Raw genomic sequence first — 72,089 nt, 5'->3', positions numbered from 1 at the left:
TGTTTGAGCATTGTTTGAGTGTCTCGTTCATTCGCTACATTGTTTCTGTGAAAAAATGGCTCCTAAAAAGCAATTATGTGGTCAAAGCAATTCCTCAAAGGCTAAGAGGGAGCGTAAAGTGCTGTCCCTCACCGAGAAATTAGAAATATTAGATCTTTTGAAAAGTGGCATGTTGCATTCCGAAGTGGGCCGTAAGGTCGATAAGAACGAATCGAGCATTCGGTCAATAAAGCAGAAAGAAGCTGAAATTCGTGGAAGTGTTAGTGCTAGGGATGGCTGGCTAGCTGTGTAAAGCGCTACAGCCTCAAGAACTTAAAGATCGCGGGAGAATTGGCATCGGCTGATGCTGAGGCAGCATCAGCGTTCCCAGAAGAGCTACGATGGTTGTGTCTGTCCTGAACATGCACAGACTTTCTTTCTTGTCATTATTCCCTAAACAATACAGTACAACAACTATTTACATAACATTTGCAATGTATTGAGTATTATAAGTCAACGGAACAGAAACACTGAGGGCGGCGGGTCCTATGCTGCCCCGGGTCCTAAAGTCCATCCGCACTGAGACAGGTTAAATAAGGAACTTGAGCATCCGAGTTTTTTTGTATCAGCAGGGGTTTCGGAACCAAACCCTCGCGGATAAGGAGGGCCGACTGTATTTAGAAACATAGAAACATAGAAAACATACAGCATAATACAGGCCCTTCGGCCCACAAAGCTGTGTCGAACATGTCCCTACCTTAGAACTACCTAGGGTTACCCATAGCCCTCTATTTTTCTAAGCTCCATGTAGCCATCCAGGAGTCTCTTAAAAGACCCTATCGTATCTGCCTCCACCACCGCCGCCAGCAGCCCATTCCACGCACTCATCAGTCTCTGCATAAAAAACTTACCTGTAGATCTGTGAGCGGTGAGTCACTTTTGTAGATCTGTGATCTGTGAGTCACTTTTGTAGATCTGTGATTGGTGAGTACTTTTGTAGAATTGGCATTTGCTAACTATACCTCGGATTTGCCAGAAATTTCAGAACAAGCAGCCCGACAACACTTATGTGCTAAAAACAAATTTTTGTTCAAGTTTAATTGTCATTCAACCATACATGAATACCCGTGGATACAGCCAAACGAAACAGTATTCCTCCCAGGCCAAGATGCAATACTCAGTACCAATCGTCATCGACACTCTTAGCATATATAGGATAGCAGTCACATACAGTCAGACAACAAAAATATGTGTCGCTCAGTTCACTTTGTCCTGCAAGCTGATGGTTCATCGGTGTTGTTGCAAGAACAAGCAGTTCTCAGAAGAAGGCAGACAAAAGTACACGCACACACGCAATCCAGTTTGTCTTCCATCAAGCGAATACATGCAACATGTGGATCATTCCATGCTTCATGTGCACATTTCCTTTCAAATTTAACATAATATCAAAATCATTAACAAAAGCCTTGTTGAAATATGAGTCCATGAATTATATTAAAACTAATTTATTTAATATTTTGAAAAAGAAATTTAATAATAGCAAGGTGTGGGTAAATTAGATTTAACTACACAAGTGTGGTGTGTGTCATAGTTATCAACAATTTTGTCTAACCTGGTCCAGTCTTGAATTTAAGTAAAATTGATTTCATTAACACAAGAGATTCTACAGATGCTGGAAATCCAGAACAACACATGCTGGAGGAACTCATTGGTTCAGGCAGCATCCATAGAAGGAACTAAACAGTCGACGTTTCAAGCCGAGACCCTTCATTAAAGATTGATCATATTTCCTTTTGCTTTATTTTTATTTATTTATTCATTTAGCGACACATCGTGGAACAGGCCCTCCTGCCCTTCGAGCTGCACCTCCCAGCAGCACATTGATTTAACTCCAGTCAACTCACGGGACGATTGACAATGACCAATTAATCTTCTGATCAGTGAGTGTTTGGACTGTGAGAGGAAACCCATACGCACACGGGAAGGAACGTATAAACTTGCTTACAGAGGACACCGGTATTGAACTCTGAACCCTGACCCCTGAGCTGTAACAGTATCGCACTAACTGCTGCGCTACCTTGGTGACCTCTGAGAGGTAATTTTTTTTAGAAGGTTAAGGAGTTGTTTTGGAATCAGAATGCTTGGCTTCTTTTCCCTCAAAGTTTTGACATCTCCACCTCAATTTCTTCAATGTGTCTCGTGCTTTGAGCTCTACTGACTTCCCCTGCGAGTCCTTCCTTACATCTATATTTTATCTTGAATGGTGCATTGTCAGTTTGCTCTATGATTTTAAAAAACCCTCAGGAAATAACTATTCACCATGATTAGTAATTTTTTTTCACTGTTCATTTTATTTAAATCTTATTTATCATTACATCAGTATCTTTCACATTAATTTTAATCTTTCTGACGGCAGGTTCAATTTCAGTTTATTATTGCATTTCCATTCTAATATTTTTGTCAGTACTTACTCTCCTATTAAATATGCAGACTTTCTTCCATGCTCTCTCAGATTTTGTGCGATTTAGACTTGCGCTTATCCCAACTTCATTACAGTTTGGTGCATCAGAGTTGGAAGTTCCATTCTGGCACCACCTGCAAGGGCTTGATATATTCTCCCTATGAGCCGCCTGGATTCACCCCGGGTGCTGCGGTTTCCTCCCACAGTCCAAAGACATAGCAGTTACTAGGTTCATAGGTCATTGTAAATTGTCCTGTGGTTAGGTAGCTTGCTGGGCGGTGTGGCTCGTTGGACTGGAAGAGTCTGCATCATGCTGTATTGCTAAATAATAATAAAAAATAAATACAAGCTTTCCCTCAATTTGCAACAATAAACTTCTTTTTCAATTGAAAAACTTCTAAAGTTTTTGTTTGTTCTGCTGAAATAAGTTTCCAATTTGTTTCTTGTGCTTTTTTAAATTTTCAAAGCCTCTGATTTTCTCTTGCTTCTGAACTGATTGTTGAAGTTTCCCTTCACAATTTATTCCCCCCCCCCAACCTGTCTTGCACCTGTCTATCTTATTTTTGCTCCCTGACCTCTCTCTCATCTCCTGGTCGCTGCTCTTTCTGTCCCTGTGCTCTTCTTCATGTTCAGCACTCTCTGCTGTCTGTGACTTCTGGCCACATCGACATTTCCATTCATAGCATAGGGCATGTGCCGTCACTGCCACAACACCCTAGAGATACCTTTTTTTTATCTATTTTTGCTGTAATATCTGTTGCCATCTGTCCTTCACCTGGAAGAAAGATCCAGTTTTTATTGTAAATTCTTCACCTATTCTCAAATTTTAAAGAGTTGTTCCTTACCTGGGGCATATTGAGTTGGGTTTTGAGTGATAAATTGATTGAATATTCAACCATTAGGCTTCTGGACCAGTAACTTCATTCAACTCAACAGGGAACTGATTTTATTTATCATTTTTCAATTTATCTATCTGTCTCTCTGTCTATCTATCTATTAGTTTTAATTTATTTTTCCACAGTTCGTCTTTTGCACATTGTTAGTCAGTTTTTGTTTCTGTGCAGTTTTTCTTTGATTCTATTGTTTTTCTCTGTTCTACTATGAATGCCTGCAAGAAAATGGATCTCAGTGTTGTATATGGTAACAATGTAATGAGCTCTTCGGGCTTGTGCAGGAAGCAGGAAACCATTGGGCTCCAAGGTTTTTAGAGTACCTGAATTGATTAATTATTGTCTAACGAGTGTCATTAATTGTTTAGCATTACATGTGTTTTTTTCTTGAGCAACCCGCTCTTTGTAGTTTCCTAGTGTTTTCTGTTTTAACTTAGATTCATTTTGATAGGCCCAGGGATTCCATGTCATTTGTATTATTTAAGTGGACGCCTGATTAGCGCTATTCGCAGGGTCCTACTTTTGGGAATGTTACTTCTTGCGGTTTCGCTCAGCCGAGACATCGTTGTTCAGTTGGAATCATTATGAACAAACTCTGGTTGCCATCTCTACACCAGAATCTGTCTTTTCTCTGCACTTGGGTTCCTACATTGCCATTGCAGATCAATACACATGTCTGTACTTTATAATAAATTTACTTTGAACTTTAAGTTGTTTGACTGAGTCTGCAATTTGCATAAAGCACAGGAACCCAGTAGATGTACTTTACATGTAATGTTTTTGAACAGGACTATGATTTCATGAAAACCAGTTCATCCATCGAACTGCAGGATTGGAGGATAGACAAAGTTTTAAAAAGGCTCTAAACAGAAACCAGGAAGTTATAGGCTGGTGAGTCTGACAGCAATTGTGGGAAAGTTATTGGAAGGTATTCTAAGGGACCAGATATATTTGCATAGAGATGGACTGATTAAGGATAGTCAGCACAGCTTGGTGCATGGTAGGTCATTTCGAACCAATCTTATACAGTTTTCAAGGAAGTTACCAGGAAAGTTGATAAAGGCAAGGCAGTTGTCTGCATGGAATTTGACAAGCTCCCACATGGGAGACTGGTCAAGAAGGTTTATTCATTCAGCATTTAAGATGATGTAGGAAATACAAAAAAAAATAAAATAAATACAAATATAAACTGGATTATACATTGGCTCTGTGGGAGAAGCCAGAGAGTGGTAGTAGAGGGTTGCCTCTCTGACTGGAGGCCTGTGACTAGTGGTGTGCTGCAGGGATCGGTGTTGAGTCCATTGTTGTTTGACATTTATATCAATGATCTGGATGATAATATGATTAACTCGATTAGCAGATTTGCAGATGACACTAAGATTGGGGGTGTAGTGGATAGTGAGTAGGGCTATCAAGGCCATCATGGAGGGATCTGCAACAGCTGGAAAAATGGGCTGAAAAATGGTAGATTTAATTTACTACGGACAAGTGAAAGGTTTTGCACTTTGGTAGGACCATCCAGGATAGGTTCTACACAGTGATAGCAGGGCACTGAGGAGTGTGGTAGAACAAAGGGAGCTAGGAATACAGACACATATTTCATTGAAAGTGATGTCATGGGTAGACAGGATCGTAAAGAAAACTTTTGGCACATTGGCCTTCGTAAATCAATATATTGAGTACAGCAAATGAGATGTTATGTTGAAGCTGTTTAAGAAATTGGTGAGGCCTAATCTGAAGTATTGTGTCACGATACGCAGATGCTGGAAATCCAAATAAAATGCATGAATGCAGGAAGAACTCGGCAGGCCAGGTAGTGTTATTGAAAAAAGTAGTCAATCAACATTTTGAGATGAGACCCTTCATCAGGACTGGAAAATGATGAGAAGTCAGAGTAAGGAGGTGACGGGGGGCGGGGGAGGAAGCAGTAAAAGGTGATAGGTAAAACCAGCAGAGGGGGACGGGTGAAGTAAAGAGCTGAGAAGTTGATTGGTGAAAGAGGTAAAGGCCTGGAGAAGGGAGAGTGGGATAGGAGAGGACAGAAGACCATGGAAGAAAGTGAAGGGGGAGGGAGGTGATGGGCAGGAAAGGAGTTAAGATGAGAGAGTGAAATGGGAATGAGGAATGGTGAAGGAGAGAGGGGTGCCATTAATGGAAGTTTGAGAAATTGATATTCATGGCACAGGTTGGAGGTCATCCAGACTGAATAAAAGGTGTTGCTCCTCCAACTTGAGTGTGGCCTCATCACGATAGTAGAGGAGGGAATGGAATAGGAATGGGAAGTGGAATAGAAATGGGTGGCCACCGGGAGATCCCGGATTTTCTGGTGGCAAAGTGGTCTCCCAATTTACATCAGGTCACTCCGATATACAAAAAGCTACATCGGGAGCATTGGATACTGTAGATGACACCAGTAGGCTCACAGGTGAAGTGTCAGCTCTCCAGGAGGGACTGTTTGGGGCCCTGATCGGTAATGAGGGAGCAGGTGTTGGGGCAGGTGTGATGCTTGTTGCAGTTGCAAGGATAAGGATCATGAGGGAGTCAGTGGGGAGGCACGAAAGGAGGAGTCACTGCAGAATGCAGAAATGGGGGTGCGGGAGTCATGGAGGAGGAAAAGATGTGCTCGGTGGTGGCATCCCATTGGAAATGTTGAAAGTTACAGAGACTTATGTGCTGGGCGCAGAGGTTAGTGGGGTGATAGGTGAGGCCAAGAGGAACCCTATCTCTAGTGGGGTGGAGGGAGGACAGGCAGGAGTGAGAGCAGATGTGTGCAAAATGGAAGAGATGGGGTGAGGGCAGCATTGATGGTGGAGGAAGGCAAGCCTCTTTCTTTGAAGAAGGAGGACATCTCTTTAGTTCTGGAATGAAAAGCCTTATCCTGAGAGCAGATGCGGAGGGGACGGAGGAAATGAGAGAAGGGGATAGCATTTTTACAAGTGACAGGGTGGGAAGAGGTATAGTTCAGGTGAGAGTTTGTGAGTTTATGAAAAGAATCAGGAGATAAACTGTCTCCAGAGATAGAGATGGAGAGATCCAGAAAGAGGAAAGAGGTGTTGGAAATAGACCAGGTAACTTGAGGGCAGGGTGGGCTGGAGGCAAAGTTGATGAATTTGATGAGCTCAGCATGGGTGCAGGAAGCAGCCCCAATGCAGTTATCAATGTAGAGTAAAAAAGTTGGGGAGTGATGTCAGTAAACGGCATCCTCTCTGATGATGAAGCCACACTCATGTTGGAGGAGCAATATCTTATTTTCCGTCTGGGTAGCCTCCAACCTGATGGCTTGAACATCAATTTTTGAACTTCCGGTAATGCTCCCACCTCCATCACCGCTCCCCATTCCCGATTCCCTCTCTCACCTTATCTCCTTACCTGCCCGTCACCTCCCTCTGGTGCTCCTCCTCCTTCTATCCTCTGTTATCAGATTCTCCCTTCTCCAGCCCCTTATCTCTTTCACCAATCCACTTCCCATCTCTTTACTTCACCCCTCCCTTCTCCCAGCTTCACCTATCACCTACCTCCTTGTACTTCTTCCTCCACTCACCCCACCTTCTTACGCTGACTTTTTTACCAGTCCTGATGAAGGGTATTGGCCCAAAATCTTGACTGGTTACTCTTTTCCATAGATGTTGGAGTAGTGCATGCAGATTTGGCTACCTACCCACAAGAAGGAAGCAAACAAGGATGAAAGACTACAGAGAAAATTTACAAGGATGTTGCCAGATGTGGAGAGGCTGAGTTATAAGAAAAAATGGAATAGGTTAGGACTGTATTCTACAGAACGTAGGAGATGGGGTGGAGATTTGATAGAGGTTACAATATTATGAAAGGTATAGATAGGGCAACGAAAGCAGGCTTTTTCCACTGAGGTTGGGTGGGACTACAACCAGAGGTCATGGGTTAAGGGAGAAATGTGAGAAATTTAAGGTGAACATGAGGGGAAATGTCTTCACTCTGAGGGTGGTGAGAGTGTGGAATGAGCTGCCAGCACAAGTGCCTGATTTCAACATTTAAGAGAAGTTTTGATAGGTATGTGGATGGGAGGGATACGGAGGGCCATGGTCCCGGTGCAGGCCAATGGGAGTAGGCAGTTTAAATGGTTTCAACATGGACTAGATGGGCCGAATGCACTGTTCTGTGCTGTACTTTTCCCTGACTCTATAACTCTAAATTGCGGAAGGAATTCAATGGTTCCGAAAGCATCTGTGAAGAGCAGAGGAATTGTCAAGTATTTGGGTCAGGGCCTTGAGAATACAGAGGGAGGGTGGCCTGATTGGGACGAGTAAGATAGGAGCTGGTAGATGGACTGAGCAGGGGTTAGGAAGATGGACTGAACTAGTCAGGTCATGGAAGACGAGGGGTGAGGTTGATAGACAAAGACAAGTAAGTGTTAGCTGGAGACAAGCATGGAAACTGGCAGATGGAGACAGGCGGAAGAATTGGAATTGGGTTATCATCATTGACCAAATTACTTACAAACAGTGGCTGAAATCAAACACAGATTGTGCTACCATGCCACCATTCAAAGATATGTAATGAGAGGACTATTCTGCACTCAGAGAAAACAAAATTGTCCATATTGCAAATTATTTTTCCCTAGAATTAATAAATACAGAAGTAAGCTAGACAATAATATTCGTCGTCGTCGTTGTGACTATCCCTCGAGGTCAAGGATGATGGTCTTCGTTCTGTTGATCTACTTATGGGCTCTCAAGTGGCTTATGAGTCCAATCTTGGGTTTGAAAGTTCTTCCGCATTCAGGACAGGTAGTTCCAGATGGCAGATCAGGCTTTGGTTGTTGCTGCCTCTCTTTCCATTTTCTTCTCTTTTCTTCTAATTCTGCACATCTATTGGCTTCGAAAGTTGCTGTTCCTTAAAGAGGATACCAAAAGATTATTTAGATACATCTTCACTGGAGGAAGATGATGCTGGAGAGGTAATACGGGGGGGGGGGGGGGGTACGACAATGAAATAGCAGATGAACTGAATAAGTATTTTGCATCAGTTTTTACTGTGGAAGACACCAACAGAATGGTGGATGTTCCAGGTGTAAGGGGCATGAAGTGTGTGAAGTTATCATAAGTAGAAAGAAGGTTCTTGGAAAACAGAAAGGTCTGAAGGCAGATAAGTCACCTGGACCAGATGGTGTATCTCCCAGAGTTCTGAAAGAGGTGGCTAAAAAGATTGTGGAGGCATTAGTAATGATCTTTCAAGAATTACTAGATTCTGGAATGGTTCCAGAATACTGGAAAATTTCAAATGTCACCCCACTCTTAAAAAAGGGAGAGAGGCAGATGCAAAGAAACTATAGGCCAGTTAGTCTAACCTCAGTGGTTGGGGAGATGTTGGAGTCGATTATTAAGAATGGGGTCTCAGGGTATGGCACGTAGTAAAATAGGCCACAATCAGCATGGTATCCTCAAGGGACAATCTTGGCTGACAAATCTGTTAGAATTATTTGCAGAAATAACAAGCAGGATAGACAAAGGAAACTGTTTGATGTTGTGTACTTGGATTTTCTCAAGGCCTTTAACAAGGTGCCACACATGAGGCTGCTTAACAAACTACGAGCCCATGGTATTATAGGAAAGATTCCAGCATGGATAAAGCAGTGGCTGATTGGCAGTAGGTAAAGAGTGGGAATAAAGAAAACCTTTTCTGGCTGGCTGGTGGTGACCAGTACTGTTCTACAGGGGTCTGTGTTGGGACCAATTCTTTTTACAGTATATGTCAGTGATTTGGATGATGGAGTTGATGGTTTTGTTGCGAAGTTTCCAGATGATGTGAAGAGAGGTGGAGGGGTAGGTAGTTTTGAGGAAGTAAAGAGGCTACAGAAGGACCTAGTTTCAGAGAATGGGCAATGAAAAGGCTGTTAGAATACAGTGCCAGGAACTGTATGGTCATGCTCATGAAAGGGTTCACTATTTTCTAAATGGAGAGAAAATACAAAAATCTGAGGTGCAAAGTTAGCATTCATTTCAAGAGGACTAGAATATAAAAGCAAGGATGTAATGTTGAGACTTTATAAAGCACTGATGAGACCTCACTTGGAGTATTGTGAGCAGTTTCAGACCCCTTATCTGGGAATGGATGTGCTGAAACTGGAGAGGGCTTGAAGCGGGTTCACAAAAATGATTCCAGGATTGAATGGCTTATCATATGAAGAATGTTTGATGGCTCTGGGCCTGTGTTCACTAGAATTCAGAAGAATGAGGGTGACCTCATTGAAACCTATCAAATGGCCTCGATAGGATAGATGTGGAGAGGATGTTTCCTATGGTGGGAGAGTCTAAGACCAGGGGGACACAGCCTCAGAAAAGAGGGACGTCCTTTTACAAAGGAGATGAAGAGGAATTTCTTTAGCCAGAGAGTGGTGAATCTGTGGACTTCTTTGCCACAGACAGCTGTGGAGGCCAAGTCTTTATGTATAATTAAGCAGAGTTTGATAGATTCTTGATTGGTCAGGGCATGGAAGGATACAAAGAGAAGGCAGAAGATATTTGGGCTAAGAGGGAAATTGGATCAGCCATGATGAAATGGTAGAGCAGACTCAATGGGCCAAATGGCCTAATTCTGTTCGAATATCTTATGGTCAAAATAGGGCATGTAGTCTTCTACAGAGAAGAATTACATTATTTTTCAGAACTTCTTGCTTAGAGGTGTAGAAAAAGTTATCAATATACATTATACTCCAATCCATGTTAAGCTAATGAATACTGTTAAATCAAGCAATATCACAGAAGAATGGCCTTGGTTGTCTGTCGAGGGAACTCCATAGATATGTGTGACAACAGAGTTGACCTGTGATTACAGGACAATTCCAACATACTCAGTAATCACCATTTATGCCAAATATTTTCAGCAATTAATTCAAATGTTTTTTTGATTTATGCATGCAAGAGCAATTAGCCTTGTTATAAAGTCACTGTTATTTGTACACTAATTGTCTACAAATCGCTTTTTTTTAAGTCATCCACTTCAACATCAGTTATTAAGCGATGCAAGAAGCATAATAAATACATTCAGAATGGTTCAATGGCCTCTAACGTGAATTTAGAAATGTTGCTTTAAAAGGTGATGTGAAAGAAACACCTCCTCTCCCCGGTACTGCACCAGTTCTGGCGTGAGTGTATAACACGTCAGCAACTGAGACACACAGACAGAAAAACAAACACAAAATCCCTGATTAATTCAGCGGGCCAGGCAGCATCTATGGGGAGGAATATAGAGTCAAAGTTTCAGGCCAAGACCCTTCTCATGACTGGAAAGGAAGGGAGCAGAACCCAGATGTGGGTGGAGAAGAAGGTGTACAACTGTCATAGTGCGCTCTCGAAGGACTGGACATGGGTGTGGTGGAGTGGCAGGATCCCCAGGAAGATAACAAGAGATTAGACATCAGGATCAGAACCATGGAGGAGCAACAGAGAAATTCATCCTCTCTGACACAACGATCCCCCTGAGACACTGAATGGGAGACCTCTGTCAATGATCATAGAATGTGGGAATCATGTGCCAGCCACAATTAACTTGTCAAGATTAAACCAAAACACAAGCTCTAGTAAATGCAGGTGCACAAAACCCCTGGAAGCTCAATGCTCTCTGGCAAGCTGCAGGGTTCCTGACAACAACTCGCAGGTGATAGGTGTGTGCTTGAGTGAGCACATGTCGAAGGGCTGAAGAGCACCAGGGATTAAAGACAGGGAGCGGTGAGAGAGGCTCTCACTGAACTTCCATCAAAGAGCAGCTTTAAACTTCTCAGGATAGGCACATCTTGAAGAGACTTTGCTGCCTTTGCTGACATCATAAACACAAGAGATTCTGCAGATGTTGGAAATCCACTGGATATAGGGTACAGGAGCCAGAAGATACTCAACATTTTAGGAACAGCTTCTTCCCCTCTGCCAACAGATTTCTGAATGGATAATGAACTCGTGTATACTACCTCACAGTAGGGGAGGGGACGGAGGACTGGCTAGAGGAAGATAGGTGAAGCCAGGTTGGTGGGAAAGGTAAAGGGCTGAAGAAGGAATCTGAGAGGAGAGGAGAGTGGACAATGGAAGAAAGGGAAGAAGGAAAGGCACCAGGAAGAGGGTGACAGAAAAGGAAAGTACTAATGATTGGTGTGGCACAAATTTACAGATAGAAACAAATCTCCAGCATGCGTCAACAGGTGCAGGTGAAGGATTCTGTGATAACCTGTATGCCTCACAAGGTAAGGATCAGGCTAATATAGAATTGGACTGACATGCCTCTTCCTCCTGAATCTAATTGAATGACTTCATCATTAATTTTACACACCTGTCACCATGGCTCATTCATATCCTGAAGTATGTTAAGATGTCTCTTTAACAGGTGGAATCTTATGAATTTAATTAACCCATTTACTTTGGGCATCTGTTTCACAATTCCAAACTCCAGATGACAATGTAGACTCTCGATGAAATCACTGCAGACTTGAGATTAGTCTGGACTCTTCTGTGTGCGATTTACGTTGACGCAACTGATGTTTTCCTGGCATTGAGCACACACATCTAATGACAACATTTTGCAATTAATATCTATTTCTGACCTTACCAACAAATGATATTACCAAAAATAACATGTTTTATGAGATTAGAGGGCCCTTATAAGACCATAAGATATAGGAAGACTTAGGCCGCTCAGCTCCACCATTCTATCATGGCTGATCCTGGATCCCACTCAACACAATACATCTGCCTTCTCACCACAACCTTGCATGCCTTGACCAACCAGTAAATGATCAAGTTCCACCTTAAATATACACTTGGACCCTGGCCTCCACCGCAGTCTCTGGTAGAGCATTGCACAGATTCAGTACTTTCTGACTAAAAAAAAAGTCTTCCTTACATCTGTTCAAAAAGATTGCCCATCAATTTTGAGGCTGTTCTGGATACACCCACCATAGAAAACATCCTCTCCACATTAACACTATCTTGTTTTTTCAACATTCAGTAGGTTTCAATGAAATCCCCTGCATTCTTCTAAGTTTCAGTGAGTACAGACACGAAGCTGCCAAATGCTCCTCATATGTTAATCCCTTCATTCCCAGAATCATCCTCATGAACCTCTTAGAAACATAGAAACAGAAAACCTACAGGCCATTTTGCCCACAATGCTGTGCTGAACAAGTACTTACTTCAGAAATTACCTAGGGTTACCCATAGCCCTCTACTTTTCCAAGCTCTATGTACCTATCCAGGAGTCTCTTAAACGACCCTATCGTATCTGCCTCCACCACTGTCGCTGACAGCCCATTCCATACACTCACCATTCTCTATGTGAAAACTTCCCCCTGATATCTCCTCTAACTACATCCAAGCACCTTAAAACTGTGCCCTCTCATGGTAGCCATTTCAGCCCTGGGGAAAAGCCTCTGACTATCCACATGATCAATGCCTCTCATCATCTTATACACCTCTATCAGGTCACCTCTCATCCTCAGCATCTCCAAGTAGAAAAGGCTGAGTTCACTCAACCTATTCTCGTAAGGCATGCTCCCCAATCCAGGCAACATCCTTGTAAATCTCCTCTGCACCCTTTCTATAGTTTCCACATTCTTCCTGTAGTAAGGTGACCAGAAATGAGCACGGTACTCCAAATGGGGTCTGACCAGGGTCCTATATATAGCTGTAACATTACTTCTTGGCTCCTAAACTCAGTCCCACGATTGATAAAAGCCAATGCACTGTATGCCTTCTTAACCACAGTGTCAACCTGCGCAGCAGCTTTGAGTGTCCTATGGACTGGGATCCTAAGATCCCTCTGATCCTCCACACTGCCAAGAGTCTTACCATTAATACTATATTCTGCCATCGCATTTGACCTACCAAAATGAACCACCTCACGTTTGTCTGGGTTGAACTCCATCTGGCACTTCTCAGCCTAGTTTTGCATCCTATCGATGTAACCTCTGACAGTCCTCCACACTATCCACAACACCCTCAACCTTTGTGTCATCTGCAAATTTACTAACCAATCCCTCCACTTCCTCATCCAGGTCATTTATAAAAATCACGAAGAGAAGGATTCTCAGAACAGATCCCTGAGGCACACCACTGGTCACCGACCTCCATGCAGAATATGACCCGTCTACAACCACTCTTTGCCTTCTGTGGGCAAGCCAATTCTGGATCCACAAAACAATGTCCCCTTGGATCCCATGCCTCCTTAAAGGGCCTTGAATGGGGTACCTTATCAAATGCCTTGCTGAAATCCATATACACTACAACTACTGCTCTTCCTTCATCAATGTGGTTAGTCACATCCTCAAAAAATTCAATCAGGCTCGTAAGGCACAAACTGCCTTTCACAAAGCCATGCTGACTATTCCTAATCATATTATGCATCTCCAAATGTTCATAAATCCTGCCTCTCAAGATCTTTTCCATCAACTTAACAACCACTGAAGTAAGACTCAATGGTCTATAATTTCCTGGCCTATCTCTTCTCCCATTCTTGAACAAAGGAAAACATCTGCAACCTTCCAATCTTCAGAACCTCTCCTGTCTCCATTGATGATGCAAAGATCATTGCCAGAGGCTCAGAAATCTGCTCCCTTTCCTCCCACAGTAGCCTGGTACATCTTGTCCAGTCCTGGAGACTTATTCAACTTGATGCTTTCCAAAAGCTCCAGCACATTCTCTTTCTTAATGTCCATATGCTCCAGCTTTTCAATCCACTGTAAGTCATCCCTACAGTTGCCAAGACCATTTTTCCATTGTGAATACTGAAGCAAAGTATTCATTAAGTACCTCTGCTATCTCCTTCAGTTCCATACACACTTTTCCACTGTCACACTTGATTGGTCCTGTTCTCTCATGTCTTGTCCTCTTGCTCCTCATATACTTGTAGAATGCATTGGGGTTTTCTTTAATCCTGCTCATGCCCCTTCTGGCTCTCCTAATTTCATTCTTAAACTTCTTCCTGCTGGCCTTATAAACTTTTAGATTTCTATCGTTACCTAGTTTTTTGAACCTTTGGTAAGCTTTCTTCTTGACTGGATTTTCAACAGCCTTTGTACATCACAGTTCCTGTACCCTACCATCCTTTCCCTGACTCATTGGAACATACCTATGCAGAACGCCATGTAAATATCCCCTGAACATTTGCCACATTTCTGCTGTACATTTCCCTGAGAACATCTGTTCCCAATTTATGCTTCCAAGTTCCTGCCTGATAGCTTCTTATTTCCCCTGACTCCAATTAAACGCTTTCCTAACTTGTCTGTTGCTCTCTCTCCAATGCTATGATAAAGGAAATAGAATTGTGATCACTATCCTCAAAATGCTCTCCCACTGACAGACCTGACACCTGAACAGGTTCATTTTCCAATACCAAATTAAGTACAGCCTCTCCTCTTGTAGGCTTATCTACATAGTGTGTCAGGAAACCTTCCTGAACACATCTAACAAACTCCACCCCATCTAAACACCTTGCCCTAGGGAGATGCCAATCGATGTTTGGGAAATTAAAATCTCCCACCACGACAACACTTATTATTACATCTTTCTTGACTCTCTCTGAAATATGGGGCCCAAAACTGTTAACAATACTCAGAGTGCGGCCTGACTAATGTCTTACGAATGCTCTGCATTATCTCCTTGCTTTTATATTCTATTCCCCGGGATATAAATGCCAACATTGCATTTGCCTTCTACCAGAGACTCAACCTGTAAATTAACTTCAGGAGAGTCTTGCACGAGGACTCCTAAGTTCCTCTGCACCTTTGTTGTTTGAGCTTTCTCCCCATTTAGATAATAGTCCACACTGTTGTTTCTTTTACCAAAATACGTTATCATACATTTCCCAACACTGTATTCCATGTGCCGCTATTTTACCCATTCTTCCAATTTGTTTAAGTCCTGCTGCAACTGCATTGCTTCCTCAGCCCTACCTTCAGACGTTCTGGTTACCTCCCATGGAACAAAGATGGTAATGGGTTAATTCGTCATTGTAACATGTTGTGTGATTTAAGGCATCCATTAGTCTTGTGAGACCATGGATCTGTACCTGGAGAGTCTTCACTCTCCAGGGCGCAGGCCTGGGCAAGGTTGTATGGAAGACCGGCAGTTGCCCATGCTGCAAGTCGCCCCTCTCCGTGACACTGATGTTGTCCACGGGAAGGGCAAGGGCAAGATACAGCTTGACACCAGTGTCATCGCAGAGCACTGTGTGGTTAAGTGCCTTGCTCAAGGACACAACACGCTGCCTCGGCTGGGGCTCGAACTCACAACCTTCAGATCGCTAGTCGAATGCCTTGACCACTTGGCCATGTGCCAAGTGTGATTAGGCTAATGATAAACAGGTGGGTCACGGGACCAGAAGGGTCTGTTCTGTGCTATATCTCTAAGTAAAATAAAATAAAAATATTTAAACGTTCTTAGACAGGCACATGGAGGAAAGAATAATGGAGAGCTTTGTAGGAGGGAAAAGTTAGATTGATCTTGGATTATGTTAAAGGATCAGCAACATTGTGCGCTGAAAGGCCTTATACTATGCCGTACTCCTCTATGTTCTCTTAAAGTGACTTGATTTCATCCAGAACTGTAGACAGACCTTATAACGGAACACAGAGAGAACTTTCCTGAAAAGGGAGACGAAATTTAGCCAGTGGCATGTTCCCGATCATTGCCGTTACTCTAGTAAAAGAATGAAGGTGAAAATTTTGATGTATTTGACAAAATGGGTTAAGAATTGGAATGCACTTGGTCGACCTTGGATGTGCCCCCCATGCAAGCATTGAATCAGGCAAAATTGATTCACCAGAGGTTTAACCTGAAACAGATGGCTGTATGATTTCGTTATGCAAATTGAAGTCCTTAACATTGACAACATGTCTTACAGGCTTAATGTTCCATTCAATAATTTCAGATAATCAGCATTTCCAGCATTTTCCATTCAGATTGAAACGTCTTCATAACAATTTCCTTTGGAAATTTCTGGTATTGATTCTAGATCCCCTATTGATACCATCTCCACAATGAAATTTGGTTTCTTCGTCTTTCCAATTATGATCTCTTTTCCCGTAGCACAAACATCCTTCTCAACGTCAAATGCCTTCTTACTTCCATCCTATCACAGGTGTTCCATTCCATCCAATCACAGTTGTTCCATTCCATCCTATCAGAGGTATTCCCTTTCATCCTATCACAGGTATTCCATTCCAACCTATCACAGTTATTCCCTTTCATCCTATCAGAGGTATTCCATTTCATCCTATCACAGGTATTCCATTCCAACCTATCACAGGTATTCCCTTTCATCCTATCACAGGTGTTCCATTCCATCCTAACACAGGCATTCCCTTCCATCCTATCACAGGTGTTCCATTCCATCCTGTTGCAGGTATTCCATTCCATTCTGTCGCAGGTATTCCCTTCCATCCTATCACCGGTAATCTTTTCCATCCTGTCCAACAACACTACATCCCCCAGTGGGCATCCTATCTATCTTAAAAACATGTAACTGCATGTGTTCCTCCTGACACTCAGTTTCCTTCCAGATTCCAAAGATGTATGGGTTAATGTGATAATTGGTCACATGTGTGTAAGTGGGTGGTTTGGACACATAGGCTGGAAGAGCCTTGAACCATATTTTACCTCTAAACAAAAGCATAAAAAAAAATCTGCTTAACTCATAATTTTCCTAGTTCTAGCAAGACTATCAGATCAGCCAGAATTTTTTTTTCTCTCAGTTGAGGTGCCAGCTAACTTGCTGAGTGTTTCCTTGAACTTCTGGTTTTATTTCAGTCTCACGCTATCTGCATGATTTTGCTTTGAAGAACAATTTTTGTATCTACCTGTTGCCTATCTCAATGTAAACACTAAGGGAATCAGAGAGAGTAATTTCAATGTTCTCTGTCTGCATGTATACTGTTACCACACATTGACTACCACTTAGAATATCAAGTTGCCGTATGAGGAATGTCTGGCAGCTCTTGGGCTGTATTCCCTGGAGCTCAAGAGAATGAAGGGGGATCTCATAGAAACATTCCGAATGTTAAAAGGCCTGAAAAGATTAGATATGGCAAAGTGGTAGGGTAGTCTAGGACAATAGGGTATGAATTCAGGATTGAAGGATGTCCACTTAGAACAGAGATGCGGAGAAATTACTTTTGTCAGAGAGTGGTAAATCTGTGTACTTTGTTGCCACGAGCAACTGTGGAGACCAAGTCTTTGAGTGCACTTAAAGCAGAGATAGATAGGTTCTTGATTAGCCAGGGCATCAAATGGTATGGAGTGAAAGCAGGGGAGTGGGGATGACTGGAAGAATTGGATCAGCCCATGATCGAATGGAAGAGCAGACTAGATGGTCCGAGTGGCCTATTTATGCTCCTATATTGTATGGTATTATAGAGCATAGAGAGAGGCCTTTCTGTCCAACTCATTTATGCTGACTATGGTGCCCACGAAGCCAATCTCATTTAGCCATGTTTAGGGTAAAGTAAAAGTAAAGTAAAGTAAAGGCATCTTGTGAGACCATGGATCTGCACCTGGAAGGTCTTCACTCTCCAGGATGCAGGCCTGGACAAGGTTGTATGGAAGACAGGCAGTTGCCCATGCTGCAAGTCGCCCCCTCTCCACGACACCAATGTTGTCCAAGGGAAGGGCATTAGGACCCATACAGCTTGGTACCAGTGTCGTCGCAGAGCAATGTGTGATTAAGTGCCTTGCTCAAGGACACAACAAGTTCCCTCGGCTGTGGCTCGAACACACGACCTTCAGGTAGCTAGTCCAATGCCTTAAACACTTGGCCACGTGCCCACACATTTTAGGGTATAGCTCTCTAAACCCCTGCTGTCCATGAATTTATTACTTATAGTTTCCTCTGGAGTGGTGAACGCTGAGGGGAGATCTGATCGAGGTTTATAAGATTATGAGAGGTATTGATAGAGTAGACGGACAGTATCTTTCTCCCAGGGTTGAAATGTCTAATGCCAGAGGGCATGCATGTAAAGTGAGAGGGGATAATTTCAAAGGAGATGTGAGGGGCAAGTGTTTTATTCAGAGACTGGTGGAGGCTGGGAATGTGTTACCTGGGGTAGTGGTAGAGGCAGGGACATGAGGGATTTTTAGGAGATATTTAGACAGGTACATAAATGTGAGGGAAATAGAAGGATGGACATTGTGTAGTCAGAAGAGATTAGTTTAATTGGACATTTGCTTTCTAATTTATTTGGTTCGGCTTAACATTGTGGGCTGAAGGGCCTGTTCCTGTGCTGTACTCTTCTCTGTTCTATGTTCTTTGTGCTGGTAGTCACTTTTAAAACACTGGCAAGGTATTACCAGCATGGGTGGCCCATAGCACTGTGGTTAGTAAAATGATTTACAGTGCCAAATACCAGGCTTCAATTCTCACCGCTATCTACAAAGAGTTTGGGCATTCTCCCTGTGAATGTGTGGGTTTCCTCCCACATTCCAAAGCCATATGGGTCAGCAAGTATGTTTCGATGTTTTCATGATAAATAAAGCTGATCTTTAATTTGCGAAGATGTAAATGTTGAAAAGAGGGTACAGAAATGGACGTTACTGGAATAGTTACAATGATTTCCAATGCTGTGAGTTAAACTGGAGGAACTGGTGGTCCTAATGAAGACATTGGCTGCTTATTTCTCTGGTCAGTCAGAGAGCATCTGTGGAAAGGAATAAAAAGTTGACTGCTTCTTCCTGTCCATCGATGCTGCCTGATCTGTTGAATTCCTTCACCATTTTGTCTGTGTTGCTGTGGACTTCCAGCATCTGCAGAATCTCAAGTGTTCATGTTTGTTCACTTCCACGGATGCTGACTAACCTGCTGAGTTCTCCAGATTTTTGTGTGGTTTAGACTGGAGTAGATGTGTGAGTTCTCCTTGGAGAAAGCATTGAGACTAAATCATGGCTGATATGCAGTAGATCAGGTAAATGGTGGGAAGCTATTTCTATTGCTGATGATTCAAAGACTAACACATATGATTCTAGAGTTTTGTGACAGAACCATTCTGATGCAGAGAACCACCACCTTTTCAGTATTTTGTTGTTACCTTGCTCCAGAGACTGAGGGATGTGCAGTCCTCCTGGAAGTTTAACAAAATCACTGATCCATACTGAAAGACAAAGGTGTAACTGCAGAAAAGAAAAATGTCACTTAAAACCCAAAACAGTACCCTATGGTATAGAAAACACTTTCCTTACTTGAATGAACTCATTTTTATTATCAAATTTACTCACAGGAACATCTCAAAATTCTTTTGAACCAAGTCATTATTTTAATCACCTTCAGGTCAAGGGCTGCTGACAGCATCAATGATAATAGTTCTTTTGAGAAGATGAAAGTGACTCAAAAACTTGTGAATAATTAAATCTGAAAATAACGTCTGCTTGTAATTCATTCTTGTCTAAAAAGTGAGAAGGCACTGTAGTCTATTAAATGCACCACACAGTATGGGGAGTTGGCTGATAAACTACCATTTAATTTTTCAAATCGAACCGTAGAAACCATAGAACCATAGACACTACAGCACAGAAACAGGCCTTTTGGCCCTTCTTGGCTGTGCCGAACCAGTTTCTGCCTAGTCCCACTGACCTGCACACGGACCATATCCCTCCATACACCTCCCATCCATGTATCTGTCCAATTTATTCTTAAATGTTAAAAAAGAACCCACATTTACCACCTCATCTGGCAGCTCATTCCATACTCCCACCACTCTCTGTGTCTCTGTGTGAAGAAGCCCCCCCACCAATGTTCCCTTTAAACTTTTCCCCCCTCACCCTTAACCCATGTCCTCTGGTTTTTTTTCTCCCCTTGCCTCAGTGGAAAAAGCCTGCTTGCATTCACTCTATCTATACCCATCATATTTTTATATACCTCTATCAAATCTCCCCTCATTCTTCTACGCTCCAGGGAATAAAGTCCTAACCTATTCAACCTTTCTCTGTAACTGAGTTTCTCAAGTCCCGGCAACATCCTTGTAAACCTTCTCTGCACTCTTTCAACCTTATTTATATCCTTCCCGTAATTTGGTGACCAAAACTGAACACAATACTCCAGATTCGGCCTCACCAATGCCTTATACAACCTCATCATAACATTCCAGCTCTTATACTCAATACTTCGATTAATAAAGGCCAATGTACCAAAACCTCTCTTTACAACCCTATCTACCTGTGACGACACTCTTAGGGAATTTTGTATCTGTATTCCCAGATCCCTCTGTTCCACTGCACTCCTCAGTGCCTTACCATTAACCCTGTATGTTCTACCTTGGTTTGTCCTTCCAACGTGCAATACCTCACACTTGTCAGTATTAAACTCCATCTGCCATTTTTCAGCCCATTTTTCCAGCTGGTCCAAGTCCCTCTGCAGGCTCTGAAAACCTTCCTCACTGTCTACTACACCTCCAATCTTTGTATCATCAGCAAATTTGCTGATCAAATTTACCACATTATCATCCAGATCATTGATATAGATGACAAATAACAATGGACCCAGCACTGATCCCTGTGGCACACCACTAGTCACAGGCCTCCACTCAGAGAAGCAATTCTCTACTACCGCTCTTTGGCTTCTTCCATTGAGCCAATGGCTAATCCAATTTACCTCCTCTCCATGTATACCTAGCGACTGAATTTTCCTAACTAACCTCCCATGCGGGACGTTGTAAACATTTATTTCTTATATATTATGTGCTCAATGTCCCCAGCATTGAGCACATTTACAGAGTGTTGTCACAGGAAAGCAGCATTAATCATCAGAGACCCCCACCACTCAAGCCATTCTGTCTTCTCACTGCTGCTGTCAGGAACAAGGTACAGAAGCCTCAGGACTTGTAGCACCAGGTTCAGGAACAGTTATCGCCCTCAACCATCAGGCGATATCTTCATTCAACTTCACCTGCCCCATCACTGAAATGTTCCCACAACCTATGGACCCACTTTCAAGGACTCTTCATCTCATGTCCTCAATATTTATTGCTTATTTATTTATTACTATTATTATTTTTTTCTTATTCTATTTGCACAGTTTGCTGTCTTTTGCTCACTGGTTGAACACCCATTGGGTGCGGTCTTTCATTGATTCTATTATGGTTATTATTCTATAATGGATTTATTGAGTATGCCAACAAGAAAACGAATCTTAGGGTTGTATCTAGTAACATATATGTACATTGATAATCAATTTACTTTGAACTTTATTGTAATTTATAGTTTTTAAAATGATTTAGTGTACCACTGTACTGCTGCAAAACAATAAATTTCACAACATCTACCAGTGATATAAAACCTGATTCAGATTCAGAATAAGAATCAGGTTTATTATCACCAGCATGCGATATGTAATTCTGATACATTATGATCTGGAAGCCATGCCTGGTATAGAGAAAAGAAGCAGAGACAAGGCTGCTTTCAGAAGAGAAGTTCTTAGACGCCTGAGGGAAAGTAATTTGTTCTTTGGTTTTGTATCTAGCCCAGTCCATGCATGATGTACCTTAATTCAAAATCCAGACAAGATTAGCATCTCTTTATGTCACCAAGACATCAAAGTAACCAAACAAAAGCTAGCCATTGGCCTAAATTGATTCATGTTGATAACTGCTCCTGAAAGTTCTCCTGACAGCAAATACTTCAATAGAAATATAGAGACACCAAACTGCAGAGCAAGATTGAAGATTAGCTTTATGTGTCACATGTATATAAAAACATTGAGACGTACAGTGAAAGGTGTTGATTAGCGCCAAATCAAATCAGCGAGGCAGCCGGGGACAGCCTACAAGTTTTGCCACACTTCTGGCACCAACACAGCTGACCACAGCTTACCAGCTCTAAACCGTACAACCTTGGGATGTGGGAGAAATCTGGAGCATTTGGAGGAAACCCATGTGGTCACAGAGTCACAGGGTGAGTGTACGGACGGCAGTGGGAATTGAACTGTATCTAGTGATCGCTGGAGATGTAGAGCGATATTTTTACCATTATGCTACCATGCTGTCTCTATTCGTCCTTCAAGCTCACTCCACCATTCAACTGCGTTTCCTTCAGCCGCTCCAGTTTCCGGAGGTTGAAAAGTGTATGGTCATGCACTTCGGTGGAAGAAATAAATGGGCAGACTATAATTTTGATGGGGAGAGAATTCAAAATGCAGAGATGCAAAGAGACTTGGGAGTCCTTGTGCAGGATATTCTAAAGTTTAACCTCCAGGTTGAGTCAGTGGTGAAGAAGGCGAATGGAATGTTGGCATTCATTTCTGGAGGTACAGAATATAAGAGCAGGGATGTGATGTTGATGCTCTATAAGGCACTCGTGAGACCACACTTGGAGTATTGTGTGCAGTTTTGGGCTTCTTATTTTAGAAAGAATATACTGACATTGGAGAGGGTTCAGAGAAGATTCATGAGATTGATTCCAGGAATGAAAACATCTGGCAACTCTTGGGCTGTATTCCCCGGAGTTCAGGAGAATGAGGGGGAATCTCATAGAAACATTCCAAATGTAAAAGGCTTGAACAGATTGGATATGACAAAGTTATTTCGCATGGTAGGGGAGTCTAAGACAAGAATGCATGCCTTCAGAATTGAAGGACGTCCATTTAGAACAGAGATGTGGAGAAATTACTTTAGTCAGAGGGTGGTAAATCTGTGGAATTTGTTGCCACAAGCAGCTGTGGAGCCAAGTCATTGGGTGTATTTAAGGCAAAGACAGATATGTTCTTGATTAGTTAGGGCATCAAAGGGTATCGGGCGAAGGCAGGGGAGTGGGGATGACTGGAAGAATTGGATCAGTCCATGATTGAATGGCGGAGCAGACTCGATGTGCTGAATGGCCTACTTCTGCTCCTATATCTTATGGTCTCATGGTCTAACTCCAACAACTGGCTATCCGATTGTTCGGAAATCCCCATGGATCAGCACCCATCTTACACAGTGACATTCCCGGCGTCCTCTTTAAACTCAGTTGGGCCCCATTGCCACCCTCCCTTCAAACTCATCTATTTTTATTTATTTACTTAGTTATGATTCACCACGGTAACTGGTCCTTCTGGACCAACGAGCAGCAGCGCCCAGCAAACCACCTACTTAACGCTAGCCTAAACACAGGGCAATTTGCAATGATAATTAGAATTGGAATCAGAATTTATTTAAATCTTGCATCCATCCCACAACGTGAGGGATTAAAAATCTTTGCGTTATGATTCCGTCGTAATGTACAGACATGTGAATTTAAATTTCTAAGGGCTTGCAGAAAGAAGCTGTCCTGTAGCCTGTTGGTGCTGGCTTTAATGGTCCAATACCATTTGCCAGACGGAAGCAGCTGAAACAGTTTAAGGTTGGGGTGACTGGTGTCCCCAATGATCTTCCAGACCTTCTTTACGTACCTGCTGTTATAAATGTCCTCAACGGAGGGATGTTGGGCTGTCCATACCACTCTCTGCAGTGCCCAGCGATCAAGGTCGATGCAGTTCCCGTACCAGGCAGTGATACAGCCAGTCAGGATGCTCTCAATGGTGCCACTGTAGAAGACCTTTACGATTTGGGGGTCCATGCCAAACTTCTTTCGGTCACTTGAACTGGGAGAGGCGCTGTCGTGCTTATTTTGCCACACAGCCGGTGTATACAGTCCAGGTAAGATTATCAGTGATGTGTACAAATGTTTTTACAATGACCCCAGAACTGAACTCTGAACTCCGACAAATAGCATCCTGCTAACTGCTACTCTCCCGTGGGAAGACTTAACGTAAGAATGTTTTAATAGGGCATTTATTATCAGGACGTTCTTAAGTGTTTGAAATTTGATGAATTTACGTGGAAGTATTAATGCAATATTTCATTGGCAAATATGCTGAATATGATTTTGATTAATGTTTCTTTGATTGTACAGCTGGTCAGTCTAGAATGGTAAAGTAGGATGTCACGCATCAGATCAAAAGGATATAATTAGCATTGTGAGCCTGGGATTTCTGCGATATATTTCTGGCTCCAAATGTCTTAACTGCCTACTTAGCTCATCTTATCTAATGAACATCAAGTTACAGGTTGCAACTGTGTTCTTGGTAATTAACCTCAACTGTTTCAAAGATAGAAGGCAGGTTAGGACTTCAGTATCTTATCTATCCAATGGTGTTTACTCAAAATATACCTTGAGATGATAACTAAATCAGGCTCAACAACAACAATCTGTATTTATATTTGGAATATTGAACATAGAACATTCCAGCACAGTAAAGGCCCTTCAGCCCATGGTGTTGTGCCGACCCTTAACATACTCGAAGAGAAATCTAACCCTTCCGTCCCACATAGTCACAAACACAAGAGATTGTACAGATGCTGGAAGTCCAAAGTAACACACACAAAATGCGGGAGAAACTCAGCAGGTCAGGCAGATCTATGGAGAGGAATAAATAGTTGATGTTTTGGGCAAAGACCCTTTATCAGGACTTCATCAGGAGTGTTTATTGCTCTTCATAGATGCTATTGCTGAGTTCCTCCCACATAATCGTCCATTCTTCTTTTATCCATGTGTCTACCTAAGAGTCTGTTAATTATCCCTAATGTATCTGCCTCTACCACCACCCTGACAGGACGTTTCACACACCTGCCACCCCCTGACATCCCCTATACCTTCCTCCAAACACCTTCCCCCGGGAAAAAACATGCTGGCTGTCCACTCACTTTACGCCTTTTATCATCTTGTACACCTCCATCGTCACCTCTCATCCTCCTTTGCTCCAAAGAGAAAAAGCACAGATAAGCAACAGCTAGCAGGCAAACAGGATGAAGCCAAGTTTGCTTGGGGTGTGGGCGAGTGAGGAGCGTACTTTGGGGTCAAGTATCAAGTTCCTTTTCTGATAAGTAAACTCTTAATTAAATGAGAAATATATTTATCATTTTGTAACTAATGTTCAAAGATTTAAAGGATTAAAGTACATTTATTGGCCTAATTCTGCTCCTGGGTCTTATGGTCTGAAACAAAACCTAAAACTGACATGGAAGCATTTGGTTTAGGAGATGCTCCTGCTCTTGATTTCTGCCCCCTTTACAGTTATGCATGTATTATCTGAAAAAAAGGCTTCTAATCAACTTTCCTATGCTGAGAATACTGTTGTTAATGATGAATGAATTGTATATCAGAAGAAAAGTTTGAATCTCCCATTATTTGAAGGAAGTGAGAAGTATACTAGAGAGAATCGTGAACTTGGCTGAAAAGTAGTTTTACATATGGATCACCTTCTGTCTAAGAACATATGATACTTGCTTCATCTCTCTGAGTCACAGACCACCAATTAAGTGGGATTGGATGCCAGCCATCTCACACCTACAACATTACAGAGTAACACAAAAAAAGAATCAAAATCCCCATTGGGCTTCACACTGGAGAATTCCTGACTGGTTGCATCACGCCCTGGTATGGAAACACAAATGCAGAGTGTACAGAACGTGGTGAATACGGCTCAGTCCATCACAGGCAAAATGCTCCCCACCATTGAGCACATCTATAAGGTGTGCTGCCACACAAAGGCAGCATCTGTCACTCCCTGCATCCAGGCCATGCTCTCTTCTTGCTGCTGCCGTTGGGAAGGTAGTGCTGGGGCCTTAGATCCCACACTACCAGGTTCAGGAACAGCCATTCAGGCTGCTGAACAGATCATCGAACACAGCTTCACTTTCACAGACTCAACATTCAAAGTACATTTATTACCAGAGTATGTATACGGTATACAGCCTTGAGATTCATCCCCTTACAGGCAGCCGCACAGCAAAGAAGCAGAATAGAACTCATTAAAAGTACACACATAACAAAAACCGTCAAGCACCGAATGTACAAAATAACAGCAGAAATCTTTCAGTGCTGAGGGAAGTGAAGCTCATCCAGGAGCCCCATGGCTGCATGGTGACAACTGCTTCCAGACCAGGCGGAGTGAGACCCAAGACTCTCGCCCAACAGTGGTAGTAAACTGATAGGGAGAATGGAGAAAAGCAGGAAGATGGCACTGAATCTCACCCTCCACGGTTCTAATCTTACTTGACACCTTAATCGGCACATGGGTGCATCTTGCTCTATCAGGCCTCGACGTAGTGTCCGCCCCTAGCGATGACCACCCTGGCTGTAACTGCACTCTCGAGAGTCTAGTTCACAAAATCCTCCAGGAGATCACCAAAGTGTCAGATCAAATGTTTGGTTCAACAGTACATCCTTAAAAGGAAAATTACAGACGATCACAGTTCAGAAGAAATAGTATTGTCAGGGCATGGCCAGGGTATGAAGGGATGGGGGGTGTGGTGGAAGGCAGAGATCGGGACTGAGAGGAAAATTGGATCAGCCATGATGAAATGGCAGAGCAGACGTGATGGTCCGAACTGTTTGTAAAATATCAACTCTGGTCACTGGCACCATCTTGCCAGCGGTTGTTTCTTGTTTATGTATAGCTTTTTATTGACTCTACTATGTTTCTTTGTATCTACCACGAACGTCCATAAGGAATGAATCTCAGGGCAGTATATGGTGACATATATTTACTTTGATAATAAATTTACTTTGAACTTTTGAATCAATTGACTTGGCCGGCTCTGGAATAATCTGATGTCCCTTTTGTCGGTGGTCCCTTGAGATTAAGAATGCTTTGCTTCCACAATAGTTTCTGTGGGGTAGGAAGATTCTTATGGAGCACATGGGACCTGCTGAGATCTTTCCAGCATTTACGCAGGATTTTGTGTGTTCCGAATGCATGGATCCAAGATGGGTAAAGTCCTCCCTACTACTGAGCATGTCTTCACGGAGTGCTGTTACTGGACCCCCATAATCTATGCCATGCTCTCTTCTCACTGCTGCAATCAGGGAGAGGGTACAGGAGCCTCAGGGCCTACACCACCAGGTTCAGGAACAGTTATTTCCCTCAGTCATCAGGCTCTTAAACCAAAGGCGATAAATTCACTCAACTTCGCTCACCTCAACACTGAACTGTTCCCACAAACTATGAACTCACTTTCAAGAACTCTTCTCTCATGCTGTTGCTTATTTATTTACGATCATTATTTTCCTTGTTTTTTTTCCTTTTTGTGTTTGCACAGTTTGTTGTCTTTTGTACACTGGCTGCTTGTCCATCTTGTCGTGTGTGCTTTTTCATTGATTGTATTGTGTTTCTCTGTTCTTCCTGTGAATGCCCACAAGAAAGTGAATCTCCGGGTTGTCTATGGTGATGTACACATATTTCAAAAATAAATTTACTTTGAACTTCGAAGATGCTGAAGGAACTCAACAGGTCAGGCATCATCCTCGGAGGGAAATGAGCAGTCAGCATTTTGAGCCTCAGCCTGCTTCCTCCAGAATGCTCACCATGTCCAGCGTCTACAAAATCTCTTGTGACACAGACCCAAGGTTCTGAACAGCATCCTGAATGCCTCAGCTTCACTTTAATAGTTCAATTGTTCCATTTACCAGCAGAGAATATGTACGATATACAACCTAAAATTCTCACTCTCTGCAGACATCCTCAAAACAGAAGAAAAACCCCAAAGACTGAATGACAGGAAAGATGTAAGCCCCCTCACCTCCCACACAGAAGCAACAGTGAGCAGCATCAACACTCCCTCCCCCCTCCGCCCCCGGACTTATTCTAGCATTCCCACCACCCACCATGCCAACGACGACAAAGCTCCAAAGAGACAGCGGGTCTTCAGTCCATCTAAGAGTAACTGTTCATTCCAACAGTTCAACATCCATCAGACTCTCTCTCTCACTAATAAGGGAGAGACAGATATCACTCCTTCCACAGCAAGAGGGGAGACAAACATTGCTTCTTCGATGTTACAGTCAATCTGAGGCATTGCTTTTCATCTTGAGTTCCCTGATTCAAGAATCGGAAACAAACTCTTCCTCAATATAGAGAGAGATAGGCATCGATAATGAGTGCAGAGACCTCTGACAGCCGCTCTCGTTGTCTTTGATATTCCGGCTGCTGCTACATTTCAGTTTGCGACACCAGTGAGGATTCATGCCCACAGGGCCGAGCAAGGCCCCAAAGTCGCCCAGCTTCAGGCCGCATCTGGACATTCTGAAACGCGGCTGAATGGCGAGTGCGGGAACATGCCGCTGTGCAGAACTACAGTTTTTCTCTTCAAAGATCCTAATAGGGCTCCAGCCGCCCTGAAAAGGAAAATAGAGACATTAGAATTGGAATAATTTAACTGTTTCACTAATGCGCTGGGAGAAGTCGCCCTCTGGAGCCAACTTGAGCTCCACCCACTTTGAATGGTCAAGAGCCAGAGGTGCCCGTGAAAGGCCTAGACTGGCTGATAATCCTGTTTCTATGCTGTAGTGCTCTATGACTCTATGACTTCATCAGCCAGGGCATCAAAGGGTATGGGGAGAAGGCAGGGGAGTGGGGATGAATGGAAATGGATCCGCCCATGATTGAATGACAAAGCAGACGCATTGGGCCAAATGGCCTACTTCTGCTCCTATACCTTATGATCTTATGGACTCTAATTGGTTGAGATGCTGAACTTTTGAAGGAAGCTTTTCTTCATTCTGATTGATAATCTTTTCCAATATCATATACCATGAGGGGAACCTTCTTCACTCTGAGGGTGGTGAGAGTGTGGAATGAGCTGCCAGCACAAGTGGTGTATGCCAGCTCCATTTCAATGCTCAAAAGAGGTTTGGATAGGTACATGGATAGTAGAGATATGGAGAGCAGGTCGATGGGAGTAGGCAGTTGAAATGGACTAGATGGGCTGAAGGGCCTGCTTCTGTGCTGTACTTCTCTATGACTCTACCAAATGCCTGCTTGTTGTGGGAGTCTAGTCGTAGGTAAGCAGATGACATGGTCTGCTCTATATAGCTGCTTGTGTGTAATTAGGGCCTTGGTTATGGGGATATTATTCTGGGAGAGGACACTGGCATTGATTCTCAGAGACTCCGTGTAGACAGTTTAAGGAGCAGCTCAGTAGCATAGTGGTTAGCACAATATTTCACAGTACCAGCGACCCAGGTTCAATACCCACTGCTGCCTGTAAGGAGTTTGTATGTAATCCCCGTGACTGGATGGGTTTCCTCCGGGTGCTCTGATTTCCTCCCATAGTCCAAAAACATACTGGTTGATAGGTTATTTGGTCATTGTAAGTGTCCTGTGATTAGGCTCAAGTAAAACTGAGAGATTGCTGGGCAGAACAATTTGAGGTATCTACTCCACACTTTATCTCAATAAGTGAATAAATAAAGATTAGCTTTATTTGTCACATGTACATGGAAACAAACAGAGCATTGTTTGTGTCCAGTACAAGGATGTACTGGGTGGATCTCGCAAGTGTTGTCTTGCTTCCAACGTCAACATAGCATGCCCACAATTTACTAACCCTAGGCTGTTCATGTTTGCCATGTGGGAGGAAACAGGAGCATTCAGAAGAAACGGACACTGTCACAGGGAGAACGTACAGATGGTGAGGGATGGGATACAATGCATTACTCCCCGCTTTAGCCAGGTTTTATATCATTTCATTATACCTCTCCAGGTTTTATACTCAAACATCAAATTATGAATGTCAGAATCTTGATCTCTTTTATAACCATCTCTCATATGCTCTGATTTATGCATTTAAACACCCAGGTCTCTCTGTTCCTGCCCAATGTTTAGATCTGTACACCTGTTGAAAGGTCTTGGCCTGATACGTTGACTGTTTATTCCTCTCCACAAGTGCTGCCTAATCTTCTGAGATCCTCCAGCATTTTGTGTGTGTTGCTCTGGATTTTCAGCATCTGCAGAATCTCTTGTGCTTATTCCTTTCCATAGATGCTGCCTGACCTGCTAAGTTCCTGCAATGTTCCATGTGTGTCTGGATTTCGGCATCTGCAGAAAGTCTGGTGTCTCCATTTAATCGACATTGACCCACCTTGTTTATTCTGCTGAAGTGCAGGACTTCATACTTCTCTGTATTAAATTTCACTTGTTCCCCAATTTGCTGTTCTACCAAGCTCTCTCTTTGTGCTTTTCCAATTTACTACTAATATTCTCTCTGATTATTTCACTTTCAGGCAGTTAGAGGCAAGAACTGGAATCAATAGAAAAATCATTCCATCGTATCTTATAAACAATTGAATGCTTGCAAGTCATACTTCAACACAAACAGAAATCTTGTATTTGGTAATTTACTTACATTAAAAAAACTTTTTATTCCTCTTCCAAAATAAGCAGCTGGATACAGTTAGGATCAGTTCATTCTTGTTAGAACAATGACATGACTAGCAACACACACAAAATGCTGGAGGAACTCAGCAGGCCAGGCAGCATCTATGCAATAAAGTACAGTCGACGTTTCAGGCCAAAACGCTTTGGCAGGACTGGAGAAAAAACGCTGAGGAGTAGATTTGAAAGGTGCGGGTGGAGGAGAGAGAAATACCAGGTGATAAGTGAAACTTAGAGGGAGAGGGATGAAGCAAAGAGCTAGGAAGTTGATTGGTGAAAGGGACAGAAGGCCATGGAAGAAAGAAAAAAGGGGGGAGGAGCTCCATGGCAGGCATGGAGATAACATGTGAGGGGGTCAAGGGGATGGGAAATGGTGAAGGAGGGGTGGGGGCATTACTGGAAGTTTGAGAAATTGAGGTTCATGCCATCAGGTTGGAAGCTACCCAAACGTAATATAAGATTTTGTTCCTCCAGCCTAAGCGTGGCGTTATCACGACAGTGGAGGAGGCCATGGATAGACATATCAGAATGGGAATGGGAAGTGGAATTAAAATAAGTGGCCACTGGGAGATCTTGCTTGTTCTGGTGGACGGAGCACAGATAGTCAGTGAAGCAGTCTCCCAATCACCGAAACCTTCCCTTCGACAGGAGTTTGGTGAAATTCTCTCTCACTGCTCCCCTGCTCTGACCCCTGCTGCTCTCCAGCTCTCTGACATCACCAGTCAACATCCTAGCTCTTCGCTTCATCCCTACCCCTCTAAGTTTCATCTATCGCCTGGCGTTTCTCTCTCGCCTCCTCCCACCTTTCAAATCTACTCCTCAGCTTTTTTCCCAGTCCTGCTGAAGGGTTTCAGCCCGAAACATCGACTGTACTTTTTACCACAGATGCTGCCTGGCCTGCTGAATGTGATTTGCTTGGATTTCCGGCATCTGAAGATTTTCTCTTGTTTGTGTTTTGATGACTTGATTAGCAATGGTTTCGTAATGTACAATGAAACATACAGTGAACATTGTACACTGAATTTTGCACGTTGCTTGAACTCCCAAGTTGGTGCAGTCCTTCATTGATTCTTAAGAGGACCACATGCTTATTATAAGGTTTGGAGGCTTGCATGCCTCAACGACTCAGAGAACTTTGGCTCTTAGTAGGGTCACCCGTGCCAAACAGTTCAAAGGGTAGAGGCCAGACTAAGTGTGGTCCAACGGTCTTCCAGGTTCGGGGGTTCAACTCAGGGGTAACAATCCCGACTGGTCAAAAAAATTGTAATGGAAACAGCAATGAAGTGTCCCTGTATATCCGTGTGCAATGGTATACGGCCAAGATGGACAGAGTTGGGGGAACTTTATTGTTGCCCTAAATGTCAGTGGCGTAAAGGGCAGTAAATAACTAACTTCATTGATTCTGTAATGGTTATTATTCTATGGATTTATGAAGTACGCCTGCAAGAAAATACATCTCAGTGTTGTATATGAATCAGAATTAGGTTTATTATCACTGGCATATGTTGTGAAATGTGTTGCTATACAGCAGCAGTGCAGTGCAATACTAAAGCACCTTCAATTACTCCAAAAGACTGAGGTTTGGCAAAATACTGAAAGGCTTTTATTCGCTGTACAATACGACCTCCACGGTGAGTGTCTGCCCCCGGACTGAGGGGGAGGGGCAAGGCGAAACACCTTTATACAGGACTCTGTGGGAGGAGCCACAGGGGCAGTCAGCAGAGGGGAGGGGCATGTCCAGACAGTTAACGCAGTTACAACATATATACATGGTTTACCACAAATACATAATAAGAAACACTACAGTAAGTTACGGTAAGTGTGTATAGACTTCTTACCGTAATATATACTATAAAAATTTCAATTAAATAAGTCGTGCAAAAAGAGAACAAAAAGCAGTAAGGTCGTGTTCATAGGTTCAATGTACATTCAGAAATCTGATGGCAGAGGGGAAGAAGCTTCCTGCACCTTCTCCCTGCTGGTAATAATAAGAAGAGGTCATGTCCTGGGTGACGGAGACATGACCTCACCCTTATCGATGAACGCCACCTTTTTGAGACATGGCTGCTTGTTGCTGTCCTGGATGGTGACATATACGTACATCAGGTCTGCGCTCTCCCGACTTGTATACAACTGAATTCCAGCTCCAGCATGAAAGCAGAAACCTAACTGGATGAGGACGGACGGACTACACACGTCCAGTCATGATCCCTGAAGAAGATGGCAGGCTGTGTTATCGAAACGTTGGTTATAATTGGTACCTGTACCCAGCTGGAAGTCCATGAAGAGTTAATTCATCACAAATGCCTGGAAAGCACTAGATCCTTTGAAAGGTGTAACTTGCTTCAATGATCAACACGGAGCGAGGATGTACTGCAGGCAGCCCGCAAGTGGATGCTCACAATTCACTATCTCGAAGCCAGAGCACCCATAGGAAACTCACGCAGCAGCAGGGAGAATGTAAAACTCCTTACAGCCAGCGGCAGGAATTGAACTCAGGTCGTGTGTGCTGCAAGAAGTTACGGCAGCTATTACAATATCAAATTCAAATTAGGATCCAAGGAGTGGATTTGAAAAGGCATGTTTTGAATGATGAACATGCACAAAATGCTGGAGGATCTCAGTAGGTTCGGCATTATCTATGGAGAGACATTTCGGGATGAGACCCTTCATCAGGACTCCAGACCTACTGAGTTCCTCCAGCATCTGTCTGTGTTGCTGTGGATTTCCAGCATCTGCAGATTCTCTTGTGTTTACATTCATACTGATGATATGTTTTGTTAAAATATGCCTCTTTTTACTCGTCTGGTCAAGTTGTCTCAGAACCTTTGGTGGGAAACACTAAAATTCAAACGAAGCAGTCTGTTAATGAATGATGTGAAAACATTGTCGACTTGTTTTCCACGTTACAATTAACTTCATAACAATTGGGAAAAGTAATGAGCTCCAGCCCTGCTTTAAGATCCGTCATCAACCTTGTAGTGCCTCTGTTAAGTGTGGCTTCATACAATGGTTTTGTTTTCAGATTAAAGACTGCTGCAGCCCTGGTAATGTAATTTTTCTATTGTGACGTGCAGAACTATAATAGTGAATAAATTGATGTGGCATGTGGCGGGAGCCTCTCCGGCTGCTTTATCTGCAACTCATTAGGGATCCGAAAACATATTGGGAGAAAAAAGAGATAGTTAATTACTTGGCACGCTGATGGAGGAGCTGTGGCCACAGAGGGACCAGAGGTCCAAGCCACCACGTGATTATTCCAAGCCACACCATAAACATCCATTAACATGATAATATCCATTAATCCTGCCAAACACAACAACACCTTATCCAACTTTAGTTTGTAGTGAGCATGTGTGTTGGGGGAGGGCAGGACAAATTTGGAGATTTATCTTTCAGAGGGACCATTCTCAGTGGAAAGGCTGCTCTCTTGTACCTCCACACTCGGAAGCTATTCATTTATTTCCATTTATTGAAATATCTATTTATTATAGGACTTCAGTGATCTTAATTACCCTTCAGATCGAGGCTTTGGGAAATACTGAGAGGTAGAAATTTCACAGATGAAATGTTAGCAATGACTATAAACATTATCCAAACTGTAATTAATTCTGTTTTTATGTTGTATTTCAAATGGTTAGATTGAAATTACCTTGCAGGATTTGTACTTTGCAAGACGCTCGGAGTGTTGGGCTTTGGAGTTCAACTCCAACGTCATTTGTAAGGAGATGGTACATTCTCCCCATGAACGTGTGGGGTTTCTCCAGGTGATCCGGGTTCCTCCCACAGTCCAAACACGTACTGCCTCATAGGCTAATTGGTCATTCTAAATTGTGCAGTAATTAGGCTAGTGTTAAATATGTGGGTTATAACCAGTGGGGTTCATTGAGCCGGTAAGCCTAGTCTGCACTGTATATCTAAAATAAAATTTAAATAAATAAGCAAAGTTTTTTATCCAGTGAGTGGTGAGTGCCTGGAATGTACTGCCTGGGGTGGTGGTAGAGGCAGATATATTAGGCATTTTTAAACAACATTTAGATGGCACGTGAATGTGATGAAAATGGAAGGATGTGGACACTGTGTAGGCAGAAGGGATTAGTTTAGTTGGTCATTTGTTTACTAATTTAATTGGTTTGGCACGACATTGTGGGCCAATGTGCTGTACTGTTCTATATTCTATGTTCTATCTTTCATTCTTTCTTTCTTACATTTGTTCTTTCCTTATTTATTATTTTCTTGTTGTTTTATTTAGATTTATTTCCTTTTTCATTTATTTAAAGATACTGTGTGGAATAGGCCCTTCCCACACAACGAGCTGCACCACACAGGAACCCACCTATTTAACCCTGACCTAACCACGGGACAATTTAAAATGACCAATTAACCTACCAACTGGCACATCTTTGGACTGTGGGAGGAAACTGGAGCATCGGGAGGAAGATGCAGAAGTTCCTTACAGAAGACACTGGAAATGAAGTCTGATCTCTGATCTCTGGTGCCCTGAGCTGGCACCAGGGCAGGAATGGATTCTCAATATTCCTGGATTTCAGTGCTTAAAAAGGGATAGGGAGGGCAGAAAAAGGGGAGGAGGGGTGGCATTACTGGTCAGGGATACTATTACAGCTACAGAAAGGGTGGGTAATGGAGCTGGATCCTCTTTTGAGTCAATATGGGTGGAGGTCAGGAACAGGAAGGGAGCAGTTACTCTACTGGGGGTATTCTACAGGCCCCCTGGTAGCAGCAGAGATACAGAGGAGCAGATTGGGAGGCAGATTTTGGAAAGGTGCAAAAATAACAGGGTTGTTATCATGGGTGACTTTAACTTCCCTAATATTGATTGGCACCTGATTAGTTCCAAGGGTTTAGATGGGGCAGAGTTTGTTAAGTGTGTCCAGGACGGATTCCTGTCACAGTATGTGGACAGGCCGACTAGAGGGAATGCCATACTAGATCTAGTACCAGGTAATGAACTGGGTCAGGTCACAGATCTCTCAGTGTGTGAGCATCTGGGGGACAGGGACCACCGCTCCCTGGCCTTTAGCATTATCATGGAAAAGGATAGAATCAGAGAGCACAGGAAAATTTTTAATTGGGGAAGGGCAAATTATGAGGCTATAAGGCTAGAACTTGCGGGTGTGAATTGGGATGATGTTTTTGCAGGGAAATGTACTATGGACATGTGGTCGATGTTTAGAGATCTCTTGCAGGATGTTAGGGATAAATTTGTCCCAGTGAGGAAGATATAGAATGGTCGGGTGAAGGAACCATGGGTGACAAGTGAGGTGGAAAATCTAGTCAGGTGGAAGAAGGCAGCATACATGAGGTTTAGGAAGCAAGGATCAGATGGGTTTATTGAGGAATATAGGGAAGCAAGAAAGGAGCTTAAGAAGGGGCTGAGAAGAGCAAGAAGGGGGCATGAGAAGGCCTTGGTGAGTAGGGTAAAGGAAAACCCCAAAGCATTCTTCAATTATGTGAAGAACAAAAGGATGACAGGAGTGAAGGTAGGACCGATTAAAGATAAAGGTGGGAAGATGTGCCTGGAGGCTGTGGAAGTGAATGAGGTCCTAAATGAATACTTCTCTTCGGTATTCACCAATGAAAGGGAACTTGATGACGGTGAGGACAATATGAGTGAGGTTGATGTTCTGGAGCATGTTGATATTAAGGGAGAGGAGATGTTGGAGTTGTTAAAATACATTAAGATGGATAAGTCCCCAGGGCCTGACGGAATATTCCCCAGGCTGCTCCATGAGGCAAAGGAAGAGATTGCTGAGCCTCAGGCTAGTATCTTTATGTCCTTGTTGTCCATGGAAATGGTACCGGAAGATTGGAGGGAGGCGAATGTTATCCCCTTGTTCAAAAAAGGTAGTAGGGATAGTCCGGGTAATTATAGACCAGTGAGCCTTACGTCTGTGGTGGGAAAGCTGTTGGAAAAGATTCTTAGAGATAGGATCTATGGGCATTTAGAGAATCATGGTCTGATCAGAGACAGTCAGCATGACTTTGTGAAGGGCAGATCGTGTCTAACAACCCTGATAGAGTTCTTTGAGGAGGTGACCAGGCATATAGATGAGGGTAGTACCGTGGATGTGATCTACATGGATTTTAGTAAGGCATTTGACAAGGTTCCACACGGTAGGCTTACTCAGAAAGTCGGAAGGCATGGGATCCAGGGAAGTTTGGCCAGGTGGATTCAGAATTGGCTTGCCTGCAGAAAGCAGAGGGTCGTGGTTGAGGGAGTACATTTGGATTGTGACTAGTTGTGTCCCATAAGGATCGGTTCTGGGACCTTTACTTTTCGTGATTTTTATTAACGACCTGGATGTTGGGGTAGAAGAGTGGGTTGGCAAGTTTGCAGATGACACAAAGGTTGGTGGTGTTGTGGATAATGTAGAGGATTGTCTAAGATTGCAGAGAGACATTGATAGGATGCAGAAGTGGGCTGAGAAGTGACAGATGGAGTTCAACCCGGAGAAGTGTGAGGTGGTACACTTTGGAAGGACAAACTCCAAGGCAGAGTACAAAGTAAACTGCAGGATACTTGGTAGTGTGGAGGAGCAGAAGGATCTGGGGGTACATGTCCACAGATCCCTGAAAGTTGCCTCACAGGTAGATAGGGTAGTTAAGAAAGCTTATGGGGTGTTAGCTTTTATAGGTCGAGGGATAGAGTTTAAGAGTCGCGAAGTAATAATCCAGCTCTATAAAACTCTGGTTAGGCCACACTTGGAGTACTGTGTCCAGTTCTGGTCGCCCCACTATAGGAAGGATGTGGAAGCATTGGAAAGGGTACAGAGGAGATTTACCAGGATGCTGCCTGGTTTAGAGAGTATGCATTATGATCAGAGATTAAGGGAACTCGGGCTTTACTCTTTGGAGAGAAGGAGGATGAGAGGAGACATGATAGAGGTGTACAAGATATTAAGAGGAATAGATAGAGTGGATAGCCAGCGCCTCTTCCCCAGGGCACCAGTGCTCAATACAAGAGGACATGGCTTTAAGGTACGGGGTGGGAAGTTGAAGGGGGATATTAGAGGAAGGTTTTTTACTCAGAGAGTGGTTGGTGTGTGGCATGCCCTGCCTGAGTCAGTGGTGGAGGCAGATACACTAGTGAAGTTTAAGAGACTACTAGACAGGTATATGGAGGAATTTACGGTGGGGGTTTATACGGGAGGCAGGGTTTGAGGGTCGGCACAACATGGTGGGCCGAAGGGCCTGTACTGTGTTGCACTATTCTACGTTCTATGTTCTATGTTCTATGTAATGGTGTCATGCTGACTGCTACACTATGGTATCTATTCGAACTGTGAATAATCATACTTTTATATTGTACTTCGCGCGACCAGATTGAAATCATTTTGCAAGATTTGGGCTTGAGTCCACTAAATTGAATTTAAGTAGTCCTCTAATATAATAATCAACTATTTAAATAATCAGTATCATAACCCTTCTGACACCTGTAGTCTATTATTAATTATATACATGAATAATGATTTTTGAGATGTAATTACCACAAAAAAATGATTTTGGCAGCCTGTGAAGTAACAGGCACTTGCCAAAGAGCCCTCTGACTTTGAGGTGAATTGCATATTTGAGCTAATTTCCAATGTAACATCAATCTAATATAATTAATCCACAGATGAGGCCCAAAAAGCCACAATTCAGTGGCCTATTCAGTATTTGTTCTGTTCCAGCCCCGAGCTCTTTGCTTATCAGATTACTTTCAAGTCTTGCACTTGGCCGTGTTACTGTGTGAATTGTCTATATTCAACTATATATTGTTAAAAGTACTGAAGTCGTGAAGCTCTTTGCTATAAATCAACATGCCATGGTATACAAGCTTTGACAATAGTCCATCTAGACTGAATAGCACTTTCAGATTGATTTGATTCCCAGTAAAACAAACAACTTAAAATTGCAACAAATAACAATATTCTCTTCAAAATGAATGTAATTTTTCATTTGCATCGTCTCAATAAACTTGTAAACTACCTTTCTGATGGTCTTTTTGTTGGTAGATATTTTACAGTTGAATGGCAGAATTTAAATGAAGATCACATCATTATGCTGGCAGGGTTAATATGCTAATGAGGCTCCAAAGGTATGCTTGTTACCTGCAGAGCGAGAAACTGCAGATAACAGTGTTGCTTTTCCTTTATGCAACTACATTTATATCGCATAAATATGATAGAGTGGAATTCAACTTCCTTCCTCGTTCAATCATTCAGAGGCAAATTGGTAACTTCTGTTGGTTTCCAACTGTTGGACAGCCTCAGAAAAATGAGGATGAACCTGCTTGGCTGAATTGGGTTATCTTCCAGAAGCTTTTCCTGTGTATTCTTGTGTTGCTTGGTTTTTAACGTAAGAGATTCTACAGATGCTGGGAATCCACAGCAATACACACACAATGCAGGAGGATCTCAGCAGGTCAGGCAGCATCAATGGAAATGGATAAACAGTCAATGTTTTGGGCTGAGACCCTTCATCAGGGCTGGAATGGAAGGGGGGAGATGCCAGAATTAGAAGCTGGGGAAGGAGCACAAGCTGGAAGGTGATAGGTGAAGCCAGGTGGGTGGGGGAGGGAGAATGAAGTTAGAAGCTCAGAGGGGATTTTTCTTGATGTTTTCTCTAACTTCCAGCAATGTTTTCCCCCTCCCTTTTCCATCTTCTTCATTTCCCCACTCTGGCCTCATACGTCTTCTCCTCACCAGCCTACCAGCTCCCGCAGTACCCCTCCTCCTTCCCTTTCACCTGTGGTTTACTCTCCTCTTTCTTTTCCAGCCCTTTATCTTCCCCACCTTTCACCTCCCGGCTTCTCAATTCATACCATCTCCTCCACATGCATACTTAGGAAATACATTTGCTTTGAACTTTGAACACATGCCTATTGTATTTATGTACCACCTCTGTGGTTCTTACACTTCTATGTTCCTGTGTGCGGGACAATCTTTTGGAGTTCTATTATTATGAATATAATATTTGCTCTATATAGCTTCTTCTGATTTGTTCTTGGTGTCCGCTCCTCTGCTGGTGAAAACCTCAACTGGGCCATGGTTAGCGGTGGATGTGGCTATTTCCAAAGAAATTCCTTATGCATTCAGCACTTCTCAAACTTGAAGACAAAATCTGCTGTCCACAGCCTAATTTAGAACATAGACATTGAATACAGGACAGTGCTGCCTTGGAAAGGCTAGTCTGCACAGAATGTTGTGTCAAACTTGATGCCAATTTATATTAAATGTCCTCCACCTGTGTGCCATACAGTACATACCCTTAATATCCACATGTTTACCTAAATGCTTCCTAAATTTCAGTAAATTTTCTGCTACCTCTACTACCCCTGGTAATCCATTCCAATCACCTACCACTCTGCGTAAAGAACTTGCCACACTCACGTTGCATGTAAGATGCCCCCCCCCGCCCCCCCCCGCCCCCCGGATTCATCTTCATGCATCCCCCCCCCGGCCCCCGGATTCATCTTCATGCATCCCCCCCCGGCCCCCGGATTCATCCTCATGCATCCCCCCCCCGCCCCCCGGATTCATCCTCATGCATTCCCCCCCCCGCCCCCCGGATTCATCCTCATGCATCCCCCCCCCCGCCCCCCGGATTCATCCTCATGCATTCCCCCCCCGCCCCCCCGGATTCATCTTCATGCATCCCCACGCCCTAAGCTTCTCTGAGGATCGACACCTTGTCGTGGTGGAAAAGCTTGTGAATTCCTGAGATCCCGAGATCGAAGCTGTCCAAAGCTTAACTCCTGGTAGGGTCAGCCATGGTGGTAAGTTCACGGGGAAGGTTCCAGAGAAAGAGCGGTCCAAACAAGACCACACCGATGGAGCCGGTGGAAGAGGATGAAAAGTCACAATGGCAGTGAAGGCAGTGGAAGGCTGCGGAGTGAAGGGTCCCTAGTCGTCTTACACTCCATGTCTCTGGATCCTGACCCCGATCTGTCAAGGACCATGCAGTGACTGCCCATCTATTAACCTCCTCAGGTTAAACAAAAGTTACACACTGCAATCTCCATGAAGGGAATAACCCCTTGGGAGAACATTACACTTGACTCAAGTGATCACACCCAAAAAATAATCCCAACATCCAACTTCGTATGGAAGGGAAGCTTTAGTTGAGGTTACGAAGCATGGTTAGGCATGAGATGAGCTTCTACCATGATGACTGAGAGCAGAGTTGATTCAGCAACTATTTTCTCTGTGCTGTTTACAACTCCAACCAGTCTAGAGATGATTACTTTGATTCCCATCGACTTCATTTTCACCAGCGCTCCTTAATGTCATACTCTGTCAAAATGGCCCTGATTGTTAAGGACAGATATTTTCACTCATGGTAAACCCAAAAGATAGTTCAGAGAAAATGAAAAGGTACTCAATTTTGTTAATGCTTCCACTGTTATTTTCTGGATACCTCACAGAAGATGAACCTTTTATTAAGGTCCTCAGACAATCTTGGGAAAATTGGCATTGCTGATGGTAGCATATCATGAATATTAGCTGAACAGTTGGGTAGATTATCAAATATTAAGTGAGTGATTGGATAGATTTATTTATTTATGAAACATTGGCTGAGTGATTGGGTACATTTAGACGGGGGTTATAATGAAACCAATCATTATCAGTGACCTAGACATTTAATTGTATGATAACAATCTTTTATGGATTAAATAATGTCCCTCAGATAGCCATGGTAATGTAGCAGTTAATACGATACAATTACAGTTCAGGGCGTTCCACAGTTCGGAATGGATTTCCTAATCCACATAAGGAGTATCTCCATAATCCACGTGGGTTTCCTTCCACAGTCCCAAAACGTACCGGATAGTAAGTTAATTGGTCATTGTAAATTGTCCTGTGATTGAGCAGTGCAGCTTGTTGGCCAGAAGTGCCTGCTCCACAATGTATCACTAAATAAAATAATTCAAAAAAAAAGGAATTGGAGAGTGTAAACTCATCTTTAATCACAAATAAGCTTCTGTCCTTCAGAAAGTCAATGAGTGGAGGTGACCACCATTGCAGTGTTAATAATCATTACTTCTGCAGAAAGATCATTTGGTATCCTTTCATCACGAGACATGAGAAAGGTCTAGTAATAAGGCTGAACCAGAAAACCAAGATTTTAAAATATGTTTTAGGAGTTGGGAGAAAGTGAAACAGTGTGAGCAACAATTGGTTACCATTGCATTCCTCACTCAAACACATATGATTCTGCGACAAATGAATAATTCATTGCTAACTTCGAACTCTACTCCAATAAGAAAACCTTTTCAATCACATCCCAATGGGTAACTGTACTCCAACAGGAACACCTTACTTTCCAGTCATTATTAATCACCAACAGTATAGCCAGGTTGACTTCAATTCCTTTGCTGCCTGTAGGGTGTTTGTCCGTTTTACCCATGACCACTTGGGTTTCCTGCTACAGCTCCGGTTTCCTCTTACAGTCCAAAGATCTATCGGTTAGTGGGTTAATTACTCATTGTAAATTTTCCTCTGATTAGACTAGGGTTAAATTGGGATTGCCGGGCAGCACAAATCAAAAGGCCTCAGGGGCCTGTTCTGTGCAGTATCTCAATAAACAAACAAACAAATAAATAAATCAATCCAAGCTGATGTTCTCCAAGTGTTTAGGTTACCTCTCTTTCTGCTTTTATTTGGATGAAACATCAAAATAGATCTCTCTGGAATATTGCATGATTCACTGTTCCCACAATTCATATCAAAGTGTTCAACATTCATAGAATATGTTTGGTAATTTCATTTTGTCTTCTGAATTTGAATATATTTTCTAATATTCAATTGTATATGCTGTCTGTTTTCAGCACAATGCAACTGAGGATTGAGTTTGTTTTTTTATTCAGAGTGACCATTTCTGTGTTGTTTTGCATTGCTTTGGAAATTCAAAAGGCACTTCTGACAGTGAGTTGACACAATGCTTTACCATGTCTTGTTGGCACCCTTCGGGCAGTCAACACAGTGTTTGACTATGCTATTTGTGAATTAAACAAATTACTTACTTTTGGCCTTTTGCAGTAGAATGCACAGCACAATCCCGCACCACACCCCATCACTTTTCCACCAGCCTCTGTTCACCATGCTCCCACTCAACCCTGTGCTGTTCCGCCCCATGAAATAAATAACTCTCTCCTCATTAGCCTCAGCATGTGGCCAGAGGTAGGTCAACCTCTAGGTTTTCTTCTCTCTTTGAATCTTACTCATCTAATAGCTCTCTTCTTTCCCATCCATCAAAGCCCAATTTTTCACATTCCAACATTTCTGACACTCCTGTTTGATCCTTCCCACAATGCTCAGCCAGTCCTATCCATCCCCAACCCCTTTCATCACCAAACTCACCAGCAGAGACAAAGACAAATCCATGGCTTACATTACCTGGAGCACATTCTCAGAAAGAAGGACAAAAGTTCAAAGTAAGTTTATCATCATTGGAGCTTCTGAACCAGGAGGTGCTGCCCTCCATGGTACATCTGTAGAAAATTGCTACTACCCTGAGATTCATTTTGTTGTGGCTATTCACAGTAAAAGAAAGAAATACAATAGAATCAATGAAAGACACATACAAGGACAGACAACCAACCACCATGAAAAAGACAACAAATTATGCAAATAGAAATTAAAACAAATAAATAAGTAAATAAAGTATCAAAAACATGAATTGTAGAGTCCATAGGTTGTGGAATCAGTTTAGTGTTGATGTGAGTGGAGTTGGCCCCTTGGGTTCAAGAGCCTGCTGGTTGAGGGGTAATAACTGTTCCTAAACCTGGTGGTGTAAATCCTGAGGCTCCTGTACCTCCTTATTGCTGGCAGCAATGTGAAGACTGCATGGTGGGGGTTTTTGATGACGGATGCAACTTTCCTGGGACAGCACTCCTTGTAAATGTGCTGATTGGTGGGGAGGGCTTTACCTGTGATGGACTGGGCTGTATCTACCACTTTTTCTAGATTATTTCCTTTTTAAGGCATTAGTATTTCCATAGCAGGATGGATTGAACAAGTCAGTTTATACTCCACCACACTTCTGTAGAAGTTTGTCAAAGTTTTAGATAACAAGCTATCACAGTTAACAGTTACACATACAAAGTTCTTCAAAGAGCAAAGCTTCCAGCAGAGGGGCTAACAGCTCATACCCATACGACATGCTTCATTATCTATATTAGAATTTTGAGGCATAAATAGCTAGTCAGATTTTTGCTAGAATTGTTGTAAGCACCAAATAAACACAGACGTCGCACCAATTCAAGCTACCAGTGGGCTGTAGTAGGCTTTAGGAGATCGTAGTTCAGCAGTCATATATTGGCCTCATGCCAAGAGCAGTCTTGTTCTCGAAAAAGGAAACTTGTGTTGCTTCAAAAATGTTAGTTGATTTTAAACGATACAAGGTAATGTTAGAATTTAAAATCTCTTGCCACCTTATGACTTCATTGTGACACTCTTTCCTTTATCCCTCGAACGATCCTGCTCTGCTTGTGTCCGAATCAGAATTAGGTTTATTCTCACAGACATATGTCATAAGATCTCAAACACGAGGAATTCTGCAGATGTTGGAAATACAAACAACACACATCAAAGTTGCTGGTGAACGCAGCAGGCCAGGCAGCATCTATAGGAAGAGGCGCAGTCGACGTTTCAGGCCGAGACCCTTCGTCAGGACTAACTGAAGGAAGAGCTAGTAAGAGATTTGAATTTGGGAGGGGGAGGGAGAGATCCAAAATGATAGGAGAAGACAGGAGGGGGAGGGATGGAGCCAAGAGCTGGACAGGTGATTGGCAAAGGGGATACGAGAGGATCATGGGATGGGAGGCCCAACGAGGAGGAAAAGGGGGGGGGAAGCCCAGAGGATGGGCAAGGGGTATAGTCAGAGGGACAGAGGGAGAAAAAGGAGAGTGAGGGAAAGAATGTGTTTATATAAATAAATAACAGATGGGGTACAAGGGGGAGGTGGGGCATTAGCAGAAGTTAGAGAAGCAATGTTCATGATGGTGACGGTCCTTAACAATGGATGCCATCTTCTTGAGGATGGTGAGGAGGTTAGTGCCCATGATGAAGCTGGCTTAGTCTACAACATTCTGCAGTCTCACTCAATCCTGTGCAGAGGTCCCTCCATATCAGGCAGTTTGCAACCAGTCAAGATGCTTTCCATTCTGCGATAGAGTTTTTAGTGACGTACCGAATCTCCCCGAACTCCTAATGAAGTACTGCATCAATATGTTTAAAGCTGAAAGTACATTTGTTATCAGAGTATGTATATTACATACAAACTTGACATTTGTCTCCTTGCAGGCAGCCATCAAACAAAGAAACCCAAAAGAACCCATTAAAAAAAAATTCAAACACCCAATGTGCAGAGAAAAAAAACCATGCAAACAATAAAAGCAAGCAAATAACGTTCTGAACTGAAGTCCACAAAGGGAGTCCATCTACAGACCTTTGGTCACTGCAGAACCAAGTAAACTTTGCATAGCAGTGAACTGAATTAGCTCGTCCCTTGCCTCGGGCCCCGCCATCCTGACCTTTTCGATCCGACCAGGTACCTAAATTGTTATCCAAACATTGAATTCTGTCCCACAACCTAAAGACTCACTTTCAAGGAAGGACTCTTCATCTCATGTTCCCTGTATTTAATGCTTATTTATTTGTTATTATTATTTTTTATATTTGTTTTAGTATTTCCACCGTGTGTTTAAATGTGAGATTGCAAAATGATGAGACTAGGCTTCAGGTTTACACTTCGTTTAAGTTTTTTTGTCTTCTACCATAGGATTACAGACATCATACGCTCATATGAAAATGAATCCAATTTCTGTTTGGAGTACAACTACTAAATGCTACTGAGATACTTTTACTGAAGAGCCTGTCTTAAATCTTTAAACAGTCATATGAAGCAGAAAATGTTGCCGCGTAATTTTCAATAATTCATATTCAGTTTTCAATTACTGATACAATCAGAGAAAGTAAATCTGATTTACTTGTCCTGAAATAAGTATCGACAGCTGTTCCCATGCCATGTGCTAATAACTAGAATCAGTAAGGCAGAATGTTCCATGTTTCGGGACATTAAAACTAGGAGTGTCATGGGTGGCGTAGCAGTCAGTGCAACACTATTGCAGCCCGGGTCATCAGAGTTTGCAGTTCAATTCCAGTGCTGTCTGTAAGGAGTTTGTATGTTCTCCCCGTGAACACGTGGATTTCCTCCGGGTGTTCCAATTTCCTAACACAGTCTAAAGACATACCGGTTTGTAGGTTAATTAGTGATTGTAAATTGTCCTGTGATTGGGGTTTAATAGATGAGTTGCTGGGTGGTGCAGCTCATTGGGCAGAAGGGCTTGTTCTATGCTGTATCTCTAACTAAATAAAAACTAAAAATACAAAACACTATGGCACAGTACAGGCCCTTCGGCCCATAACACTGTACTGGCCTTTTAACCTACTCTAAGATCAATCTAACCTTTCCCTCCCACATAACTCATCATTTTTCTATCACCCATGTGTCTATCTAAGAGTCTCTTAAATGGGCCGATAGCACGAGAATAGGGAATGTGAAACTGTGCTGTTGCTGAGAGGAAACAATTTTGGGGTATTGAAGCTTACCTGGATGCCCAGCAAAAATAGAACATAAAACACTGAATGTTACAGCACAGTACAGGCCCTTTGTCCCACAATGTTGTACTGACCTTTAAATCTTCTCCAAGATCAATCTAACCCTTCACTACTATGTTGCCCTACATTTTTCTATCATCCATGTACCTATCCAAGACCCTCTTAAATGTCCCATGTGCCATGTAACACACAGCTACGGAAAGTAATCAGGGAAGTCATTTTGATGAGGGATTCAGAATGAATTAGAGAATTTTCCCTTAAACTTGTACTGTATACTAAGAGACACTGCACAGGAATGGAAATAGCTGCAGAAAGTTGCAAACTCAGCCAACTCCATCGTAGGCACTAACCTCCTCAACGTTCAGGACACCTTCAAAAGGCAATATCCATCAATAAGGATCCCCGTCACCCTGAACATGTCCCCTTCTCATTTCTCCCATCAGGGAGCGGCTACAAGAGCCTGACAGTCTCTCAGTGTTTCAGGAACAGTTTCTTCCCCTCCATCGTGAGATTTCTGAATGGACAGTGAAACCATGAACACTACCTCGCTATTTTAAAATCTTTATTGCTCTCTTTTTGCACTTCTTATTTAATTTATGTGTAAAATCTATATTTCATTTCTAATTTATAGTTTTTAGTATTATATATTGTAGTATACTGTTGATGCATAACAAGACATTTCACAACATATGCCAGTGATATTAAACCTGATTCTGGTCAGGATCATTTTTAAAGAAGTAGGAAGCAAATAATTCGCTCCAGGAATAATCTGGAATGCCTCTTTTGCAGAGATCCACTCTTTGCAGAAGTGTGTGTCAACCAAACTGCACAGAACTCCCCATCCCTCCCACTCCAGCCATGCCTGGAGAATACATTTAACAATGAGCTGTATATACGTCATAACACAAAGACTTGGTTTCCTGGCAACAGCAGGGTTACAGAGATCATTGTTTATTTTGAAGTGCACAGGAAAGGGTTTCAATCTGATTGATCTTGGTTTGATACTCACTATTAGACGCTCAGATGCTCAATTGGCTTCTGTGCCAGCTATATTCTGCGGCACAATGTGATGCAAAAGTTTCAAGTGTATCCTAAGCAAACTTAGATTACAATTTCCTTTCTGAATGCATGAATGATAATTTGACTACAACTTCTATGTATGATTTTAAGGAGCATAAGACATAGGACCAGAATTAAGCCATTCAGCCCATTGAATATGCTCTGCCTGATATATTATCATCATGGCTGATTTATTATCCCTCTCAACCCCATTCTGTTGCCTCTTCCCCATAACCTTTGATGTCCTTACTAATTAAGAATTTATTAACCTGCATGTACCCAATGACTCAGCCTCCACAGCTATCTGAATTCCACAGATTCACCTCCCTCCAGGTATAGAAGTTTCTCCTATGCTTTAAATAGATGTCCCTCTCGTCCGAGGCTGTGCCCTCTGTCCGAGACCCACCCACTATAGGAACGATCCCCTCTATGTCTACTAGGTCTTTAAATATTTATGTGTTTAAACTGACGGCTCACTTAAGAAAGGTCAAAGTGATGTCATCACTTTCAGATCGTGCCAATACCAGTCTTACACACAATGTTAATTAACAATACCAGCGTGAAATTTGTACACCGAGGTAGATTCAAGCATATCAGACTGACTATAGTTATCAACCAGAAATCGATACAAACTCATCTGAGTAATTTTCAAACTATTTTGCTTTTCTTGAAAATAAACAGTTTTTAAGAGGTTCGGCAGTACTGTAGCTACATCTAAAATGTAGCAATAGAATGTAGGCATATAATACCCAGGATGGGCCTGCTGTCTCACTCACCCTGGTTGTACTCTGAGAAAGAACGTCAAAGGAACTGCACATATACTGTACATTTAGCGGCCGCTTTATTACTACAATGAATGTATTTCTGTATGTTTGTGGTCTTCTGCCTCTGTAGCCCATCCACTTCCAGATACAACGTGCTGTGCTTTCAGAGATGCTCTTCTGCACTGTGATAACCTGTGGTTATTCGAGTTACTGTCGCCTTCCTGTCAGCTTGAACCAGTCTGACCATTCCCCTCTGACCTCCTTCATTAACAAGGCATTTTCACCCACAGAACTGCTGCTCATTGGATGTTTTTCTTTTCATTTTCGCACCATTTTCTTTAAACTCTAGAGACTATTGTGCATGAAGATTCCAGATCAGCAGTTTCTGAGATATCCCGCCTGACACCAACAATCATTCCATGGTCAAAGTCACTTTGATCACATTTCTTCCCCGTTCTAATGTTCCTAATGGCCTGAACAACAACTGGATGTCTTGACCATGTCTGTATTGAGTTGTTGACACATGATTGGCTGATTAGATATTCACATTAACCAGCAGGTGTACAGGTGTACCTAATAAAGTGGCCACCAAGTGGGTTTAAATGTGGCAGTTAATTTTTTAACATGGAGATATGGGTGTGTAATATTCAAGGTTGGCCTGCCAGGTTCAGTTGGCCATGGATTTATTTTGAGAAGGTGCTTCAAAGACAGAACACACATATATTTCTGACTGGTCTGACTTTATTGATTGAATATTATTTTAAAGTTGGGCTGTGCAGAAAATATAACACACAGCTTTCAGAAGTTTCACAGCTGCTGCAGCGGTCTCTTGCTGACTGCGGTCCAAAGATAATTATTGTCCTCACAAGTCGCAGGCTTAATGGACCTTGTGCAAGGCCTAAAGGCTGTTATTTCATTTTTTTGGAGTACATACTTTAATTTCACAGCTGACACATTTCAACAGTTATTTCCAGCGTGCTTGTGTTCTAATTTTTAAAGAGACCATGTCTTCCGTATTTATTTTCTTCAAAAAGCATTTCTGAATTTTATCTTTTTTTTAACATTTAAAAATCAACCTGAATAATAGTAATGAGCGTCCACCACATTTCATGTTTGGGAAATGAATAAAAGATTTTCTTCTCCCATGAAACAGAGTTAAAACAAAATAATCCTGTACTTAACTACAACACAATGGATGAGTCTTATCCCTTTCATTGGCCCTGAGTTACTTTTGTATCCGATTATTACGTATACCTTAAATAACTTGACATTTACTGGATAATGAGGTAGTAGTTCTCTAAAAGGCAATAAATAGATTGCAATATTTTAATGCCTTCATTTCCCCTACCCCTTGCTGAGCCATGTCTACAACTTTGCAGGAGTACTGTTCTGAACACAGACCCTCGTCAGCGTCATGTGCAACTCAGAACCAGAATCCGAATCCGAATCCGAATCAGGTTTAACATCACTGACATATGTCCTGAAATCTGTTGTCCTGCAGCAGCATTATGGTACAAAATATAATAATAACAAACTATAAATAACAGTAAGAAATGTATATACAAAATTAAATTAAATAAGCAGTGCAAAGAGAGCAATGAAAGAAATCCTTTATTCTCTGTTCTCTCTTATTTGTTTAAATTATATTCCAACAATGTAAATCTGTTATCAATATTCAAAATAAATAATATCAAAGCAATGGAAACATATGGTATCTTTTTAAGATTGCTTTTGTCTTGAAATTCAAACTAGTAGCCCTGATTTATCTCTTTCAAAGCCATGTTTTAGATTTTTAACCTTCTTTAAAAATTCTTTTTTTGAAAAGCTGGAGATGCCGAACATCTATCGTTCTATACAATATACACGTATATGTAATGTAATATATATTCCCAAAGCTGGGCATGTGTCCCCTTGTTCCAGGCCTTGGCTGCTCCCAGGTTGCCATGGTGAGGATTCCTAATCGTCCGCGCACATGACAGGCTCCTGTTTGTCTGTGCTCCCCTGGGTGTGAATTTCCAGGCTCAAAAATTCATGCGAGCATATCATCCGCCGTGCAGATGTTTCACTGCTTTAGAATATCAGGCAGCTGCTTGTGCCACTGTCGACAGCTAATTGGAGACCGCATCGTAGGAACAGAGGCGTAATTACAGCATAAATACACATCCTCTGGTGCATCATTGTATCTCTATTAACAGAAAATTTTAAACAGTGCTCAGAGTGTAATTAGTGTAGTTGATAAAGTTGTAAAACATGTAAATAAGGGAAGTAGCAGGTACGTGGCCAATTGCTACCCAACACTGGGGGGATGTAGATTATTGCCTATTTAGAAAATAATTAGCAGTCCTACATTAGCAAAGCTTGCATCCTACAGAAGCAAGGCAAACATTTATTCTGGTAACAGCTCTTTCTGTGCTAGCCATGAAAATCTGCTAATATTTGCAATTTAGCCCTCATTACCAGAGGATAAAGCATGAAAAGAGCTCAGACATGAAAAATGACAAGTAATATTAATTTTTATTCCAGACGAAAGACTGCTTTTGCTGGCTGCATGCTGATTTCTCGGCAGGGTCCCTGGCGCTGCGTGCGGGGAAGAGGTGATGGGTAGCTGGTACTTTGGGATTCAGGAAGTGTAGCTGGCTTCTGAGCAGAAGATGTACCCTGGGGTAGCCGTGACAATGGCTGATGAGGCTTACTGCATATGTGTCCTCAGAGCCAGATTTAAAGACACACTTTCAGAGTCCAATGAATGCAAAAACTGTTGCTGCTTCATTTGAGATCTACTGTGGCATTTTCCATCCTTTCAAAAATAATAAAATATGTAACAAGCAAGGAATTTATTTTACATCTTGTTGGAATATTATTAGAAGGAAATGTATCATTCAATTGAACCTCATTTCCTTTCAGCTTCTCCAGTCATTACCTTAAATGCCTGTTCTTTCTGATAGAAGGATGATACTAACTGTATCTGTGTGCAGTGAAGTACCATCACATTGTAAAGCCAGCTGGCTTTTATTTTACAAAACAAGCACTTCCCAAACTTTTAATTAAGCTATCCAACAGTCCTTTTTATGTAAAATCTGATTTCAAAAGCACGTGTCATTCTTTGATTATTTAGAGAACTGCCCATAAAAGTTTTCAGTTCCACTAATTCTTTCCTCTTCAGTTATTTATTTAATGATACAGTGTGGAACAGGCTCTTCCAGCCCAACAACCACCAAGCAACACTCCTATTTAATCCTAGCCTAATACAGGACAGTTTACAGTCACCAGTTAACCTACTGACCCGGACATCCTTGCACTGAGGGGACCCCCACGTGCACACGGGAAGAACGTACAAACTCCTTACAGACGGCATCGGAACTTGACTCTGAACTCCAGAACTGTGTGAGCTGTAATAACGTCGTGCGAACTTTTACGCTACTGTGGCACCCCATTTAAGATATTTTAAAGATACGGTGCACCTTTTTCCTGAGATGTAGGATATATTTAAACACTTGTCAAAAGTGCCTTTCATTTAATCTCCCTCTCTTCATGCCTGGTCCTGAAGCACTAAAACTACCATAACCTATAATTATCATGAATTTACGAGAGATTTTAGGACTGACTCAGTTTCTTTTAATTCATAAATAATCGATTAAATATACCCACATCTATTCGGCTGATTACATGAGATCTGCATGTGGGTGTGTTGGAAATCAATGCAGATCTTCAGGTAGATCACGTATTACTCTGATGTGAGACTGCCAGTACCTGTTAGGAAACGCAGGGGACACTCGACCCAAAAGCAGAACCACAGAGGTGATTAAGGGTTAAGTGACAACTTTAATAACAAACTGCAAAATAGCATGATATGAGGGGCCACAGAACAAGAAAAACAGATACTTAACAGAACAAAGCAACAAGGTAAGTGAAGCAACACACATAAAAATTTCTGGCTGGGAGGAACTGATTGGGACTGGCTGGTTCAATGAGTGAACAATTATTGATGAGAGCCGGGTTTAAATAGGCTGCAGGTGGAGAGTTGGAAATGAGTGACAGGTGACTCCCGTTAACTGGGCGGGGACTGTGAGGAGTCTGTCTGTGCAGGCCTGACAGTACCTTCTCAATGCACCGCCATGTGAGTATGCCTCTTTAAAATGGCCTCTTTCTAATTTATGAACAGTATTTGAGGAAGAACTGCTTGAATCAATTCAATTGTCAGTAACTTTTGTGAGTTTGCAGTTTTCCGGCAGTTGATTGAAAGGAGATTGAAATATCACATAACATACTTTGATATTTCCCAAAATGTTTGCTTGTATCAATTTCCTTGTTGACATGTATTTTAAATTCCATGGATTCTGGTTAACCGGGGCACATCGTGACCAGTACCCTTTGGCCCAGTTAATTAGCTGATTTCATGGAAATAGTTAAGGTATAAAAAAGAAAAACTGGGTAACAGTTATGTATTTAAATTCAATACAGAACAAATTCAAACACTGGTAATAGTACTACTGTACTATAAACCTGTATTAGCTCCTAATAGCTACTGATAGAGGAATCCATCCAGTGCACGCAATGAACAAAATCAGCACAGCTCGTGTAAAAAATGGACCGGCTTCATACAATTGATGATTGTATCCTCCAAATCTTCATTTTCATTGTAACACACAAGATGATGTCGATATTTTTGGTCCCTAACTTGTTGAAGTAGTGAAATCATTTTATTTTCACTCCCCGCTGTTTCTAGAATCTCCAAGCCTGAATACATGAAACCACAGTGAGCAAAATAGTTCCGAATTGTGTTACTGCTCATTTCTCGCCAACTAACAGTGACAAAAATCGCTGCTTACTGCTCTAAGCACAGTATAGCGTCCAAAGGCCACACAAGTGTATGTGACTGATGTTAGGTAGAATCTATTTGCCAACAGTTTCCTGCCCCAATTAAGTGGAATTTTGTCCCAAGTAAATGAAGGGAATCCCAACAATTTTCTCCATTAGTTTTTGTTCTTAACAAGCTGTTCCAAGTAAGGAGTTGCCCCAGTTACCAAAATCTACTGTATTAGCACCAAAGCTGATGAAAATGCTGAGCATATCAGGAACTGACAGTAGAAAGAGGACCTGAATTATTGATCCTATGCACTCGACTTGCTTAGGATATGAATTACTAGGGGAGGGGCACTGCACAGGATCAGAAAATGCTGCAGGAAGTTATAAACTCAGTCAGCTCCATCACAGGCTCTCACCTCCTCTGCATCAAGGACATTTTCAAAAGGTGATGCTGCAAAAAGGTAGCGCCCATCATTAAGGGCCCCCATCACCCAGGACATGTCCTCTTCTCATTGTTACCATCGGGGAGGAGCTACAGGAACCTGAAGCTACACACTCAATGTTTCAGGAACAGCTTCTTCCCCTCTGCCATCAGATCTCTGAATGGACGAACCCATGTACACTACCTCACCATTTTTCTCATTTTTACTCTCTTTTTATATGTATTTCTCATTGTAATTTATAGTTTCTTCTTATTATTATGTGTTGCAATGTACTGTTGCCTCAAAGTAACACATTTCACAATATATGCCAGTGATATAAACCTGATTCTGATTCTCATTTTATTTTCTACTTTCTCTTAACTTTGTTATTTTGACATCTGTTAAAATGGGCAACTGCCCCCTTCCTCAGCTGTCTGCACAGTTTCCAACATCATCATCATCATTATGTGCCTTGTCGTATGACATGGTCTCTCCACGACTGTGATCATTCTTGGCAAATTTTTCTCCAGAAGTATTTTGCCATTGCTTTCTTCTGGGCAGTGTCTTTACAAGATGAGTGACCCCAGCCATTATCACTCCTCTTCAGTGGCGTCAGTGGTCACATAGCCAGGACTTGTGATACGCCCTGGCTGCTCGTACGATCATCCACCACCTGCTCCCATGGCTTCACATGACACTGACTGGGGGGCGAAGCAGGTGCTACACCTTGCCCAAGGGTGACCTGCAGACTAGTGGAGGGATAGGGTTCCTTACACATCCTTTGGTAGAGAGATAACTCCACCCCAACACACCTGTTTCCTTATATTATAAAAATGGAAGGCTGTGTGGGAGGAAAGAGTTAGATTAACCTTAAAGAAGTTTAAAAAGTTGGCACAACATTGTGGGCCGATGGACCTGTCCTATGTTGTAATATTATCTGTTGTATGTGGGCTTAAGGGATTGTGAAACAGGAGGAAGACTATGGTCACTCCCTCAGTGTTGCTTCATTAGATAATATGGATTAGGATTCAACCTCTACATTTATTTTCCCGCCCTAACTTTTTTCTTTTTGATCGCTTTAATGCCCCAAAATTGATTGATCCTGGCCTTGAACATTGGTTGAGTCTGTACAGCATTCTTGGATGGAGAAATCCAAAAGCTCACTATCCACTGGGTGGAGGGATATCTCCGTTAGTCAGTCCTAGATTGACACAGGTCTGTGCAATTGGATGGGGCTGGGAAGATTGCTGGCTCAGATTATTTTTGGAAGACGCTGTCGTTTATGTTCCATGTGCTTCTGATTGTGTTTCTTCTTCTATTTGCACAATTTGATCATGGCACTTTGGCTCGGAACTGTCACTGCTCTGACGCCTACGGTCATCAACACAGCGCTAAATCGGCCTTGGGGGCTGTGGCTCTGTTTCGGAGACTCTGCACTTTGATCTGTGTTTTTTGCTGACTTTTGCTGCTTGCACATTGGGTGTGATGTTTCCTTGAACGGGTTCCATGGTGTTTCTTTGTTTTGTGGCTGCCTGTGGGAAGACGAGCCTCAGGGTTGTGTACCGTATACATACTTCGATAATAAATGTACTTGGAACTTTGACTGGAAATCCAGGTGGCCCGTTTCTGTGCTGTTGCACTCTATGACTCTATGATCAGATGACTCTCGAACCAGAGGGCACAGCTTCAGAATAGGAGGACGCTCCTCTGGAACAGAAATGATTAGGAATTTCTTTAGCCAGAAGAATTCATTGCCATAGACGGTGTGGGGGCCAAGTCAGTGAGTATATTTAAAGCGGAGGTTGATAGTTTCTCCATTAGTCAGGCATCAAAAGTTACGGGGAGAAGGGAGAAGACTGGGATTGAGAGAGGTAATAAATCAGCCATGATCAAATGGTGAAGCGGACTCGGTGGGGGGGGGGCGGAATGGCCTAATTCTGCTTCCGTGTCTTCTGGTCTAAATGGCCAAACCTTTATCTGGAACATAGCCCCTTAATTCAATTTGGGGCAAGAGCATCTTAGCATTCACCTTCTCAAACTTTCCTAACAGCCTTGTGAGTCTCAGGCCATCTCCCATTGTTCTAAATTCAAAGGGATGGAGGTCCAATCCACCTAATATTTCCCCAGAGAACAGAACTTGTTTTCCAGTAATCAATCTGGTTTCTGGTTGCCAGTTTTGTTTTTTACCTATCCTCTGAGGCAGAACTTTATTGGCTTCTTTTCAGCTTCTTCTTGCGGTAGCTGGTCCAATCCTGAGAGTGATTAATATTCTGAGTCATCTTTATTATTGTTTATGGAAGAAAACAACTCTTCTGCGATACTGAAATGTAAGTGGATCCGAGAACATTGAACATAAAACATCGTAGCACAGTTTTAAGGTGCTTGGAAGTAGGTACAGAGGAGAGGTCAGGGGTGAGTTTTTTACACAGAGAGTGGTGAGTGCGTGGAATGGGCTGCAGACGATGGTGGTGGAGGCAGATACAATAGGGTCTTCTAAGAGACTCCTGGATAGGTACATGGAGCTCAGAAAAATATAGGGCTATGGGTAACCCTAGGTAATTTCTAAAGTAAGTACATGTCCTGTGCTGTTGCACTCTATGACTCCATGATTCTATGATGTTTGCATTAGTGGGAGACTCTCGAACCAGAGGGCACAGCTTCAGAAAAGGGCCCGTAATGTGCTGTAGGTTTTCTATGTTTCTATGCAGTGCAGGCCTTTTGACCCACGATGTTGTGCCACATCTTTAACCAACTCTGAGATCAACCTGACTCTTCCCTCCTACATACAGTAGCCCTCCATTTTTCTATCATCCATGTGCCTATGGAAGAGTTTCTTAATTGTCCCTAATGCCCGAGAGTGTGTTCTACACACCCACCATTCTTTGTGTAAAGCACCTATCTCTGTCATTCCCCCCCTTAACTTTCCTCCAATCATCTTAAAATTAAGCCCTTGTATTAACATTTTCCACCATGAGAAAAAGTCCTATTGACCTGCACCTGAACCATTCCTCTCCATATGCCTCCCATCATGTACTTATCCAAACTTCTCTTTGATGTTGCAATCAGACCTATATCCACTACTCCTGCTGACACATCATTCCATACTCACCTCTCTTTGAGTGAAGAGGATCCCTTTCAGGTTCCAATAAAATCTTTTACCTTTCATCCTTAACCTATGACCTCTAGTTTTAGACAGTCCCGTCCTTGGGGAAAAAGCCTGCTTGCGTTTGCCTTGTCTATACCCCTCGTAATTTTGAATACTTCGATCAAATCTCCCCTCATTTTGGGAAAAAAATGTTAACCTATTCAACTTTTCCCTATATTCTGAGTTTCTCAAGTCCCAGCAACATCCTTGTAACTTCTCTCTGCATTCTTTCAGTCTCATTGACATCTTTCTAGCAAGTCGGTGACCAGAGCTGCACTCAATACCCCAAATTAGGCCTCACCAAAGTATTATACTGAACATCCCATCTTCTGTACTCAACACATTGCTTTACCAAGGCCAATGTGCCAGAAGCTTTCTTTATGACCCTATCTACCTGTGACACCACTTTCAATGAATTATGGACCTGTTTTCCCAGATCCCTTGGTTCTAGAGCACTCCCTCAGTGCCCTGCTGTTCACTGTATGAGACCTACCCTGTTGAGTCCCACCAAAGTGCGACACTCCACACTTGCATGCATTAAATTCCATCTGTCATTTTCCTAGCTGGTCAGAATCCGTAAAAAAAGACCCAAGGCTGAGCAGAAATGACGCCAAACTAATCTGCTGGCTTTTTGGCAAAGGCACCCCGGTGTGATGTTGATGTTCACCACCAGCTCACTCAGTTTAGACTATAAAGGAGAACAAAATAGTTGTTACTCTGGATCGAACGCAGCACAAAAAAGCAACACAATAAGATAAAGAACACGATAATAAAAAAACACAATAAATATAAATACATAAAATAGCTTTGAGATATAGATTGATGTCCATAAAATGGTGCTAGGCATAGGAGTGTCTGTAGTTAAGGAAATAATAAAGTAGCAGTGGTTGGGGTTGTGGAGGGGTTGGTTGGAAACATAGAAAACCTACAGCACAATACAGGCCCTTTGCCATCAAAGCTGTGCGAAACATGTCCTTATCTTAGAACTACCTAGGCTTACCCATATTCTCTTATTTTTCTAAGCTCCATACACTTATCCAGGAGTCTCTTAAAAGACCCTATCATTTCCGCTTCCACCACCACTGCCGGCAGCTCCATGCACTCACCACCCTCTGAGTAAAAAAATGTGGGACAAGCAATCCACAAGCAGTGGGAGGGGGGTGGGATCCTGCATGGTGTTATCGGCCCCTTTCTGGCACCTTCCGGTACATACTGTATGTTCTTGTAGGCTGGTATTGGTGATGCATTGGGCAGTTTTGACTACGCATTGTAGAGCTAGAGGTTTGAAATCATGTATGATGAAGTCAGGTCTCTGTTTAGCTATGTAGCATACCACTGTTCTGGTTCAGCGAGAGGTTTGGCATCAGATACAGTTCAAAAGTGCTCTGTCTCACTGCTGCAGCTGGTATATAAACATTGCAATCAGTAGCAAATTGTCACAAATCAAAATAACAGTTGATTTCCGTCCCCATTTGTAACTCACCAAAAAAAGACTTGCTTTTCAAACTTCCTTTGGAATATTTTAATTCCTAAATGCTTGCAAAACGAGTCAATGTCAGGCTTCTGAATGGGCAATGTACAGTATTTTACCTCACTATTTTTTTGTTCTCAGGCACAATTTAGTTTTTTTATATTTATAGTTTTATAAATGTTTTACAATTATGTATTGCACGGTACTGCTGCCACAAAAAAACAAAATTCACAACATATTCCAGTGATATTAAACAGTTTCTGATTTCCAGCTTTAATCCTGGTGAAGGGTCTCAGCCCGAAACATCGACTGCTTATTTATTTTCATAGATGCTGCTTGAGCTGCTGAGTTCCTCCAGCATTTTGTGCATGTTGCTTTTAATCTTTATCGTCTGCAGAAAGGAAAGGAAATGCAGAGGAGTAAATGGTGAAGTGCCACGCATTAAAAGAATGTTAACCTTGGCTTCTGTTTTTTTCACCTTCCGCTATGCCATCCTCTCAGCTGCAATGTATTCAGTCAATAACCAATTAGTGTCACGGTGACCACTATGTCAGAGCAGCATCAGTACTCAGAGGGTTAATGAGGACTTTTTTTCCCCCCTTCTCCAATGTAGGTGTTTGTGCGTTTGGCCTCTGTTTACCGCTTTTGATTACATAAGATTTACTTCATCCCCCTTAGGGTGTGAATTATCATCGCCTGGCCTGACCTTTCTTGGCAAGGTATTTATCATGTCAGACATCACTTCCAGCTATCTAGGCAGTCTCTCTGCATAGAGCGTTGGAAAGCAGCTCGAAAAACCACATTCCTTTACAAACAGTGATGAAGGCACGCTAACTCCCAGAGACAGTCAGCAGTTTCACTTGCATCCCAAACACTGGAGCGGAATCCTTGAGGAATCTGCGAGTATTTAAAAAAAGAATAATCTCTGTACAGCCTCCATTTTCTGTGAATGTTCTGTATTTCAAAAAAGAAGCAGTTTCTTTCATCTTTTTTTGATATTCTCAAGATAAGAGCGCAAGTAGTGAGCATGCTACCACACATCTGAAGGTTATTGTATGAGGAGTGTTTGATGGCTCAGGGTTTACATTTACTGGAATTTAGAAGAATGGGTGGGGGGGGCTCACTATCGAATATTGAAAGGCCTCGATAGAGTGGATGTGGAGAGGATGTATCTTATAGTGGGGGAGTCTAGGACCAGAGATCACAGCTTCAGAATAGAAGGACGTCCATTTAGAAAGGAGAAGAGGGGAAATTTCTTTAGCCGAAGGTTGTCAAAACTGTGGAATTTGTTGCTGCCAATGACTATGGAGGCTAAGTAACTTGGTACATTTAAAGCAGAGGTTGATAGGTTCTTGATTAGTCAGGGCATCAAGGTCATGGAGAGAAGGCAGGAGGACAGAGTTGAGAGAAGAAACAAATCAGTACAAGGCAGAAGGTGATGGGTGAAACCAGGTGAATGAGGGAGGGGGTGAACCCTCCCCACCCAAACACCTCCCCCCTCACCTGCCAGCCTGTCCCCCTTTCCCTTGCTCTGCCTCTGCCCCTTCCTTTCCAGCCCCAATGAAGTTTCTTCGTCTGAAATGTCGACTTTTCGTTCCCCAGCATAGATGCGACTGAGTTCCTCCAACATTGTGTGCGAGTTGCTCTGTTTCCAACATCTGCAAAATTGCTTGTGTTTATGAATCTACATAGGGCACTGTGTAACATCCCCAGAGCATAGAGCAATACAGGCCTTGTAAGTCCACAATGTTGTGCTGATATTTAACCTATTCCAAGATCAATCAAAGCCTTCCTTCCTACGTGGCTCATAGCTCTCCATTTTTCTATCATCCATGTGCCTATTTAATAGACTCTTAAACATCCCTAATGTACCTGCCTCAACCACTACCCAGGCAGTGAGGTCCAAAACTACCTCTGACACCTGCCCTCAATGTTCCTCCACTCACTTTAAAAGGTTGTCCTCAAAATGTCCACCCACAGTAGGGGTTCCCAAACTGGGGTTCAGAGAAATGTTGCTTAATGGTGTTGGTCCATGGCATAAAAAAGGTTGCAAATTCCTTCCCTGGCATGAAGAAAGCTTTGTGTGTCTACCATAGGACTTGGTAACTCAGACAGAAACATGTTGCTTCAATCTAATGCAAAACGCTTACCTTTCTGGGCATTGTCTCACTCAATATTGTCTTTCTGGGCATTGTCTCTCTGGGCATTGTCTCTCTGGATATTTTTTTCTCTCTGGGCATTGTCTCTCTGGACATTCTCTCTCTAGCATTGTCTCTTTCGACATTGTCTCTCTGGACATTGTCTCTCTAGCATTCTCTCTCTAGCATTGTCTCTTTGGACATTGCCTCTCTGGACATTGTCTGTCTGGGCATTCTCTCTCTAGCATTTCTCTTTGGACATTGTCTCTCTGGACATTGTCTCTCCGGTATTCTCTCTCTAGCATTGTCTCTTTGGACATTGCCTCTCTGGACATTGTCTGTCTGGGCATTCTCTCTCTAGCATTGTCTCTTTGGACATTGTCTCTCTGGACATTGTCTCTCTGGACATTCTCTCTCTAGCATTCTCTCTCTGGGCATTGTCTCTCTGGGCATTCTGTCTGGGCATTTTCTTTCTGGGCATTGTCTCTGGGCATTGCCTTTCTGGACAATTTTTTCTCTCTAGGCATTGTCTCTAGGCATTGTCTCTAGGCATTGACTCTCTAAGCATTGTCTCTCTGGACATTGTCTCTTTGACATTGTCTCTTTGACATTGTCTCTCTGGACATTGTCTCTTTGGCATTGTCTCTCTGGACATTGTGTCTTTGACATTGTCTCTCTGGGCATTGTCTCTCTAGCATTGTCTGTCTGGGCATTGTCTGTCTGGGCATTGTCTGTCTGGATATTGTCTCTCTGGTCATTGTGTGAGAATCAACCTGTCTATCTGGGTCACCTGGTGAATCCTTGATCCAACACGAAATGAATCGAGTTTAAGATTAAGTAGTGTTAGCTGTTCACATTCGAATGTTTTTAATGATGTGGATTATTTTATTTATCACATGTACATTGAAACAGTTAAGTGTGTTGTTTGTACCAACCTAAGGATGTGTGGCTACAGCTCGTAAGTGTCGCCACACATTCCGGCACCAACATAGCATGCCCACAATGTTCGCAGAACAACACAAACAAAACCAATACAAAACAAAACAAGCCCCTTTCCCACCCACCCACTCACACATCCAGACAAATCTCCAAGTCCAGGACAGGCTTCCTCTGGCCCTCACAACACCAGAAGCTCAGACTCATGACACGGGACCCCCAGCCTCTTGTCCCTGGCCTGGATTCTCAGATCCACAGTCCTCTGACCTCTAGACATGCTTATCCAGGGGCTTCAACCTCAGGACATGCTGACTGGTCTTTGTCATTCAGGCTTTGACCTTAGGACCCACTGATCCCTGAAAACCAACCTCCGGCTTCAAGCTTCTGACTGCACCAACCTCTGCATATCGATGCCAGGACTTTGACCTTTGGCCCTCAACCTCCAGACTTGGTGACTTTGTCTTTGATCTCTGGACTCACTGATGCCTGGACATTGACTTCCTGATTTAGTCAACCTTTGTGCATCGACCCCAGAGCTTGGTGATCACGGAACTTTAACCTCTGACCCTCAACCTATGGACTTTCTTATCCCTGGATAATGATATCCAGACCGCCAACCTCTGTATATCGACCCCAGAACGTGGCGATCACAGGATTTTGACCATTGGGCATTGACCTATAGACTCACCAACCTCATCTTTTACCTTCAGACTTCAACTTCCAGACTTGCTGATCCTTGGACTTTGAACTCAGGACTTCACCGACATTTGGGTATCAACCCTAGGACTCACTGATCATGGGTCTTTGATCTTCGGGCCTCAAACCCAGATCTTGCCAGCCTGCTAAGGGTTTTCAAGCCATTTAAGACTTCCACTCACTTCAGCTGTTCAATGTCTATTGACAACACTTTTTGTGTCAATAATTTCAGGACAGCAGTCAGTTTGCTTGTGAAGAAGCAATGATTATTCAGCCAATATTCAATGGCTCAGTTCACACCCCTAAGGATCATTTGAACAAAATAGCAGAGGGTAGATTGTGCTCAGCATGAGTCAGTATCTGTTGGTGACAGTGGGTGGGGGAACTGGAAAGATTCATTTGTACAAAGAGAGAAGTGATCAGGCAGACAGACAAGGAAAGAGAACAAATTGTTAAAACAATTTAGTCTGTTCTTTACCCAGTGCAAGGTTTTCCTTATTGCTTAGAGGATGAAATATCAAGCCATTCCCCAGTGTACACCCAGTGGCCACTTTATTAGGTATACCTGTACACCTGCAAATCAAACAATCATGTGGCAGCAACTCAATGCATAAAGCTTGGGGATATGGTCCAGAGATTCAGCTGTTGTTCAGACCAAACATCAGAATAGGGAAGAAATATGATTGAAGTGTCTTTGACTGTGGAATGATTGTTGGTTCCAGACAGGGTGGTTTGAGTATCTCAAAAACTGCTGATCTGGGAATTTCACACGCAACAGTCTCCAGAAGATGTTGCATAAAACAAGAAGCATCCAATGAGCAGCAGTTCTGTGGCTGAAACCATCTTGTTAATGAGAGAGCTCAGAGGAGAATAGTCAACCTGACAGGAAGGTGACAGTAACTCAAATAACCAGATGTTACAACAGTGTTGTGCAGAAGAGCATCTCTGAATGCACAACACATTGAACCTTGAAGTGGATGGGCTGCAGCAGCAGAAGACCATGAACATGCACTCTGTGACCACTTTATTAGGTACAGGAGGTAAAGTGGTCACTGAGTGTTTTTGTTAGTTAATAGACTGCTTGAGAAAGCAAACTAATAATCTTTTAATAGATCAGTTCCTTTTTCTGCACAAATTAGTGTTTTCAATAAAAATCTGCATATGAGTCACAGAAATTCAGGAGAAGTTGATCGTTAGACCTTCAGGACATTCCTTCTTGTTGTTGCTTGGCACAATTTGCCTGGTCTTTTCTGTAGACATTTTACCATGGTGAAATGCTGCTGTTTTCCCCACTGGCTCTGTGCCTGGCTAAATTAAAATTGAACTCATATTCAAATGAGCCATTCTGTGATTTTTTTTTAACTCTGGGAGAAATGCCAGCAGGAAATGCTGAAAGAGTAATTGCTAGGCTCTCCAGTTTTTAAAACGTATTCTTTCGATGCACAGTGGAGAGCATCCTGACTGGTTGCATCATGGCCTGGGATGGAAGCACCAATACCCAAGAATGGAAAAGGCTACAAAAACCAAGATGGCAGTGTGTGCAGACGCAGTGACCATTTTGTCTCCGGGTGTAATTATTCGACCATGTCCTATACGTCTTTGTTATGATCAGCAAATGCTGCTGACTGTTAAATATGCTGTGCACAGCAACTCCATCACACTAGTGATTTATGTGTGATTCATCTGTAGATTTTATCCGTACCTTCATAAGTTATCGTGTGTTATGTTTTATATGTACTACTGTTTTTTACACCCGAGTTTGAAGAAACGTTGTCTTGTTTCTATATCAATAGTATGGTTATAGATATATTATATACATGTACGTATATAGTTAAATGACAATAAACTTGACTTGACTTAAGTTGACTTGAATCCATCACAGGAAACGCCCTCTCCACCATTGAGCACATCTGCAAGGAACGATACCACCAGAAAGCAAAATCAACCAACAAGGATTGCCCAAGCCCACCATCTAGCTTTGCTCTCTTCTTGCTATTACTATCAGAAAGAGGGTTTAGGAACCTTAGGTCCCACGCAACCAGGTTCAAGAGCAATGATTACCCTTTAACCATCAGGATCCTGAACCAGCATGGCCAGCTTTCACCACAACTCAGAACTGATCCTACAAGCCAGGATTCACTTTCAAAGACGCTACTACTCATGTTCTCAATATTATTTATTTACTTATTTAATGTTATTCTTTGTTTTTTTTATATTTGCAGTTTTTCTTCTTTTGCACATTAGTTGTCAGTCTTTGTGTGTAGTTTTTCATTGATTCTATTGTATTTCTACTGTGAATGTCCGCAAGAAAATTAATCTCAGGGTAGTATAGGGTGACATATATGTACTTCACTTTGTAATAAATTTACTTTGAACTTTGAACTTACTTTTGAGATGAATTTCCAGTTATTTTTCTTGACTCCAGTCTCCACTGAGCTTGGATTTTATACCAGGGATGACTGATTAGTTCGTGGCCTAAGGTAGAAGGAGCCAATTTTAGAAAACCTAGCACATTTATTTTTCAACATAGTCCCTTCCTACATTTACACACTTAGTCCAGCGGTCATGGAGCATACAGATCCCTTCTTTGTAGAAGTCGGCATCTTGGACCTTCACGAAGTGGTCCACAGCAGGAGCGATTGATAAGTTCGTGGCCTAAGGTAGAAGGAGATGAGTTATACAGCTCTCGTTACAAGCACGTGCAGGTCAACTCTTTGAGTGATTATGCAGAAGGTTTGAAGTTAATAACTCATCTCCTTCTACCTTAGGCCACGAACTTATCAATCACCCCTGCTATGGACCACTTCTACAAAGAAGGGATCCGTATGCTCCACGACCGCTGGACTAAGTGTGTACATGTAGGAGGGGACTATGTTGAAAAATAAATGTGCTAGATTTTCTAAAATTGACTCCTTCTACCTTAGGCCACGAACCTATCAATCACCCCTCGTATGCTTCTTTCTGCTTTCAATATAATTTTTATAGAGCGATACTTTTATACTTTTATACTTCATACTTTATTGTCGCCAAACAATTGATACTAATGTGTACAATCATCACAGCGATATTTGATTCTGTGCTTCGCGCTCCCTGATGTACAAATTGATAGTAAATATTAAAAATTTAAATTATATATCATAAATAGAAAATAAAAAAGGGAAAGTAAGGTAGTGCAAAAAAAACTGAGAGGCAGGTCCGGATATTTGAAGGGTACGGCCCAGATCCGGGTCAGGATCCGTTCAGCAGTCTTATCACAGTTGGAAAGAAACTGTTTCCAAATCTGGCTGTACGAGTCTTCAAGCTCCTGAGCCTTCTCCCGGAGGGAAGAGGAACGAAAAGTGTGTTGGCTGGGTGGGTCATGTCCTTGATTATCCTGGCAGCACTGCTCCGACAGCGTGCGGTGTAAAGTGACAGAAGATTGGTTTGTGAGAATGGAAGATTAGTCTGGATGGATCATATTTTAAGGTTCTTATCTCAATCTCACTAACTGGCACCTGTTCTTTCCAAGACAGAACAGCAGCTTTCTGTGGTTGGTGCTGGTCACAGCACAGAAAATACACAAGATGGCGTTGCCTGCTTAAATCAGACATTTGAGTGTAGAAAAAAATATCTCTTCATCATGTCACATCTAAAAAACCATCCACTGAAAAATACTGTTTTATTTCATGTTTGCGTGGATCATATGCTCTGAAGCTTGTTTGTAATTGCATCGACTTCAGTTATTTGACTTGAGATTGAAAAGAAAAGTCCTTTGTGTAAAGCAGAATTATTCTGAAGATAGTCAGGGGCGTGTGCTGTGATTTCAATGGAAAAGTTTCAAAGATAAATAACTGAAATATCTGAGAAAGACTTGACTGAAACTAACCACTTTCCCACAATTGTTTTTATTTAATACCTCCTGTTGAATGCCGTGATCTTGGCAAGGCACTTAAACTATAAATGTTTCAAATGTAGTGGGATACTCTACGATACCAGGTTTACTTTCTCCGGCCACACACACACACACACACACACACACTCACTCACAAGTACACATACACACACACACTCACCCACACAGCCACACACACACACACACACCATCACAGTAATGAGCCCTTTCAAACTTCAGAGACACAATAAAAATAACTCAGATGATTGGAAACCTGTGACACAAGGTATGTTCATGTCATATGTCACTGTGCAGAAATAATGAGATATAATATGTTGTCACTGTCACCAATGTCACATAAATTATCATATCATATACATCCCACTTAATTACAATGCACACGACGGGTGCACACAGTGTGTTATTGCTTCTCTGCTTTTTTAAAAATATTTATTTTCACATCGTTTGTTGTGAACAGCCCAATAAAGTGCCTGCAGTCAGTCTTTCCTGTGGACAGAGTAATTAGTTCAGATTTTATGACTTTTTGCGTTTCTTGAGAATTTAGTGGTGTTATTCATTGCACAATCCTATTGAGTACAACTGAGAACTGTGGGATAGCAATCCCGTGTTCACCACAGGGAGTCGGGCTTGATGGAGGAACAGTTGGAGACGCAGGGCTACAGTGTTATAGCCCTTGTGGCTCCCCCACCGCGGGGCTACAGTGTTATAGCCCTTGTGGCCCCCCACCGCGAGGACCAGATTGCGCAATAAGCCCTGTATTACGCCGAGCAGGATTTTCTCCACTTCTCACTCCGTTATTTTGTGACCCGTGTCTGAAGCTGCTTTTCTTTGCGTAATCCGAGCCAACACATTTTCATCGCAATACAATGTTTCCCTTTTTCTTGAGAAGCCTTGGTGAAGGGTCATCGCTCCGATGGGCTGGAGCAGAGAAGGAGAATAGACAAGTCCATGTGAGGTGATAAAGTGACACCAAGTTTGGGTCTGAAGACTCTGCCAGCTGTAGGATGAAAATAGAGTTGAGAAATTTCACAGTATTGAGACCCTGATAAATGAGGCAGAAGATAATGTGTATTGTACTGAAGTAAAAACTACAGCCGTTCCAATTCTTTACATTGGTATTTCTTTGGAGTAAGTTCAGAATCAGAATCAGGTTAAATATCATTGGTATATGTTGTGAAATGTGTCATTTTGCAGCAGCAGTACATTGAAATACCTAATAATAAAATCTATAAATTACAATAAGAAATACATATATAAAATTAAATTAGATACAGTACTGTGCTAAAGTCTTAGGCTAGGGTGCTCAAGGCTTTTGCACAGTACTGTAGGTAATTTTTGCATTACACTATACTGCTACTGCAAAAAAAAACAAATTTCATGACAAATGTGAGTGATGATAAACTTGATTCTGATATGGGTCTCTATTGTGGACTGAGACTGGGAAGGGGCCGGGAGAGGGTTGGGAAAAGACCATAAAACCACAAAATATAGGAGCAGAATTAGGCCATTTGGCCCATTGAGTCTGCTCCACCATTTCATCACGGCCAATCCATTTTCCCTCTCAGCTTCAATATCCTGCCTTCTCCCCGTATTCTTTAATGCCCTAACCAATCAAGAATCTATCAACCACTGCCTTAAATATACATAAAGACGTGGCCTCCAGAGCTGCCTGTGGCAACAAAATTCACAAATTCACCACCCTCTGGTGAAATAAATTGCTTCTCATCACTGTTCTAAAAGGACGCCCCTCTATTCTGAGAGTGTCCTCTGGTCTTAGGCTCTTCCACCATAGGAAACATTTTCTTGACATCCATTCCATCAAGGCCTTTCACCATTTGAGAGGTTTCACCCCTCATTCTTCTGACTTCCAGTGAATACAGGCCCAGAGCCATTAAATGCTCTTCATATGACAAACCATTCAATCCTGGAATCATTTTCGTGAAAGGCCTTTGAACCTTCTCTAGTTTCAGTGTATCCATTCTAAGAAAAGGGACACAAACCTGCTCACAATACTCCAAGTGAGGCCGCACCTGTGCTTTATAAAGTCTCAACATTACATCCTTGGTTTTATGTTCTAGTCCTCTTGAAATGAATGCTAACATTGCATTCGCCTTTTTCACCGCCTGCTGTACCTGCATGCCCACTTTCAATGACTGGTGTATAATGACACCCAGGTCTCGTTGCACCTCCCCTTTTCCTAATCGGCCACCATTCAGATAATAATCTGTAAGTTAATCTTTAGGGAATCCTGCACAAGGACTCCCAAATCCCTTTGCATCTCAGTGTTTTTTCCTATTTTCTCTGTATTTAGAAAATAGTCAACCCTTTCATTTCTTCTCCCAAAGTGCATTAGCATACAAATACAGTACTATGCAAAAGTCTTTGGTACCCTAGCTATGTACATGTGACCAAGACATCTGCACAATACTGTAAGTAGTTTAAAAATGCAAAAAAGGCAAAAAAAAATAGTGAAATAGTGTTTGTACATTAATTGCCCATTCAGAAATCTGAAGGCAGAGGGAAGGAGTAGCTTCTGAAACATTAAGTGTGTGCCTTCAGGCTCCTGGACGGTAGCAATGACAATAGGGCATGTCCTGGGTGATGGGGGTTAACTATACTTCTGCAAAGCCCAGTATAGGAATCTTGATACCTTTTTCTTTCTTGGAAATTATGCTACAAGGGAGAAACACAAGAGATTCTACAGATGCTGGAAATCGATAGACTCACAAAATGCTGGAGGAACACAGTCGGTCAGGCAGCATCCACGGAGAGGAATAAAGAGCTGACATTTTGGGCTGAGGCGCTGCATCAAGAAGGATCCCGACATTTCAAGCTTCTATCACCACTGTAGGTCAATGGCAGATGCAACCTCAATGGCTCTCCACACAGCTTTAGACCACCTGGACAACACAAACACCTACGTCAGGATGTTGTTCATTGACTATAGCTCAGCATTTAATACCACCATTCCCACAATCCTGGTTGACAAGTTGCAGAACCTAGGCCTCTGTACCTCCCTCTACAATTGGATCCTCAACTTCCTAACCGGAAGATGGCAATCTGTGTGGATCGGTGATAACATCTCCTCCTCACTGACGATCAACACTGGCGCACCTCAGGGGTGTGTGCTTAGCCCACTACTCTACTCTCTACATACACATGACTGTGTAGCTAGGCATAGCTCAAATACTATCTGTAAATTTGCTGATGATATAAGCATTGTTGCTAGAATCCCAGGTGATGACGAGAGGGCGTACAGGAGTGAGATATGCCAACTAGTGGAATGGTGCCACAGCAACAACCTGGCACTCAACGTCAGTAAGATGAAAGAGGTGATTGTGGACTTCAGGAAGGGTAAGACGAAGGAACACATACCAATCCTCATAGAGGGATCAGAAGTGGAGAGAGTGAGCAGCTTCTAGTTTCTGAGTGTCAAGATCTCTGAGGATCTAACCTGTTCCCAACATATCAATGTAGTTATAAAGAAGGCAAGACAGCAGCTATACTTTATGAGGAGTTTGAAGAGATTTGGCATGTCAGCAAATACACTCAAAAACTTCTATAGTCGTGCGGTGGAGAGCATTCTGACAGGCTGCATCACTATCTGGTATGGAGGGGCTACTGCACAGGACCGAAAGAAGCTACAGAAGGTTGTAAATCTAGTCAGCTCCATCTTGGGTACTAGCCTACAAAGTACCCAGGACATCTTCAGGGAGCGGTGTCTCAGAAAGGCAGTGTCCATTATTAAGAACCTCCAGCACCCAGGGCATGTCCTTTTCTCACTGTTACCATCAGGTAGGAGATACAGAAGCCTGAAGGCACACACTCAGCGATTCACGTACAGCTTCTTCCCCTCTGCCATCTGATTCCTACCTCACTTTTTTTAAAAATATGCAGTATTTCTGTTTTTGCATGTTTTTAAATCTATTCGCTATATGTAATTGATTTGTTTATTTATTTTTAAATTTTATTTATTATTATTATTTTTTCTCTGCTAGATTATGTATTACATTGAACTGTTGCTGCTAAGTTAACAAATTTCACGTCACGTGCCAGTGATAATAAACCTGATTCTGATTCTTTATTAAGAAAAGAAAGATCGTCTTTATCTGTCACGTGTACATTGAAACATAGACACGAACATCGAAATGTGTTGTTTGCATCAACAACCAACACAGTCTGAGATGTGCTGGGGGTAGTCTGCATGAGTTCAAAGTCAGTCAAAGTAAATTTATTATTAAAGTGTGTACAGTATATGTTATTATATACTGTACTGAGGTTCATTTTCTTGCAGATATTTGCAGGAAAATAAAGACATACATGAATTTATGAAAAAAACTATACATAAACAACCAATGTACAAAAGCCAAATGCTAAGATAGCTTGTTTCCAGTATACTAACCCTAACTCAGACACTCAGTGGCTACTTTACCTCCTGTTCCTAATAAAGTGGCCACTGAGTGTATGTTCATGTCTTCTGTTGCTGTAGCCCATCTACTAAAAGGTTCAAAGTGTTGTTCATTCAGAGATGCTCTTCTGCACACCACTGTTGTAATGTGTGGTTATTTGAGTTACTGTCACCTTCCTGTCAGCATGAACCAGTCCGGCCATTCTCCTCTGACCTCGCTCATTAACAAGGCGTTTTCACCCACAGAACTGCCACTCCCTGGATGTTTTTTGGTTTTTGCACCAGTCTCTGTAAACTCCAGAGACTGTTGTGGGTGAAAATCCCAGGTGATCAGGAATTTCAGAGATACTCAAGTCACCCTGTCTGGCACCAACACTCATTCCACAATCCCCATGCTGATGTTTGTTCAGAACAACAACTGAATCTCTTGAGCATGCCTGCATTATTTTATGTATTGAGTTGCTGCCACATGGTTGACTGATTAAATATTTGCATGAACAAGCAGATGTACTTAAAAAAGTGGCCACCAAGTGGATGTTAGTGGTCGTCTGCTGCTGTAGCCCAACCACTTCAAGGCTTGACATGATGGGCACTTCGAGATCCTCTTCTGCACATCACTGTTGTAACGCGTGAGGTTATTTAAGTTACTGTCACCTTCCTATCCTCACAGTTCTTTCTTACAACTGAATCAATTAGGTAGGTTGAGTCAGGTGACATCATTTAGGATCTAATCACCAGAACAATGTAATAACGTGAAGAAGTAAAGAAATCAAAGGAACATTTTTCTATAGTCTTGTAAATGCTACGAAATTTTGTATTTTTGAAAGAAAATTAGCTTCAGTGTCAAGTAAAAGACAAGATGATATAGAACCCAGGACTCACCAATGATGATAGACGAGGAGCCTGAAGACTAGGCCTTGAACACCAGATTCTTTGATGACCAGAACCCCAAACGCTAAGTCTCGAATGCCACATTCTCTGATTACCAAGCACTAGAGCTCAAACTCTGGACATTCTGGGTACTGGAAGCCTGAACACTAGGCCTCAAACTTTGGACTATCTGATTACTGAGACCCAGAACACTATACCTCAAATGCCAGACTCTGATTAACAGGACCCCAAACACTAGGCCTCAAATGCCAGACTCTCTAATTACCAGGGCCCTGAACACCAGATTCTCTTATTACGAGGACCCTGAACACTGGACATCAAGTGCCAGACTCTCTGATTACCAGGACCCCAAACACTAGGTCTTGAACACCAGATTCACTTATTACCAGGACCCTGAACACTAAACATTAAATGCCAGACTCACCGATTACTGGGGTCCCAAATACTAGGGCTCAAATGCTAGTTTCTGATTACTGGGACCCGAACACTAGGTCTCAAAGCTCAGACAGGATCCCTGTTTGTTTGCTTTCATGAATGCTATCTGACCTGCTATTCCCTTTAGCACTGTGCGTGTTACAATGCAGAATAAACTGTCAAAGCTACCGAACAAGTACCGTGCCAGTAAATGATGAAATGCAAGATCATAGTGAGGTCAAGAGTCCATCTTATTGCACAGGAGCTCCGTTCAGGCATCTGATAACAACTGGAAAGGAGAGGTCCTTGCGCCTGGTGGTGCATGCTTTGAGGTTTTTGTGTCTTCTGCTGATGGGAGAGCGGAGCAGAGAGACGACCTGGGGTGGGTGAGATCTTTGATTATACTTGCTGCTTTACTGAGGCAGTGTGAAGTGTAAGCATCATCCATGGAGGGAAAGCTCATTTCTGTGAAGCGCTGAGCGGTGTCCTGATCTTGCTGTAGTTTCCTGCGGTCACTCACAGAACAGTTGCCGTGCCCAGCTGTTGTGCATCCAGATAGAATGCTTTCTGAGTGCATCAGAAAAAAATGGTAAGAGTCGATGAGTCTTCTTGGCTGGGACTTCAATGTGTTTGGACTAGGGCAGGTTATTGGTGATATTCACTCCTAGAAACTTGAAGCTCTCAACCCCCTCAACCTCAATATCGTTGTTGTAGACAGAAGCTTCTGTACCATCCCCCTTTGGTAAGTCAATGACCAAATCCTTTGTTGACATTGAAGGAAAGGTTGTTGTCATGACACTTCCTCACTTAAACTCTTCTTCTCCTTCCTGTACTTCAATTTATCATTATTTGAGATACTACCCACTACACTGGTATCATATGCAAACTCGTAGATGAGGTTAGAACAAAATCTGGCCACGTAG

The sequence above is a fragment of the Mobula hypostoma genome, chromosome 2 (genome assembly GCF_963921235.1).
Source record: "Mobula hypostoma chromosome 2, sMobHyp1.1, whole genome shotgun sequence".
Taxonomy (NCBI): domain Eukaryota; kingdom Metazoa; phylum Chordata; class Chondrichthyes; order Myliobatiformes; family Myliobatidae; genus Mobula; species Mobula hypostoma.
The sequence above is the reverse complement of the archived record's forward strand: the minus strand, read 5'-3'. Positions refer to the sequence as shown.